At 34.3% G+C, this 72,089-nt stretch overlaps 2 protein-coding genes across 2 annotated transcripts in view; both read left to right on the forward strand.

The window, feature by feature from the left end:
- The first annotated feature begins 2,454 nt into the window (after positions 1 to 2,454).
- Positions 2,455 to 34,764, forward strand: LOC138713646 (rhomboid-related protein 2-like). Its single transcript, XM_069845902.1, has 7 exons — positions 2,455 to 2,647; positions 10,541 to 10,729; positions 12,003 to 12,179; positions 18,892 to 19,028; positions 20,036 to 20,249; positions 25,169 to 25,282; positions 32,481 to 34,764. Exons 1-7 carry the CDS (start codon positions 2,561 to 2,563, stop codon positions 32,676 to 32,678), a joined length of 1,116 nt encoding a protein of 371 aa, XP_069702003.1. The 5' UTR covers positions 2,455 to 2,560; the 3' UTR covers positions 32,679 to 34,764.
- A 21,814-nt stretch (positions 34,765 to 56,578) lies between these two features.
- LOC138713019 (dynein beta chain, ciliary-like) overlaps positions 56,579 to 72,089 on the forward strand; it is a 22,100-nt gene continuing 6,589 nt past the window's right edge. The window contains exons 1-3 of the mRNA XM_069844702.1: positions 56,579 to 56,737; positions 60,815 to 61,051; positions 69,948 to 70,144. Coding sequence (XP_069700803.1) covers positions 56,579 to 56,737; positions 60,815 to 61,051; positions 69,948 to 70,144 — 593 coding nt within the window. The remainder of the gene's footprint in view (positions 56,738 to 60,814; positions 61,052 to 69,947; positions 70,145 to 72,089) is intronic.

The following is a 72,089-nucleotide window of genomic DNA, read 5'->3' on the forward strand; positions in this document are numbered from 1 at the left end:
CGAGGTCGTGCGTTCAAACACAACCTAGTGCATTTTATGGTTTTTTAAGAGGGAGACAAAATATAATTGCTCTTGTCTCTTTTATGACTGTTTCAGTAATTGACATCAGGTTCATGAATGTATTATGCCATGTGTTTATCATTATTTATTATGGCATTATGGCTGCAAATGGAAAGAAAGAAAGATTAGGCCTATATTCTCAACAAAAATATCTTTCGTGGCATAAACAAAACAAACTTACTGGCGTCTGTCTTAGAAAATTCAAACAATTAAAAGTTCAAAAAACCAAACAGCCACAATTCAATATTTAGTCCATCTTCCTCCCATCTCGATCATATCTTGCAGTCGAGTGGGCATGGAATCGACTAGTCTTTTCAGTTCTGAGCCACAGTATCCCAGGCATCCTGGACGAGCTTCCACAAATCATCAGGGCGTCGTGGTGGGGAATTGGGTCAATTTTTCCGCATATGTTTCTTTACTTGTGCCCCCGTAGCCTGGTAGGGAGAACGTCGGAATTTAGATGTCAATGTCTCAGGTTCACTCCTTTTCATTCACACTAGTATTATGTAACTGTATTGTTTCAAATTTAACATTAAATTTATATTACTTATATCACTAAAGAATGATAACAGAATATGCATGATAATTTGAATATTATTTATATCGCTAAATAACGATAACAGAGTACAAAATATGATAACTTGAATATTGTTTATATCGCTAAAGAACGATAAAAATAAAATAACTTATAAATGTTATTTATAACGCTGAAGAACGATAACAGAATATAAATGATAACTTGAATATTATTTATATCGCTAAAGAACGACAAGAAAGTAAAATGATAACTTGAATATTATTTATAACGCTAAAGAACTATAACAGAATATAAATGATAACTTATATATTATTTATATCGCTAAAGAACGATAACAGAATACAAATGATAACTTGAATATTATTTATATCACTAACGAATGATAACAAAATAAAATGGTAACTTATAAATATTATTTATAACGCTAAAGAACGATAACTGAATATAAATGATAACTTGTATATTATTTATATCACTAAAGAACGATGACAGAATACAAATGATAACTTGAACAAGACTCGAACTCAACCTTCGAATCATAAGCGAACACACTACCGCTGCTCTACGGGACGCATATGTGAACTACTTAAACATCTTAGTTCCGAAACTGCTTCTATAAGCGCATGCATCATCCGAAGTGGACTTAGAAAATATTCGCTGTTCACGAGTGCGACAACTTTTTTTTGACAGCTATACAATGAGGGACATAGTTGAGCGACTAGAGTTTTTTTCTAAGTCAAAAATGCCACATGCGCATACTCTGAGCCGAATGTTTTTGATCATAGGCTATGTTGACGAGATATTCGCTTCGCGTCTGTTTAAATATTACGTATCTATGCTGAGAAGGAATTAAAATTATAGCCTGTTATGAACCGCGCTGCAGATCTTGAAACAGTTTCGCCCGCTCAACAATGAGCCCCTCATTGTACATTTATTATCAGGCAGTACATCTCACTTGACAGTATACGTGTTAGAGTAAGAACATTGAGGACCTAACATTCTAACCGTGCTAAGTGCCAGAAACAACTTTCTGAGATATTGATGAAAAATACACTGCGAAATTCATGTTGAGATACCTACAACATCGTATTTTGGCGCACGAATAAGTCACTTACAGTTGAGCTAAGACAAAAACAATTTAGTATGATATTCTCATATGAATGTTTCTCCCTTAGATTGAATAAAATTAAATTTGAAAAATTGGCACTTAGCACATTTAGAATGTTAGGTCTTCAATTGTTTGAATAATTTGAAATCTGATTAGTGTAATATGTTACTAGCCAGCGATGTATCCAATGGAGGGAGAAATAAAATGGCCACCCTACCCAATTATCTCCTGGTTTAGTTGCCTCATGAGTGATACTTTATTGGTGTCACTTATGAGGTTCAGGCTTGTCTGCAGACAGTTGACTAAACAACAACCCCATTTTACAAGCAATTAGCGAAATTGTTATTGATTTGTTTTTATTTTGGAAGATACTTTGACTAACTTTTACAAATTTTAGCAGTTTTTCAAAGTCGAAAAAAAAAAAAAATTGTTTCAAATCTCGCTTTTATACATTACTTGCATTTTAAAACATTTGGGTTTTTGTGTAAATGATACCACGGATCCCTTAAATTGGATACGTGGTACCTCAGGAGTCGGCGGGCGATCAGGTGGAAAAGACAGATCTGTCTGACTGACGCGTTAAATGGTTTTGTGACTTCATAATTAATTTAAAAATAACTCCTTCGTCAGTCAATGAAAATGACTCGACTATGGCAATCTCAAACAAGTACAGTGCCTACCCTATACTATCTCAACAGATAACTTATCTCGTGTCGTTGTGACGAATTCTACATTCGAAATCTGCAAACATAGGTGTAATCTTGCCTAGCGTATACGTCTAGTATGATAAGATATTGTCAAAGGCTCTGCTCACTAACAGTTTTCTGTAACCAATAACCTGGAGAAGTGGAAAAATGTCTCGATCTGCAACGAGGAACAGGGAAAACCCAGTAAACATCCCTTTACACAGAACGTTCACAGGAAGATCAGAAAGATCAATAGTAAGTAGATATTCTTAATGTTTTCATGTTGTCTGAGATAGGCCTATCCTGTATTGTGTATCTTACAGATTTTGCTTATCTTCAATACAGTGCAAATTAATATAGAAGTATTCACAATTTAATAATGTATTAATGGATCTGTTGTTATGGAGAATAAAAGAATCTATTCTTGGAATCACTCATAAGTTTTGGAAAATATCTCCAAATGCTTGTGCGCCAAGTACTTCAAATATTTATTTGTTTTTTATGTTGGCAATGGTCTAGCTGGAACGTCCCACTTGCTACTGCGATTAGTACTCATAGTGTTGTATTGTTGTATGCAGTAAATAGCGAATCGTGGATTGAGAAGTAAATAGCTACTCTAATACTTTTATATTGTACTACAACTGTCACTGTTTATATACAGAATGAACCGTAAATAATGTCATTTTTTTTTCAGGGAATTATTGTTTGAGATATTTCAAACGAAAAAGCTTATTAGAATTTCGCTCGTTTTTGCTTCTTTTTCGAAGTAAAAATTGTTTTACATGAAACATTTCATACTTTGATAATACAAAAATGTGAATTTTTGGCAGTTCAGTCTTTGACTTATTTATTATAGCAAAATATCAAAAAAGTTATTTTGCTAATACATATTAGTGAACGTTTTCGCCCTTATTATGGGCATCATCAGACTAATAAGTAGATATCTATATAAAGTAAGTAAATCCATGTTAAACATATATATTGCAATGAACAAGTTTAAAAAGTTTAAAAATAACCATCAAATTAAAAATAAATGATTAAAATAATTAAAATAATTGACAAGGATTACGTGTAAAATTTGTTTGAAATTATGCATATTTAATGAAAACGTACTAAAAATTGTCTGTATGAGATGAGTTAAGAAATTTTACGAACTACATGCTTTTCTGTCTTCACTATGTTGGTCATAAATATATACTTTACGCAGTAATTGTACGGATGTGGAAAAACCTATAAGTAACCACTTGTTTGTCTTGTTTAGTTGGCAATGGGGAAAAATTAAATATGCATAATTTTTACAAAAATCCACAAAAAAGATGTCTGCAAAAGAATTCTGTCATTAAATATTTGGAAAAACCAGTGCCGGAAAAAAAATATTAACTAAAATCATGAAATAATGTAATAAACGTGGATGGAAGAGGATAGTGTGGAGTGAAATTGAATAGTGTATAACAGATTGTGAAATAAGACATTTTGCTATAATAAATAAGTCAAAGGCTGAACTATCAAAACTTCACATTTTTGTATTATCATTATATGACTTATTGGAATACGCATAAAAACGAATTCAAAATTCAAATTTCATACTTTGTTTTAGGAAAGCCATTGATTTAATTCCAAATATGCTCAATCAGTTTAAGAGAGCGTTATATTATGATAATAAATTATTGAAAGATTTTCAGTTTTGTCTTTTAAATTTGCAGAAATTTGATCCGAACAAGAGGAACTTCTCTTTCTGCAAAGGAATTTTAAAATGTTACATTTATTCGAATCAAATTATTACTACACAATTAAAGGACAAAACTAAAATTCTTCCAGTCATTTATTATCACAATACACTGCTCTCTTAAACTGGCATATCATTTTGGGATTTAAATCAATCACTTTCCTGAAATACGTTATGAATGTTTCACACAATACAATTTTCCTCTCGAAGAGGAAGCAAAAAGAGCAAAATTGTATTAAACTTTTGTGTTTGAAATATCTCAAAGATTAACTCCTTGAAATTAATGACATTACTTACGCTCATTCTCTATACATTGATATTGATCTGGTGTGGCTAAAATTATGCTCTTTACAAAAGTACGGTATATGTAAATATTAGTACACTCTGAAAACTCGTCATGAAATAAAAAAAAAATGTCATTATTTGAAGTTGGAATGCATTTAGGTTTGTTCAGATGTGACATTTTCTGACGAACTCTTTCCGAGATAACTGGCGTTAGAAATAATCTACGAAGGTATTTGGTGCAACTCTTCAATAGTACTTATTATTCTGGATGTGCGAACTATTAAGCCCTCCAGGGGCATGCGGGGTTGTCAAAAGGGATACGCATCCCACTGATTATGTATGTAAAAATGCTGACATTTATTTTATTATACTTGTTGATAATAAATTATTGCATTACATTATAGTTTCTTTTGTTTTTCCTTGCTTGAATACCATTTTACGTGTTATGGAACCAAGCTCGGAATAGAATCGGTGAGTTTGGGAACTACGATCCGCGTTGGTGCATGTATGTTACGTCATCAGTAAAAGTACTCTCAGTTCTCGTACACATTAGTTCAGTGTTGTGAGTAGTAGTGTTCTCTTCCGTTACTATACCGCGGAGGAAAGAGAAGTACTACACAGCCAGGCTAGGCAAGTAATGTACAATGTTATTCAGTTTTGTGATTATGAAAAAGTATGTGGTGTACTTGTGCTTTTAACACGTGCTACAGAACTTGCTGCAGCAATAGTCCAAGTGAATGAAAATACAGTCTGCAGAATTATTTGTGACGAAGGTGAGCAAGGAGAAGACAAAAAACTGAAAATATCGACACCAAAAGTTTAATTCGAGGCCAGCAATGAATAAAATAGAATTGGACGATATGGACAAATCAATTATTAGAAGACAGTTCCACAACTACTACACCGTCCACAAGGAAATTTCAACATTAAACTACATCAGTTTTGTAAGACAGAAGTAAAATTTAACGGGCGTAAAGAAACTTTAAGAAAAATAGTAAAATCTATAGGATTTATATTTAAAAAATGTAAAAAACAAATGCGTCAGATCCTAATAGAACGTGAAGATGTCCTGAGAAATTGAGTAGAGTAACTTTGATTCAGTGCTGCTCATGTCGCAAATCCAATCGATTATTCTTAAGTTAGAAGCGATTAAATTAACCGATATTATCACTTACTAAATCAAAGTTTATTCCCGCAGCAAGATGGCGTTATTACCCGCAGTTGCAAATTCTATTTTAAATGAATAATTACCATAATGTAATATTATAAAATTTAAAACAACACCAACTTAAGAACGCATATGAGTATAAACGAATTTCTCATAACATTTCATGATTCACTATATTTCAGATTCAATTATCTGTACTTTCTTTATGAAGAACTCAATATTCACGTCACTGGACAATTAGCTCAAGCGGGAACTTCTTCACTTAAATTTTTTTAATAAATGTTATTGTTGGTTCCAGATGTTTAAGAAAGGTTCCTCTAAACATCACATTTCTCTGACTGGGACTGCCAACGCATATTTTCATGTAACTAATTATAAAATATTAGATGGCATTATAACCTGCATGGCGTTAATACCTTCTCTTACCCTATATAGTTTATTTGATATCTGCTTTCTTCCGCGTGTATCTTCTTTGTTTATGTTATTGAAATAATGTATTTTCAACAATCATTACATTCCTTTTACTGAAATTCACCAAAGATTCTCCTCTGATATTTCGTTTCCCAATCCATATTTTCCAATTATTGTTCTTCCAACTTATCCTTCTTCTATTACTGAGTTCCAGCCGACCATTAGGATTAAACATGCTTCCTCCTTCTCCTTCTCAACTATCTCTTCTATCTTGTCATAGCTTTCTTCCATTTCCTCGTTTGCTAATCACTATATGGCATGTAAATTTGCACTAGCACTAATTGTATTTTCTTCCCTAACAGCCTCACCATTATCATACGTTATCTATATAACGCATTGATATCACTCTTTCACACGTGGTCCCAGTAATACACCAACACTATGACTTTCTAAGAATTCACCATTTGAATAAAACAGCCTAAATTCATACTCAACAACTTACCACTATTTTCCCCCACTCACTTCTTATATTCTCATCACATCCACTCTGTTTCTTCTCATTTTTTCCCTTCAAGTTCTCCAACTTACCCGTTAGCAGAAAGGTATTAACATTTCACGTTCTATTCCCCAATCTTCTTTCCTTCTCTCGGCTGGGTTGCGTCATAATGTGTCCGGACATCCTGATGGGGAATTAGTTTATGTCGTAATATTTCATCGTGAGAAGATTCATCATGCCATGTTTGCATTTTTCTTGCTTCTCGTTGCTTTCCGCACACCACTCTCTCTCTCTCTCTTTCGCATCTTAAAAGATCCCAGGGGGCCCCAGCGTGGAGGTGAGGAGAGTGGATTTGACTAATTAGGCCCTCCGGACTTCACTGAAATTCCCTGTAAAGATTAAATATCTGTCCTATCGAACTTTTTACCCAGTCAGAGACCGGAAAATCCCATTTGGCCTTTGCCCTCCTGAGTTATATGATTAAGTAATTTGATTGATTGATTGATTGATTTATTGATTGATTGATTAATTAATTTGACATAAATTATCTTTCTATCAACGAAAATAAGACCATAATTATTCCATTCTCATTATCTGAAAAATGTAACAAACCTCCTACATCTATATTAGGCCTAAGTATTAAATTACATAACTCTAATCTTATACAGTGTAAATGTCCGATTATTAAGAAGTCCTCTGAAGTTAAGTATTTAGGCTTAATTTGTGACAATAATTTAAAATGGAACCGACACATTAATTACCTTTGCAATAAATTACGTAAAATAATATATTATTTTGTTTTATTGAGGAATTACTTGTCAATAAGTTTATTAACCACAATATACCTAACTTTATTTCAATCGGTAATTATGTATGTAATTATAGGATGTGGTAACTTATTTTTAATCCACTTTATTTATTACAGAAGAAAATAATTAAAATATGTCTTCATAAACCTATTGATTTTCCATCTCAAAAATTGTTTTTAAACTTTAATGTTCTTAAAATAAGACAAATTTATTATATTGTATTAATAAAATTCATACATAAAAACCGAAATACCTTTGAATTGTAATCTCATAGTTGAAACAAAAGGTATGAATTCTTTAAGATTGTTTGAACCAAAATGCAACACTGCTACAGTATTTAATCATAGTAGTTATTTAGACCCAAGAATATATAACAAATTTATATTTAAGTATCCTAATACTGTCAATTCTAATAGTTCTAGTAGTAAATTTTAAAAAATACATAATTTTATGTATGGATTTTATAAAAATTAAAAAATGGTAAATTTAAATGTATATATTCTTATTGCGTAGTAGGCATAAGACAAATTGTATTATATACTTCTTAATTTCAATTCGGGAATCCGCCCCTGAGCACGAGTTCTACTCTTTCAGGGGCGAGCTAAAGTTTTTCTGTTTATTTATATTTTGTTACAATTATTTATTAGCAAAATAAATAAATAAATAAATAAATAGATAAATAAATAAATTCAATAACGAAATGTTTTCTTGCAAATTTCACTTGCAGCTCCTTCATCGTTCAATGCGGAGAAGTGGCATTTTATTTAGCGAACTAACTCATGACATCCACATTGATGCAACTAGAACACTTGAGGAGGAAAATAAACTCTGCCTCCATAAGCTGCAGCTTGACGAAAATGTTTATACACGTATCATATTACATCAACTAGCAAAACTTTACGATCTGCCCTAAGGAATGTCACTTTGACGGAATGGTGTCAATTACCCCGTAAAGGTTTAGATGAAAACTAGGGGAGATACTAACATTACTTAATGGCCAACAGCAGTTAAAATGAATACCAACAGAATTCCAGTTAAATCTGTTTCTGGTAGATCCCAAGACAGCGGTTGCCGCCATATTGGCTGTAACGAGATTCAAACGTTAGGTCATGTTTTAGGACCATGTCCAAAGAATGTGCTGCTGCGAAATGAATGGCAACATTCTGTCCTAACTATGATTGTTGATCCCTTTCCGAAAATGAATTGCGAGCTATATGAAGAAATTCACTGTACTTATTTCTGTAGAAGGATCAACTACACTTGTTGACAAAATAATTATTGCATTCGAACCGCATAGGAAATTTGCAATTATTACTTTTTTTAAGTTGGTTATTTAACGACGCTGTATCAGCTACTAAGTTATTTAGCGTCGATGAGATTGGTGATAGCGAGGTGGTATATGACGAAATGAGGCCGAGGATTCGCCGTAGATTACCTTACTGTTAGGGAAAACCTCGGAAAAAACCCAACCAGGTAATCAGCCCAAGCGGGGATCGAACCCGCGCCCGAGCGCGACTTCAGACCGGCAGACAAGCGCCTTAACTGATTGAGCCACGCAATTATTACTGGTCCGACCATCAGAATAATAACTTTCTTAGAACAAGCAGTAGACGTTGATTTAGAAAAGGAAATAATATAGGAACATTGCATTCGTGACCTCTCCAGCAGGTACATGATTATTAGTAAATGACAGGTCTTGAAATGACTAACAGGAGCAAGAACTGTTGTGTAGTTTGTATTCTCTTTTTTCGAAAAACGTAACTTGCCAATTTTCCCTTTAAAAACATTTTGTATTTTTATTCTAAAAGACTGTATAGATATTGTTCATCACCATTTGTATTTTTAATTTCTGAAATTTAGCTATTATTAGGTTGTTGTATATGTCTTAATGTATTATTCATTGTTAATGTTATTTTATCTTATTTTTTTTTTATTTTTATTATTGAATTTTTAATGCTGGATCTTGTTCGGTCAACTACTTCTGTAATCAACTGTCTACGATACATAGATTTATTGACCCCAAACTGTTGTACAGCACAATAAAATATCAGTAAATAAATAAAATAAAAAATGCTATTATTACATTTACTTAAGTTTGATTTGTGCCCTAAGTTAACGTAATTATTTAAGTTAATTACTTTCATTAAAATTTGTGACTTTTCTTAATTGATTACTAGGCCTATGTAAAAATATAAACAAGTTTTAGTTCAGTTAACAAATAAAGTATTTATATTGAAATTCTGAGTTAACTTTTATTTAAGGGGAGAGGATACTGAAAATGACAGTTTTTTAAAGTTAAGATATATTTGTGTAATTTTTAGTACATGTATTGAACTTTCCTCAAGTATTGTAATTCTGAGTTCACATTCCATAAAAAGAGGCTCAAATTTAGAGTTTTGTTGTAAAAGTCAATGTTTTATAAAAAGTTACATAACTTCATTTGTATTAGGCCTACACATATTAGTTCCATGTTTTCAATATTGTGTTCATAAAGAAATATTAATCAAATTCACTGGAAGAAATTACGTTATTTAATATTTAAATATGAGAACTGAGATTTACACTCTTTACTTTCTTAATTTTAAATTTGCCATTAATATTTTTTTTTCATAACAGTCCTTAATAGCATGTTTTCAACCAGGGAATTTGTCTAGAATGTAATGGTAAATATCTGTAAAAAAACTTATGCAATAACAGAATAAGCATTAATATTCACCAAGATATGTTGAGTTTAACATAACAATATGTAAGAAACAAACAAATGAAGTTTCTCTGGCTGAAGAGTCAGTGAGCGTCGTACCATTTATAATAATTGCATCGCATGCCATTTCTGGGTCACTTAGGGGCATAAAATGAATTGGGCGATATAGTAGATATACAAAGGGAACATTTTAAGGGACTTTGTTTTTTTTTTAATTCTGAATTTTTCATAAATTTCAGTATCCTCTGTCCTTACACGGTTTTCTAAATTCTTACTACTTTTTCTTATATTGTGACATCATGGACAAAAGAAATAATTGCAATATGTTAAAAAAGTAACTCTTAAATCTGTAAATTGAATTATTTATTATTGCTCTATTGTATACTCAAACAGTATGATTTTCCGTGCTGTGCGTCAGAGAGATTTTATTCTATGATAAAATTAAAATTACATATTTTGGCGTACCTTCCCCTAATGAGAATCTTAAATCATAATTTATTTCAGCAAGACTTTGAAAGATAGTAAAGAATTAATCAAAGTCTTTTATTTCAGGGCGCACGAGAACTTTTCACTAGATACGATACTAATAGCAATGGACGTATATCTTTATGTGAACTTCGTAATCTCATCACGTCTGAGAATTACGCACAAGACTTGCCAGATGCTGCAGTGGAGCGTATATTAACCCGGGCAGACAGGGATGAGAATGGATATTTAAATTATCAAGAGTTCAAACAGATGGTAAAGTATTAACTGCAATGTGTTCATGTCTTTGTCTTTCTAAGAACATAATATGGCTTCTAATTTAAAGAAATACGTAGGGTACTTTTACATTATTATTATTATTATTATTATTATTATTATTATTATTATTATTATTATTATTAGTATTAGTATTAGTATTAGTATTAGCAGAACTTTTTTTCAGCCGGAACGATCCGGAACGCGTTCCGGTAAACTTTTTGCCATTACAAATTCCAAAGAGATATATTTTATAAGCGAAATTGAAAATTAAAATTGCCGCCACTGCCGAGTCCAAGAGTTTACATTTTCTCATTATTATCGTTGGTGCAAAAGTAACTCTTGCAATCTAGTGCTGCCATCTCCCGTTATTGATCCTGGAACTATAGCTCGAAATCGCAAAATTTTCGTTAGGCCTATGCGTAAAATCGATGAGCTCCGTTTGGAACTTATTGCAATATAAGGTAGTAGGCCTAATATTTTTAAACCAACGTTTTTGTTGTGTAATGTGATCGAATGATAGAGTTACGGTAAACTTTTTTCCAGAAAAAAAAAGCACTGAATATTATTATTATTATTATTATTATTATTATTGTTATTATTGTTATTATTGTTATTATTATTATTATTATTATTAAAATATTAACTGTCAAATGCACAAAACGTTAAACGAACGTTTCACAATAAAATCAGAACTCAAACTAACGAACGGTTGAATACCGCTCTTAATATGAGTTTAAAATCGACAATGCACAATGTTTAACATCTGCTCTGCAGAACTGTCAAAACAACTTTTTCAATATGTTTCACAACAAGTTAAATTTCATAGTGTGTCATATTGAAGGAGAGGTAGAATGACTATGCCTTATGTCGATGTAGATTTTGTTACTCTCACAGTGAAACTTAGAGGAGGGAAAACGATTATGGATAAAAAAAAATATATTCATATCTAAATATGTAATTTTTTTATTTAAGGAGGGTTCGAACCCGGTAACCCCCTTTGCGTACATCCCTGACATTGCTTAATCGTTACACTTTATGTGGGTTTCTTTGGTTTAAAATGTAAGAATATACAGGCATCGATGAAGAAGATCATAGTGGTACATTCAGAGGTGGATGATGATGATGATGATGATGATGATGATGATGATGTTTATAAAGTTACAGGAGTAAGCAGCCTCCGTATTTCAACAGTCAGCTTGTTTTAACCTCGTTAGTATTTTTGGTACTTTCATAAACAAAAACAATGTTTTTGCATTTCGTTCTCTATTAGGTGAGCGGCAAAGAATGGCAACACATCCTCCAGCGTGCTGTGCACAGGTATGTGAAGTACACTGTACCCGCACGTCCTGTCAGCCTTGTAGACACAACAGATGGTGTTGGAGAATACGAAGGGCAATATGGATGTTGGCCTCCTGCTTTGGGAATGGTTCTCATCAGCATTGTAGAGGTATAAAAAGTAAATAAATATTGCTTCGAGAATGATTTTGTAAATGTTTATTGATATAGGCACTTTTAAATCTAGTTAGGTACATATATCCTACTGTAACGTGTCACTATGAATAATTTTTATTATCGGTACCTACCGATTAATGGTAATTACAGCAGTTTAACATAAACTTTACAGTCTACCCAATCCTCAGTCAGCTGACAGCTTCTCACTGAAGGAACTGGATTAAATACGCGGCGTGTGGTAAAAGATGAATCGATGGTCATGGGACAAATTTAATAGTATTTATTTATTTAACCTGGTAGAGATAAGGCCGTCAGGCCTTCTCTGCCCCTCTACCAGGAGATTCCAACTATATGAACAATAAAATTACAATTAGTATTAAATTTACAATTACAATTACAAATAACATTACAATTAGTATTAAATTTACAATTACAATTACAATAAAATCAAAGTACGAAAAGATTACCTGACTAATTAAAGCTAGATAATTTATCATAGAAAAACAAAGAATATATTATATTTACTGAATTACAAATTAAACCTAGAATAACAAAATTGTATAGCGATTAAATTACTGAATATTGAAATATTTTGTGATAGATTAAAGAAACTATTTACAAGAAATGAATTACTGACCAAGTGCCTAGTAACTTTGCGTTTGAATTCAATTTTATTTCGACAGTCCCTGGTGCTAGCAGGTAGCGAATTCCAGAGTCTTGGCAGGGCTATTGTGAAAGAGGATGAGTTTGATTACTACGATTTATTCTGACTGTTACATTTTTACTACGTCATACTACTTTTGACCAATAAAACTGTACGAATGGACGTGTTTCAACCAATCATGGCTGCTTATCGCTACAATTTTATCACTTCCCTAGCATTTATTTGTTTTATCACTTCCCTAGCATTTATTTCTTTGTTTGCCAACATTTCAAATATTTTTCTACGGTACTATAAAACATGCTTTGCTATTGTCATTTGTTTACCGCATAGGTAGGCAACTGAAAATGGCGGCTATGTTCAAACATTTTGGTGAAGCTGACATAAGTGAAATAGAATTTTAGTAAGTCAATTAATATTTTGCTGTATTAGAGTATTTCATTTCTTCTAATCGTTATATACTTTCTTCTTATCGTGTAATAGTCAATTAAATCCAAAGACGTTGTAGTTATATATCTAGACACACAATTGGCGCTGGTGTCGTGTACAAATTTGAAACCTCTCGCGCAGGTTCGCGCGACGCCATATTTGGGGAGCACGAATGATTGTTTCTATAAAGCATTCGGAGTTTAGAAAATACCATTGAGTATATAGCCGTTTTCTTAGTGGATTTCCTCCTTCACTGTAATATAACCAAACTTATTTACGTATTTTCTAACATATAATATAAAATAACAGAAGTAAATCTAAACAAACGCCTTATATTGCTCATAAATATACTTGTTAGTTTATTTCTATTTCCTATGACCGAATACATGGAATATTTTTACTTATGTTTTTTATATACGTTAGAAAATACGTAAATAATTTATTTAAATTATATTACAAAGAGAGTGATGTCCGCTAAAAATGTCTATACACCCAACGGTATTTTCCAAACACCTAACTCACTGTAATAATAATCCTCAGTGTTTTGAGAATCAGAGGCGATATGACTCGTCTACTGCAGACATTGATTGCAATTCCCTCATTCTTACATCATTCTCAATGACACAATATTGTCAAAATGTGATTGTATTCATTGCTGGCTTAGTTGTTAAATCATTAATAAAAATATGGTGTAATAAATCTAAAGACTCAATTTATGGTACGTACCAGCAGTAAACAAAATTTCTTTTATTTTTTTTTTTAACGAAAGAATAATGGGAGTCTTGTCATACCATCATCTGAGATTATAGAAATATGCCGCTTAAGTGAAAGAGCTATTATACAGATGTTGACAGTTCAATGGCATAGTACCACCCACTCTTACATCGTGTGAAAACAATGTGTTCTAGAAGCAGAACACGTGTACAATCTTTCTACACTTATAGGAACATATTTTAGAAAATGGATCCCAGATTCCTCCCGAGAATCATATTTTAAACTTGTTAAACTGACCATAAAAGTACATAAAGGTCTACTGACGTAGCTCAGTGGGCTAAGGACTGTCGGTCCGGAGTCGCGCTCGGTTGCGGGTTCGATTCCCGCTGATTTCCTGGTTGGGTTTTTTTCTTATATCCCCAACCGTAAGGTGAATGTCAGGTAATCTATGGCGGATCCTTGGCCTCGTCTCGCCAAATATCATCTCGCTATCATCAATACCATCGATGCTAAATAGTCTAGTAGTTAATACAGCGTCATTAAATAACCAAATAACAGTACTACATAAAGAGCAGATTTAGCACACAGCTTAAGATTACCAGTACAACACGACTTTACATAAAAATGTTGTAAGACAATATTTAACGGAGTCAATAATAATAATAATAATAATAATAATAATAATAATAATAATAATAATAATGATAATAATAATAATAATAATAATAATAATAAATCAATAGGCAAGATGTTCTGTACACTGGGCCTGAGTTCTATTATATGACTAATTGGCTAATTCATGCATGTGACGTTTATTTCATTCTACAGCTGTGATAATGGATTTTACAGGTGTAGGCCTATATTATGTGATATGGAAGCGAATAAATAATAATTGTTCATTTCTCGTCCACATCAAAGCAAACGTGTTTAAAATGTAGGCCTAATGTAACGTCTTACACAGGCAGTGTTTTGTTAATAATAGTTAATACTAATAATTTTCTTTTCATCTGAACTATTACTACAATATGCGTTTGTATTTCTGTTCGCTCTATATGTTGTCAAATAACTATGCAAAATCTTTAGTTGCGGTATCAAATTGCTACAGTTTTCTTTCGTTTCATGTCAAACTAACAGTAGGCCTAACTAAGCTTGATTGTGTCTTTAACGTGGTCGCTTTAAATGTTAATAAGATTTTTTTTTTCATTTATTCATTCAGATTGATTTATAAGAGACACCAAACATATATATTAAACATTCAGCATTGTATAGTGCAGCCGTCTGCTAGCCAGTGCTTCTCCCAAAGCATGGCGGCGGACGCAAGCTTCAATTTGTCCCTACTCTAAACTTCTGCCAGCCTCGGCTGTAGGGGCTCGATTAAATCCCACTTGAGTTTTGATTTTCTCTAGATAAATCAAAACTTCTAGTGAGATTACTGTTGATAATATATCATATTAATTCATTATCATTATATTAACTGACACTAAATAATTTCTAACTTCATAAATCCATAAAATGAAAAGATAGCTACAAATTGGGACATTTTGACACGGCCAATTATTAGACCTCTTTACTATATTTTTATAAGTTCTAATTAGTTAATGCCTTCGGTGTAGTTTGATAATGATATTACTGGACGTTTTCAAAGGAAACAGAAATTGAATCTCGCCATTCATCAAATTATTTCAAAACTATTTATAAATAAATAAAATTAAGTTAATCGTATCTGTAGCTGCTTTAGCTTGGAAAATGAATGTTAAGCATATGCATTGGTTACAAACAGAAAATTCGAATGCCAAATAAAGAATTATAAATGTCATTTCTGCTATATTATCATTTCCAATATCATCTTTTATTTATTATTTTTTTCGTTGCCAGTGGAACTACAATAGTAAATTAGTTTCGGAATTTTCTTAATACTGGCTTTTCTTTCTTCTTTAGCTTTCTTTCCAGAAACTCCCCGTTACTAATTATAGGTTACCAAGGAAACAGAAAATAAAATGTAGCCTAATAACTTAGTAGACTTGCTGACACCCCAGATCACATATACTGTAGGATATATATATAATGATCTAGGCTGACACGATCACTTACATTCGAAAGTCGAATGAATACTGTCGAATGCTGTGTGGTACAAATCATTTGGTGATGAGATTACAATTTTGTAACAATTGTTAATTTCACTAAATGTGATTGTATAACAATATTCCTGTATAGACAATAAAATAATAAAGGAATCTGGTATCTTTGATATAATATGTTATAACTGGCGGACAAGATTTGGTACACTTGAATTTTACTTTGTAAATGTATTTAATAGGTCACCAATATGTTTAAATAGTGATTAATAAGATTATAATCTTACTATACAAAAAAGAAAAAAAAAAAGAAAATGAACATGACTTCATAACACCAACAATTACCAACAATAATGTCCATTGTTGTCACACTCTCCATAAGCAAAATTTTGTTCAAATCTAAATTGTGATGTTATTGTTTATTGTTGATATGAAGTCATAATCATTTTCGTTTTCAGTCTATGTTATGTTTATAATCTTATAATTAAATTAATCACCATTTAAAACATATTGGTGACATATTAAATAGAAAGTAAAATTTAAATGTCCCAAATTTTTTTGTCCGCCAGTGTATATAAATATATACCATCTTCCATCAGCATTAATACACTTTTGCCAGTGACTTTAAATAATACTATAATACCATTCAGTACTACGGTTAAAAACTTAAGTTTCCATTTCGACTCGAATCTCAGCTGGAATGCACAGGTAAAATATGTCTGTAAGAAAACTTTCTCAATCTTGCATTCACTGAAAAGACTGAAAAATTTCTTTCCTTCTAAACTGAAACAGATCTTGATACAGACCCTAGTGATGCCTTACTTTGACTATTGCGACGTTTTGTATAGTGATCTTAGTGTTGAATTGTCATTGAGGCTTCAGCGTGTTCATAATGTTTGTGTTCGTTTCATTTTTAACAGCTGTCGCTATGATCATGTCTCCGAGGATTTCTTTCAATTATCTTGGCTTCGTTTACGGGAGAGACGTTCAGTTCATTCACTCTGTTTGCTGTATCAGATTTTAAATAATTCCACACCTATTTGCCTAGTTCCTCGCTTCACACTTTTAGCATCCCACCACAACCGTGATACACGTTCACAGCATAACCATGTTCTATCAATTCCATTCCATCATACATCTCTCTACTCTGCTTCCTTCACAATACACACAGCTCGTTACTGGAATTCCTTGTCACAGGAAATCAGGAACAGTCGGAGTCTAAAATCTTTTAAGTACACACTACTTAGAAATGTTGCGGAAGTTTCTAAGTAGTCTTAAATGACCAAGATGTTATTTCTTTCTCCCCTCTCTTCTTCTTCTTCTTCTTCTTCTTTTCTCTTTTCTTTTTTTTATTATCTTGATATATTTCTTAATCATTTGTGTTTGTATGCCATTTAGTACGAATTTGCTAATCAACATTTTATGTCTTGTAATACATGTATTCTCTTATTAGTATATTAACTGTATAATATATCTCAAGTGAATTAATCGTCGTATTTATCTCGGGCATTTTAGGTCTTATAAATTGAAGACATTATTACAAAAACAGCCCTAGTCATTTTTAATGAAATTGAGTTAAGGATACATTTGCTACTCTTTAAAATGTTTATAGACTCCAAAAATGACACATGTCAGGTGGAATAGCCACAAGGATAAACACCAGTTGTACGGAAACAGCTGACATGTGTTGTTCCATTTATTTTTAGTGTTCTTCTGAAAAATAGCAATTTTGACAAGGGTTGTTTTTGTAATAATGTCTTCAATTGTGTGTTTGTGTGTGTGTGAGTGTGTATATTCCCCTTTATGTTATGTAACTGATTTTGATTATGTGTAATTTTCTACTTTATTTTATATATTACATAACCGATCTTGACTATTTATAATTTTATATTATGTAACTCGTCTTTTCTATTGTAATTTTCTACTATATTTTACGTAATTTCTAAGGTATTTTCTTTTGTGTTGTTTTGTAATCAAATTTTGTATTTCATGTATATTATTGAAACCTGGTTGAGTGGAAGAGAAGGCCTCGTGGCCTTAACCCTGCCAGGCAAAATAAACCTACTACTACTACTACTACTACTACTACTACTACTACTACTACTACTACTACTACTACTACTACTACTACTACTACTACTACTACTACTACTATATAAAAAGTTATTGCAATGCAAATTATTTGAACGATATATTATTACGTCGAAATTGTAATAGTTGTAAGATGAAAAGGGCATGCAAGAGAACTGAAAGATTGCAGATTCGTCAAACCGAGCTTAAGCCAAAGACGTTATTTATAGTATAGCCTATAGCTTATGCAAGACGAGAATAGAGAATATTGTAAGAGAGTGTGAGTGAGACGGAGAGAGCGTGGGGACACAGCTGAGACAGCGACATAGCAAACCTTACGGTATATTGGAAAAAAATCATGTAATATTACATTGTAGTAGGGCATACTGCTGTTTTTTTAATAAAAAAAGACATGCTAATACAGCACTGTCGAAGGGCAGAGAGCAGCAACAAACATCTCATTATTGTTCAATGAAGAACGTTTTGCTTCAAAAATATTAATACGTGATTTGAACTGTATGTATGTATGTATGTATGTATGTATGTATGTATGTATGTATGTATGTATGTATGTATGTATGTATGTATGTATGTATGTATGTATGTATTGTTGTTGTTGTTGTTGTTGTTATTATTATTATTATTATTATTATTTTCAGGCCCCCAGCTTCTGCCGGGTTTGCTCATAAGTTAAATGGCATTGATTCTTGATATAAATAAACTTGACACAATATACTAACTAATGTGTTAATGTGTAGGTTGCCACCTTCTTGACAGATGCGTGCAATTCAGGCACAGTTATGGCAGATGGTCCTGTTGCAAACAAGTTGATATATACACCCTACAGGCGGTTTGAAGCATGGAGGTTCCTCACATACATGTTTGTACACGTTGGGTAAGAAATGCTATATAACTACTATCTAGTATTATTGTTAACTAGTATATTGCAACTCTCTGCTGGAGAAGTTACGTAGATGGACACTTAGGGTCTTTAAAGACCCCTACATTTTTACAAGAAATGTCGTGGTTAAAATATTATCACTTCATTCTAGTCATTAAAGATATAATTATATTACAATCACAATTTCTAGCATAAGAATACTGTACAATATTTATTAGGCTAATCCTTATTCTTTGCTGGGTACGTTGGAGAAGTTATGTAGATGAGCACTTGGGGCCTTTAACGACCCATATATTTTTTACAAGAAATCTCGTGGTAATAATATATTATCACTGAATTATAGCCATAAGACATAAATCACATTTTGTTATAATAATTATTTGCAACTGTTTTAATCATTATTGCACAGCCAAACCAACAATTACATGTTATTTTCATTGGGGTCTTCAAAAGCCCCAAGTACCCATCAGCGAATTTTTAAATTTCAGATCAATTTAAGATAAAATGAAAACACATTTTTTAAATTACAGAAATCAGTTAATGGACAACATCAATCAAAAAGATATTTTGGAGGCTGGTGACCCACATATGTAGAATATACATCATTCACTACACATTACAGAACAACTCTGGAGCCTCAAAAGACCCTACGTGCCCATCGGAGGGTTAAGCTGATTAAATAAATAAACAAATAATTTTATATCTATATATTTGTTCCCCTTCTAAAATAATTGACGCTGGCTAACTACTATCACAGACAAAGTCTACAGTTTTGGTTGAAATGTTTTGTCTTCAAAAATACTAATTCTCGACGTACATGTGAATTGAATACTAACACTTTCATTAGTTGTGTATATATAAAAAAAATCATAAACATAACTTATTCTTATATGTCATTTAATTGTAGGTACTTTTCAGACAGTAAAATTATGCTTGCAATTATGGAAGTACCGGTACTGGTAAAATAAAACAACTTATTGGTACATGCACATATTTTACAGGGTCTTCCATCTTGTGGTGAATCTACTTGTGCAACTGTTACTTGGTGTCCCACTAGAGATGGTTCATCATTGGTGGAGGGTGTTAATCATTTACATGGCAGGAGTGGTGGCAGGATCCCTTGGGACTTCAATCACAGATCCTTACGTGCGCCTAGCTGGAGCATCAGGGGGTGTATATGCCATTCTTTTTGCTCACATTTCAACAATAATCATGGTGAGTACTTCATTTTGTGTGTTCTAGACAAAACCGTGAAACGAAAATTTATGTAGAGGATATTCTACTTGATATTATTGCTGTATCTTCAAGTAAATCGAATTTTCCTATACTGGTTTTATTAATTTTAGCCACATATCGTTCATACTTATCGTAGTGCAGTGCATAACATATTAACTGTTGTTAGATTCTAGTACCTATACAGATAACATAATTGTTCCAGTATTATTAGGGTTACCACCCATCCAGGTTTCATCCGGACAGTCAGGGAATTCTAACACTTGTCGGTAGCCCGAAGTAATGTAATTCCAGACATCTAAAAGTTCAGGAATATTGGTATATTTATACGTATTATTATAAATTTCATTATATTATTATTATTATTATTATTATTATTAGTAAAACAAAATTGTTTCATCTGTGACATCAGTAGCGTCGACTATGTATACTTAAGCTTGCAGTAGTGGTAAGCGCAACGAGTTACCAGATTGAGGTTTTTTCGGAGTTTTCCCTCAACCTTTCGAGTAAATGCTGGGTAAATTTCGGCGTTCGATCCTCGTTCTCATTTCTCCGACATTACTGCCATCATCATCATTGTTATCAGATATGGAAAGCAACGGGAAATTACCATGTATAGTTTTGTAGCGATCAGATCTCAAACGATTGTTCTGACATGACGTTAAAAGAAGAAGACTAATTTCGCTGCATTGCTGACTTATCAAGTATGTGTCATTTAGTTTAGTGTTTGAACATGTTACAGACACATAAGCTAAAATGTGATGACACAGAAAACGATTACGATATTGTTATTCCTAAAATAATTTATATGATAAAGAACATCTCCTTTGAAACGAAATGGAATCTTTTCCATTATAGGGGATATTTGGAATAATCATAGCAATTGTTTAGATATCAGTATTGTAAAACAGGGATTTGATTTTAAAATCGACTATTCTCAGAGTTGTTCAGAGTTATATTACTATTCCCTCTTTAAACCACTATTCCCTCAACTCTAAAAAATTAACAGTAAAATATATACAAATTTTAAAGTGGTCACTAAAGGAATATACAGTATGCAAAAGAACATGTTAAGTTTAGTCATGTACAGATTGTATTTATTTTGTGTGTATTATTACTTAAGAAAAACTCAAAAGGCTTTTTGTTTGCATTTATTAATAAAGAGAGAGATTGTTGTACGTTCATATTATTTGGGAGATTCGAATTCTGTGAAAAATTATCAACTTAGCTTTCTGTCAATATTTCGGTTTCTGATATTACAGAAAGGTAAGTACGGTAATTTCATAAATTTCATTTCTTGACTTGTCCATCCAGATAGTTATGTCAGGAATGGGGAATTACAATGGAGCCAACCCTGAGGATTAGCAATCATGCTGTGTCGAGCCTTGAACCAAGGAAGAAGAGTAACAAGCGAAAGTCAGTAAAGATGGCTATGCAATGTATTCTGAATGATTACGTATCCCTGGACCAAAAACTTTAAAATATTATTGAGCTGAAGGAAAACCAATAGTCGAATCAGGATGGCAGCAATGCCAACATATGTAAAACAAAAACCAAAGAATTCGTCAAGAAATCTCACAATATAGATCTAATATATAGGTCTACAGCTGCAAGTAGCAGTGACGTCGCCAGGATCAGAGCAAGGGGGGTGCGGATGGGGCGCGAGATTTAAAAATGGGGTGCGAGCTTTAAAAATATGGTACATAAAAAGTTCAAAATGTTCTTTCATGCACTTGCGCGCATACTATAATCTGTTTATTAATGTTATTGTTATTATTATTGCTCATCACATCCATTATGATACACTATGGGACGTAGTTTTTTCACATCAAAGAAATTGTTTGTTTGTTTTTGTTCTTCAAAATAATTTATGCCTAGTATTTTGTTAATAAATTGCCCTTTGGGGTGCGGAAAGGGTGCTCCGATTTTTATGGGGTGCTTGCGCAACCTTTCGCAACCCCCTAGCGACGTCCCTGACAAGTAGGCTCAATTTCTGTGACTGCCCCAAGTGACAAGTAGGACTAAGTCAGTGGAAGATCAGCCAAAATCTGTCATGCATAGCCCCGAGGTCTGTGACATTACTTTAGGTTAGACCAGGCTTAGCTATCACATTTCATCATTATGGTCATATCTTCGTAGAAGGAACTGCATATTTTGGTTCCTTTTGTCTCGCAACATAATGGCACAGTTGTACTGTTGTTACCTGTATACTAGAGTCGTTCCTCAATCGGTTGTTTCAGAAACAGTTCAAATGCAATTTTTGGCTATTTGAGTTGTTTATAAAATCATGAATTTCCGATCTATATCCATAATTTTTCACTGAATCAATGCAAGTCCATTAAATTTTCTCTTCAGTATTTAATCATTCATTCATGGTTTTCTGCCCAAGGGCAGATCCTTCACTGCAAACCTAGCATTCTCCAATCTTCCCTATTTTCTGCCATCCTCTTTGCCTCCGTATTCAATTCATATAATAATATTGTCTATTATCTGATTTCTTCTGTCCCGAAATTTTTTTCCCATTCCTTCCAGTGCATCCTTCAGTAGGCAGTTTCTTCTCAGCCAGTGACCCAGCTAATTCCTTTTTCTCTTTCAGTTTAAGCATTATTCTTTCTTCACCCACTTTTTCTAGCACAGCTTCATTTTTTATTCTGTCTGTCCATTTTACAGACTCTTCTTCACATTCACATTTCAAATGCTTTCCATCGTTTCTCTTCACGCCGTTGTAATGCCAATGTTTCCGCCCCATACAATGCCACACAAAGTACTTCACTAGTCTCTTCCTTAGTTCTTTTTTCAGAGGTCCGCAGAAGATGCTTTTTTTTTTATTAAAAGTTTTCTTTGACATTGCTGTGCTTCTTTTGACTTCCTGGCAGCATTCTCTTCAGTATAACTGCTTAAAATCACAGGGAAGACAAATACAAAAAGACAAAGTATTTTTCTACAAATCAATAGTTCATTATTTTACTTTTAGAAAAGAACATAATGGAGTCTTGACCACCAAAATGTACATAAATGGACTAGATATTTACACATTCAGATTAAAGACACAGAGCTCAGTGTCACTTTTTCCTACATCCAAAACTGATGTAGAGAAGTGTGTTTCTATAGATAGAAGAAAATTCAGATCTTACAGAAAATTACCAAGTACTGCTAGAAAGTGATGAGATTCAAGAGCTTTATAAGGAGATATTGTTGTGGCCCAAAGTGTACAAGGAAACAAATGAAGATTAGTGCTAAGGTGATAATCATCTGTATATACAAGATAAAATCTCAATGTTGTAATATTCATTGAATTACTGTCGCTAAACACAGGACAGAAATTCTAATGTTCATTTTTTACTAAGATGAACGCCTGTTGATGTGTAACAAATGAAATTCAACACTTCAAATTCTTTTAAAATGTAATAATTATCTAGTATCATGTTTAAGAATGTTATATAATGTATGAATCACATAAAAAATTTTGTAACACTTTCTAGGCGTTACAATTCTTAAAAAATATTTTTAAAATGATTTGTTTTAGGAGCAACATATGTCCAGTTTACAGAAACTAACAAGAATTGAATTCGGAGCAAAAATTATCTTTAAATATAGTTTCAATAGGTATAGGCTTATAAGTTGTATTCAATAGATTTAAACTATTTGGTAGAAATATTGTTTTTAATTCCTGAAAAATATACTTCTCTAGCCTTGCGTCATTTCTCAGACAAGCGATTCAAATACAAAATGTAATCCTTTATGTTGACTTGTTACTTATATCGTATTAATCAAAGTTAGATTGTAGTGTGTACAGGTTCAATATTAAAGCTAAAAACATTACAATGAAAAGGTACAATGGACAGTAATCATCTCCCCATCCACTTTATGTTCTGAGTTCCACCACCTTTTATAATAATAATAATAATAATAATAATAATAATAATAATAATAATAATAATAATAATAACAAAACCAGCAGCGACAAGAACAGAAACAGGGATGTTCTTATAGTAATGGTGATCTATATGTAGGGTAACGAGATCAAAATTTTGAAAAGCAGGACATTTGAAGCAAAAAGCAGGAAATTTTCAAAAAAGTCTGACAACATGTTAAATTTCTATTTATTGACTGAGAACACTGAGTGCCAGATACTGTTGCAAATATTGCGACAATAAGTGGAAACATGTCACCACATGTCTTTTTACGAACAGCAAAATTCTCTTTAGTATGCGTAGCCTATATTTTTCTTATAATGACAGAAAAACGTACTTTCGACCTCAAACGTTACGTTATATGCTGTGTTTCAAATTGTGTACGTCTGAAAGCCTGATATTTTTAATATTCGGAAAAAGCCAGGCCGGATGATCACAAAATACTAAAAAAGGAGGACATATCAGGCTTAATCCTGACGTCTGGTCATCCTACCTATATACCTTCACAATTACAGATTAGTAGGTCTACTTTTATGTAAGATCTAAAGACATGAATTCATCTACAGATACAGAGTACAGCATATGATGCAGCAGCAACTTGTTGACTGTGCTTTTAAATTTTTCTTGTTTACTGCTTATTATAGAGCTTGTAACTTTATTATACATGTTTATACTTCTATGTAAAATGTTTTTAAGACTTGTGGAAATTATATGAGTGGACAAATGGATATGATTTGATGTTTATGTTTGATACATGTGGTAGCCTGAATATATGTGAATAGAATGTTTAATATATCTTCACGTAAAATAAATCTTATTGCTGATAAATTAAAATAATCACTAAACTTCTTTAGATCTTTAAATTGTGATGAGTGAAAATTCTGTGAAGTCATTTATATGATTGAAAAGTACATTACATTTGCTGAATAACATGAGAAGATTGTACGTGCAAACACAAAAAAAATGTTTATTATGTCTTGCTTTCAGAACTGGTCAGAAATGAGGTTTGCAGCTTATCAGCTGGCTGTGCTAATCATTCTTATTGTTACTGATGTTGGGTCGGCTATTTACAATCGCTACTTTACTGATGAACAGCAATCTGTAAGTATATAGGAAGCAAATAATTTATCTTGATACCAGTATTTGTTTCTCATATAATGAAATGTATCATTGTAAAAAAAATGATGCTAACATACAAGACAGAATTGTCATTAATTAATCCGTGCTATAGTCTGGCCGGTACACTGTACCATCTAAAATAAAAACTTGCTGTTACCATACCAGAAAAAAATATAGACTCGAAAATATATTAACTATGATGTTTAAATAGTCTCTATACTTTGAAATGGAGAATGTTAGCTATTTGAAAAACATTTTCATTTTTATATCTGTCATAAAAGTAACGGCTGTAATCTCATATCCTTTGCTTAAACGCCTTAAATGCTTGTCCATTCGTTGTTTTATCAAAAACCATGGTCTGGCACTTCAGGAGTAGTTGTAATTTGTTAATTTCAGGCTTGCATACCTCCGTGGTATTTCTAAAGTAATTAACACTAACTTTATGACATAGCGACTCAATCACTAGAGCTGCGATGTCGGGAGAATGTAATCACGGGAAACTGAAGTGTGGTAAACATGAGAACTTGGAGTACACGCACATGGCAAACAACTATAAATGACTTTTTTTTTCAAAGAATTAAGTACAGTATATATTGTAAATGTCTTAGACGTACAGTACATCTGTTACACTGATTTGCTAATTTCAAAACTTGCGTACGTCTTTGTATAACACTAATTTTAGATATGGTGCCTCAAGAATTGTGCTGCACTGATTCGCTAATTTTAAACTTGCTTAGGTGTAATGGTAACAGTTTGGTAGAGGAGAGAAATATTGTTACTTTTCGTGTGTTCAAGAATCTTGAGTCCAGTTACATATTATAGATTCTATTCCAATTTATCTGCACTAAGAAAAGAAATACTCTTCCAGTAAAAGAGTTCCTAGGCTTTTGTTCCTAAATAGTGTTGGGCCACTATCGTCAGTGTTTAATTTCTTGCGTTATATGCAATTGTGGCTGCGATCTGGAAGGAGGTCCACAGAGACGGGTGCATGACGAAGTAATCTTGGAAAAGAAGTGCAGTACGAGTCCATACAGAGTCTAATCTGACCAAGGAGATTTCAACAGTACCCCCTAAAATTTGTTTCCAACTATAGCACTGTAGTTAATTAATATAATTCAGGAATTAAAAAATTATCTAGTAGTCACACTGAAGTGTCATAAGTTTATCCATAACATGAGGTCATTATTTCCTTGCTTATGTATGTAGCTACATGTTTGTGTGAATTTTGGTGTATGCAAATAGCTTTATTACACATATACAAATTACCTTTCCGATTTCGAACACATTTAAGTTACGTTAAATGAAACTCAGGTACCCACTTAAAATTCATACCGAAAATTTTCCTTCAGTGCATCATTTGGTAAGACTGCTGGATAATATTTGTTCATTGTTGAAACGAAATGGCTGCAATGGAAGACAGAATAGCTTTTGGTATTGTATCCTTGATTTTCATGTTAAACAGTCAACTGTTAGTAGAGACCGGAATCTTAACCACTACTCTTTGAGGTTAAGTGAATATTGTACTGGTACCATACTGGTACGGAGTTTTTGCAATGAGCTAAATGATTTGACGAAGAGTAGTAGTGCATGTTGCTGTACGATAGAAATAGACTGTTCCTGCATCAAAGACAACAACTACAGTACACATATAAAAGAATGATTTCAAGTGTAGGGCTGTGTTGTGTATTACATAAGAATAAACATAATCTTTGCTATAAACTTTTAACTTAAAATGTTACTGTTTCACAGGCACTACTCTTAATGAAATGTTTAAGCCTATATTAAAGCAGTCTTTGATGTAAAATTTAATTTAAAATGTTACTGTATCAGAGACACAACATGTTTAAGCCCATACTACGATAATCTTTGTTGTAAAATTTTAACTTAAAACACCGGTACAACTGTAACACAGGTACTGCCCAGAATGAAATGTTTAAGTCTATATTACAATAATCTTTGCTGTAAAATTTAACTTAAAATACCTGTACTATCATAACACAGGTACTGCCCTTGTGTACAAGTGTAGGCCTACTTTCCAACAATATTTTTTAAGTGCTTATCGTCAACATTGTTGAAAGGAATGTTGACAAGCACCATCATTTCATACAGATCTCTGCTAAATTCGTCCACTGGCACTGAATTACTAGTTGAAGGTGCTGCTGTAAATCCATCTTTTAGAACTGATTATGTCAGTCTTACATAAGTTACACACAGATATACTGTCTTCCGAATTCCTCTACCCACTCCTGTATTTTCGTACTTCATCTTTATTTAAACAAGTGATGCATAAAATCATAAACATTGCTAAACTGAAACATATTGTACTTCATGTTGAATCTTTCGTGCACTACTTTCAACACTTGAATATAAATAATTGATTAAATGGCGATCTTACTCGTTTTAATTAACACGAGTAAGATCGCCATTTAATCAATTATTTATATTGTACTTGTTTAGAGTAAGGAACCTGTTGTATAGTGACCCTGTAATTCGCGTTATTTGTTGTGATTGTGAGCAGTCTCTCTTTGAAGGGCATGTGTCGTAATGTATACCCCGTGCACACTTACACTCATTCCATTGTTGTACTAGAAAACGGTCTGTAGTTAAGTGTCCAACGACATTTCCGAACAAGGTTTAGTGCAGAACTTACCAGTGAGCCTACAATTTGCAAGTGGTATTTCGATTTTATTTGTAAGAGGAAAACAACTGGACGCCAGCCAGTAAGCAAGGGAGCATTTTGAGCATGTCTGTGAAAGTTTCTCATTTGGCCTGTGAAAATCTTTTATCAGCAGCGAGCTGTAAATACTAAAGTCGACTGTGTGGAAGATTCTGAAGTTGCTGCAGTCCCTAAAACCAGAGGACAAAGTGCTGCGACTTTCTTTCTGTTAGAGTAGGTACCGTAGGTTTTCCTGTCCTGAAACAAAACTTCCTGAGTTTCTCTTTCTATTGGCATGAATTTCTAAGCTTCATTAAACGTAAGTTAAAAGTATTATTATTTATTTATTTTTTTTTTATTTTATTTATTTATTTATTTATTTTTTGGTCCTACAGAGTATATATGTTATGGTAACAAACACTGGAGGAGGGGAGTTCGATCCAGTGCTGTGGATTGGACTTCGGCGTAGCTCAATGATGAGAGCACTTGATACGTAGAACCAAGGACCCGGGTTCGATCCCTGGCACCGGAGCGAATTTTCCTCCTCTAATATTAATTAAGTTAAAAGTGTTAGAAAACAAAATTCTCATTTGTGGAAGCGCTGTACTGATATAACTAGCGTATTTTGGTGCATCTAAAAATAATTAGTATGTATTTACGTTATAGAGTTGGCCAGAGCCTACCATTTGGAGTAGTTGGAAATTTTATGGGATAGAGGAATTGGCCATCCTACCCCATTATCTCCTGGCCTTGTTGCCTCAAAAGTGGTGCCAAATCGGTTAAGTAGCTTCTGAGATTACTTCATACAAAAACACAAACATTCTCTGTATATTAATATTAATAAACATTTATACATTTATGTATTCCCATCATAGAATACTTATATCCGTATGAACTATATATAAGTCTTTTCTTGAGAATTGGAAATTCTTTAATTCATTGAACACAATTTCATTAAGAACTAAAGTGATTACATGTGATAAAACACAGAGTGCTCCAAAAAATGTATACTGGTATACTGTTTAATTGCCAATAACTTTCAAATGAATTGACGAAGGTGAAAGTGTAGCTTAATGTTCAAAGTACTGAAATCAGTATAGATGTTCGAAGTGGTCACCGTTAACATCCATACACAGGCGATGCCACCAAACTGCTGCATGAACTACCGACTGTAACATGTCCAGTTGGATATCTGCACAGGAATGTACGATGGATTCTCTTAGCTCATCCATTGTGCGTGGCTTTGTCGATAAACGACGTCTTTCATTGTCCTCCATAGGTAAAAGTACAGAGGTGTTAGGTGGATACTCGACAGCACCTTTTCGACCTATCCATCGTGCAGGTAGATTTTCGTTGAGATACTCCCTGACAAGATTATGGTAGTGGGGTGAGACACCATCTTGTTAAAAGTAAAACCTTTCATCCCCATTCAGCTCTCAGATGGCAGGTAAAATGGATGTCTCAAGCTTCTCCAGGTACACCTCACCTGTAATTATGCCATCAAATTTGTTTTGAATATGCGCAATTGTTACACATGTCGGTGGCTGTGTTGGAAACTCATTTCTCCATTGGCGTTGAACTTCATTAATATTTTCGTACTTAATGTATCACTTCAAAACTGCCTTCCTTTCATCGAATGTCAGCCTTGCACCAGCCATGTTTACTCATGTAACCAACAATGGCAGCGGTTGCTATCTAACCTACAACAAAACAAAGAATGCTTATGTGACGACTGCCATCTACCAACAGAATATTAAACTATTAAACTACCAACAGTGTACACATTATTTTGGGCCACTCTAAATTTTTAAACTTCTAAAATTACCATGTATTTAATTTTCGAATAATGGGGTAACAGTTAAATTGGTGGAATAGTCTTCCACTTTCTTGCCACACAACCTTGCTGAGGAATTTAACAGCTAAGTAGAAGTGGTACAGGTGAGGCCAAGATTTCACACTGTTAAAACACGTCTGTGTTTATTACCGGTATATGAAGTACACAAAATTGAACTGTCGGCAAAACAACAAAGGCATTAGGTAGGCCTAACTTAAATTCTAGTTTCATTATAGTGTGAAGTTAATAACATAAAATTAAATTGTATTATAAGCGCTTCTTATAAGGACACCTGTAGGATCCAATCTCAGTGGTAGCAAGATGGTTAGAAAATTAGAGGAAATGGATGAATGAAGAGAGAGCAAATTGAAAATGAAAAATAGCCAGTTCTGAAATCTAAATTACCCTGGACACGCATTCATAGTTTAAAGCACTCAGTTTTCTTGAATTATTTACCGAGGGTTTGAGAAAACATGTATCGAATATATAGAGAAAAATGAAAAATAAAAATCTCAATGGTAGCAATTGTTACAACTGGCTACCTCCTGTGGGTGCTCTTGGCTTCTTAAACCCAATGAAATAACTGTGTTGATGTTTGGCACAGTTTTGTATTATTATTTTCTTTTTCTGTTATTATTTGTAATTGTAATTGTAATTTGAGCAGGCTGAACATAGCATACCTATCTTGTGCGACAAACTTACAAGAACACTGTACATGTTAGGAAGAGACTGAGACAGATAATATACTTCACTCTTTCTTCTAACGGAAACATCTTGCGGCAACAGTGTAACTAGGCAAGACCCAAAGATCAATGCTTTTTTCTTAACCCTTAAATTCACAATGTATCCTATAGGATACAACAGGTTAATAGGCTATATGCTATAATTTTAATAGAACAATAGGAAAAAATTGGTAGGAAAATTAAATTTAACCAAAATTTCACAATACTATAATATTGTACAGCATATAAAATATGGACATTGCGATAACTGTTTCCTTTACAGTCTGACACGGTTTAATAAACTAGTGTGAGAAATGAAGCTTTGCCAATTTAAGAGTTAAGCTGGAATCCTCTTTCAGTACGGTATGTTTAATTTTTGGCTTTTCGGTTTCCATATTTGTTTATATGACTAGTTTTGAAGATGGCTCCTAAGCTGAAGCTAGTCAACTAGATACCGGTATTTATAACCTTAGTTCAATATTAAAAAGTGAAAGTTATCACCATAAATTATATTCAGTGTTTCTACATGTTGTAGTTGTGATTGGTGTTGGTGATAGGTTCTGCATAGGTGTATGTATTTTGATTATGGCTGTGATATGTTCGTTGTATCGTGTTTGAAAAGATCTCCCAGTTTATCTGCTTGCATGTTAATTTGTAACTGTCAGGTTGTAGGCTGTTTGTTTCGTTTGTATGTTGAGATGTTTTTGTGAAGTGTTCAGTGTTGTATATGCAATGTTGTATTTTAGTTTCCTGAAAGAAGATGCAATATTTAGTATTTTTATTTTTGTATATTAATGTGATGTACTTGTTATCTTGTGCTTATGTTGTGTTTTTTTCTTGTGATTTATGTTTTATCTTTTTTATGATGTTTGCTATTATGTTGGAATTATATCCATTCCATTATTATTTAATTAGGTACTTCTAATTGACAACAATACACTACTTCTATCGCTTATTGCCACGATCACAATTGAAACTTAAAATTTTCGTTATTCATTCTTATTGTTTTGAAAGATGTGATAGTGTACCGGTAGCAAGTTTAGGTTATGTAAATGCGATGTTGTATTATTGTATGTTCGTTTCTTAATGAAGTGTAAGTTTTATTATTTGATCAGTATTTTTATTAAGCATAGATTGTTGATTGTCATGCTGTGAAAGTAATACAGTCTTCTTGCCTGATTACATTTTAAATAGGTTCTATTTCCCTCTTCTTCGTTTCATGTCTTTACTTAATTGCAAAATTATATTTTGTTAGTTCTTAAAGTGTACATCTACAGATTTATACGAGGAACTCTATGATAATGAATGGAAGCAGATGAATTTAGACACCAACTTCACTTACAGTCCAGATATTTAGCAATCAGGATCGGCCATATTTTGTTTCCATAAGTATACAACACGTTTGCTTCAAATTAAGATTTGAAAATTAATGGTGTCGATGTTAAAATTATCTAATATTTACTAAGCATTTTCTTTCTTTAATTTCAAATAAAATAGCTCGAAAAAAATTAATTCACTTGACCTAGAAGACAGAATAAGCTAATTGTGACTATACTTTCTAGTTTCATAAGATTAATTTTAGATGTAATAGTTTTTTAAACAAGACGTGTTAACGTGAACCAGAATCAATGATAGTTTTTTTTTTTTTAATTTTATATACTGTAATGCTTTTGCAATTAATTTTTAGTGCTGTGCTATGCATTTTTCCTTACTATGAAATTTAATGCAATGTATATAATTTTACTTACTGACTGCTGTTATAGGAAGTGATTAGTATGCTGAAGATAATGTGACGTACCGTAACTAGAATCATTAGAGGACATTGTTTAGTTTAATACTCGGTATTCAGTTTTCATTACGTTTTATCAGACGAGACTGTCAGATATGAGAAAAGTTGATTTTTTTTCTTTTTTGTAATGATGAATGAAGACCGTAACTTAAAGTTTCGTTCTTTGTTTTTGTTAAAAGATTGGCTATGCTGCTCATTTTGCTGGTGCTTTAGCTGGACTTCTATTGGGTATTAACGTGCTCAGAAATCTCAGCGTGAAGCCTTGGGAAAAGAAACTCTGGTGGGCGAGTATATCCATCTACCTGTTCCTAACGATTGGTGCTATTATATGGAACTTCTGTTACACTGACCACTTCCCCGCATCTGATAAATATTGACATCAAATGAAGGTTGTGATTGACTTCATGTATATAGATAGGGTGGAAGTGATGTAACTGTGCAGATTGAAGGAGGCAATAGAATACATCAAATAAATAATAAAAAACCTATTATGCGTTTTGTAATTAAGTGCATAGTTAATTAGAAAATTATGCTGAAAATCTGCGTAGTTTGGTAACAGTAAGGGCCGGATTTAGGTAGCCTATAGTGCCGCCCCTAGACAGTGCTAAAATTTGCTACCTCCTAACTCCTACAAACAATTTAATAAACATCTATTATACCGGTCAGGTTTAGTTTAAATTAGTTTTAAGTGAAATGTTACAATTCAGAGAACAATAAATTATTGGAATCAAAATACACGCATCTTACTTGTGAATTATAAAGATTTCCTTCGCACTTTCTTCACAGAGAAAACATTGACAATGTCATCAAAGTCGATCTGAAGCAGCACATCAGACTCGAATTCGATGCAAATAAACATATTCAAACTTATTCATTGTTGAAACAAAATTGATTTGTGAAAGGCAGGCTGTGGTTTATTTTTAAGCATTAATTTTATTGGTAGTATAATAAATTAAGAGTATTTCTTCGATAGAAAGTATAAAGTAATTTGAAAAATAAATTTAAACTCTTTGCGGAATAAACCTTTCATATCGAATTATTTAGTGCACGTGCTGGAAAGTGATTAAATAGTATTGTTGACGATCCTATATTGGAAATGTAACTGAGAGTTGTGGTTACTATTCAAAGCGATAAATAATAAACGCACATCTAGTTTGATTTTCAACAATGCATTGTTATTTATACAAGCAATTAAATTTAAGCCGTTTAATATTATAGTAACGTGATACCGGTATTACAATATAATTATGCAGCTGCACACTTTCCTTTTACTCTCGCCACGACCGCGACAATGCAATAACAAAACAGTATTCATCTTCCACAAGGTATTCAAAGACAAACTTCAGGAAAGATTTACCAAGTGTTTTAAAAACAAATTTCACTGTACAGCTCGATTCAGCGTTAATGACCCCTGTCCTTGGTTGTTTGAGTAGTGAGCGAGCTGTGTGTTGCGTCATAAGAAAGAAATTTAATCACAAATGTGCATAGGAGGGGAAGAGGAAGAATGAAAATAATATCTATGCTCGAAGCTGAGGGACACTCATGTCAAGAAAATATAAGTCATCATGACATTGTTTAGTGAACAGATGTATTGGTTAGTAATAAGACGTGTGGAAGAATATTGTGTTTCAAGACGGAATATACCGCGACATGATAAGAAGGAAGTGTTAGGTATTATGACTGTGTGGCCTGACCTGTGTGACCCAGCCCGCCAGTAGTGATGAGTAACTCGCTCTTAGTCTATCTACTTACTTTTTGCAGAGGCCAAAATCCCTGAATCCAGCTGTAAAAATTAAAATGGAAAAAGAAGAACAGAAAGAGAAAGAGAGAGAGAAAGAGAATGCCGCCACTTGGAAATTACCGCCCTAAGCAACTCCATAGATTTCCTAGGCCTAAATCCGGCACTGGTAACAGTATGTCGCCAACTCACATACGAAAAACACACACACACACACACACACACACACACACATTCGGGCTGAACAGCAGAGTTCCGTCCCTTAGTCACTGTAGTAGGGTTGCCAGACTTCCTAATGGCAGGAAATAATGGTACGTGTTAATCTTTTCATTTAATTTGCAAGAACACTGTCCATACTATTGAAAAACTATAAAAGGATAAATCATTCTTTGTTAGTTTTTCTAATAATAAGAGTAAAATTGAGAATCATGCAGACAGTACTTATTGAGTAAAACAGTATTAATATTTAGAGGAACATTTTTTTTTTCTCCTGAGAACGATACTATTGATTTGAAACTAATATGATATTAGATTTTTTGGTTGTAGACTACTCAAGGAGTAAAATATTAAAATCTGCACAGTTATGTTACTTCACTCTATATTACATTTCAAACTATACAAGAAAGTGTAGTGTATGTTTGTATTATGTATGTTGAGTTATATAATTAATTTATTATTGTATTTCCTCTTTTCATTAAATTCATAATAAATAAATTATTTACCTATGTATTTTAAAATGCTACAAGAACGGCGCAACGTATCTAATTCCTCTCCACAACCATTCCTGGGTTCTTAGCCTTCCGCAATATCTCTGGCAGGATTCATTCCTTAACAGCACTTCCAAGGGTGCTTCGACACCTTGGAAGGACCGTTGGAATGGATCCTGTGCTGCTTGGTCATATTGGCGGTATGAACTTAGGGTGGGTGGGGTAGGGGGCCCCAGTGGCGCCAACTTATATGGACCCGTGGGGCCCTAGCCCACCCAATAATTTGTCGTGTTATTGTTATTATTATTATTATTATTATTATTATTATTATTATTATTAACATTGGTCCCGCGCCGTGGCGGTCTAAGGCATCCCGCCTAGGATTCGCGTTACGGAATGCGCGCTGGTTCGAGTCCTCATGGGGGAAGAAATTTTCTCATGAAATTTCGGCCAGTGTATGGGACTGGTGCCCAACCAGCATCGTGATGCACTTGAGGAGCTACGATAGGTAGCGAAATCCGGTTGCGAATACCAGCTATAACGGCTGGGGGGATCATCGTACTAACCATACGATACCTCCATTCTGGTTGGATGATCGTCCACCTCTGCTTCGGCATGTGGGCGTGAGGCCAGCAGGCGGCTGGTCGGTCTAGGCCCTTCATGGGCTGTAGCGCCACGGATTATTATTATTATTATTATTATTATTATTATTATTATTATTATTATTATTATTAACATTGTCATCGTTATCACATCGTCGTTTCATTTTAAATGAATGATTTATTAAAATCAGTGAAGACAGATTTTTAAATACTTCAGTTAAAGCACTGATCACTATTACAGGCCTACGTGATCAGGGGTTAAAGTAAGGAAGCATTGTTGCGCCCTTGTATACAAAAAGTTATAGCTAGATAATAATAACAGTCAACTCATGTTTTTAAATTTTAACTCAAACAGAATACATCTTAAGAGAAAAGCAACAATGAACAGTTTAATTTTTCTTCTTTGAGTAGCGGTGCTTAGTAAATAAAAGAACGAAAGAATCAGTTGACTTTAATTTTAGTTAGCGCGAACGTCTCTGTGCGGTTAACTACATAGTGTGATTGTGGTGTGATTTTCTTGTGCTGTTAATCAAGACCATGGATAAAATTTTAATTAAAAGATCGCGGATAGATCCTACCCAACGTGAGTGGGAACCCAGCGATCATCGACAACCATCCTGTTCCCATACAATGGATTTGAATTCCGTTTAAAAATCAGCTGATGTACAAAGTTCGTCTTCACATATTTCAAAACTTCGTGATTCTATTTCGTCGTGCGAAAGCGAAATAAAGGGTGCTGGTAAGGGTAGAATTCTCCAAAATTCATGACAGGACTAACATCCGTGGATTTTGCACGATGAACACAAAGAAGTGGTAGCCTATTTTGTAAAGTATGCAAGGAAGCTAGTGATAAAAAAACACTATTAAATTTCTCCATCAAAGCGGACCCTTGTTTCATTTCCTCCCGCTTTTCCAACTGGAACATGCCTTAAGAAATTCCAACTGGAACATGCCTTAAGAAAATTTAGTTCGGTCAATGTTACTTATGTTCCGCCAACTATAGAGACATAGGCCAATTTTACACATATTTAGTATAACTTGTTGCTTCTTTGACAGGTTAGGTTTGGTTAGTTTAGGTTTTTGTTATAGCCTACCTTGCATATACGATTACAACGCAACATTGGCAGTGATAAAAGTGAAATATTCGTTCAGTGGGCGTTGGATACTCTACATTCACCTTTAGTTCCCATGAAATATCCCACTGTCACAAAGAATCATGTTCCAAAGTACTGGCTGTGCAGAGTGGAGTAAATGTTGCATTCAGTTTGAATCTTGCAAAGTTGCAAGACCTTCAAAATTCTCGTGTCGCTTTACATAAACTGTTTTCATCGTTGATATATTTATCAAAGCAGGGACTAGCAATCCGCGAGCATAAGGACAAAGCAAGCAATTTCCATCAGTTTTTGAAATTTCGATGTGAAGACTCCCCAGAACTCAGGCGAATTATTGATAGAGATACTTTTAGGTGGGTGTCACACGACGCGGAAAACGAAATGCTCGAAATCATGGCATTGAAAGTGCTTCGTTCGTTGGCTAATGAAATTCACGAAGCGGGGTGTTTCGGTCTGCTTATGGATGAAACGAGTGATTTGGCGAAAACAGAGGAAGTGTCTATATGTTTCCGTTTTATTTCTAAAGAAATTGAAATTCAGGAGCACTTCATCGGTTTCTACGAAACGTCAGCAACAAATGCGAATAGTCTCTACAATATTATCAGTGACGCTTTATTAAGACTAGGCCTAAATATTGTGGCGCCATGTTGGAAGATTCTGGTGGCGTCAGGGAGTTGCGCACGCATCTAACGAGAAGGAAGGCGCGGGGAAACGGAAACTCGAGCTTCGGTATGAGCTATAGCGCAGTATGGAGCAAGGGGAGTAGAACTTCGGTGACAGTACGGAGCGGAGAGAGCAGGGAAAACATCTGGAAGCGTATTCGTCTCGAAGATTCAGAAATCCACGCGAATCGAAGGTCTGAGAACACGTGGTTTAATAAATGAAAGCGCGAGTCTTCGAAGTTAGTTAGTCTTCAGTCAGCCTTCAAGTTTTGGACAGCAGCGAGAAAGGTGGACCTGAGTTCGACATGCAGTGAACTTGAGTGAGTCCGTAACTGTGGCAGCGTCCAGGCGAGGGCGTTGCGTCCGGAAGACCTGAGTTCGATATGCAGTGAACTTGAACAGTGGGCTAGAAGAACTAGCCAAGGCAAGCGAACTGTGAACTGAGGACTGACAGTTTTGTTCTACACATAGTACTTTGTGAACATTAATTGAAATTAGGAGTACATTATTGTTCTCAGTAATACACGTGTATTGTCATTGTCGTATGAAGTGCAATAACGACTATTGTGTTGCTGTGTTGAGTGGAATACCTATTGTTATAGGGTGAATTATTAAGAATAAAAGTCACATTGTTGACGGGTGTGTGGTGGTAAAAGTGAGAATAAAAAGTCACAATATTCATAATTGTCGCGGATAATGTTGTGATAGTGGTGAGAATTTAAGTGGGAAATACAAGGGAGTAGGTACAGGTAAAGATTTTACAAGTAAATAAAAAAGCTAGATATTTGCATTGCTTCATGCACTCGTTGAATTTAGTGGCACAAAATAGTGTGAAGCACATTATAGTACGACTTGCATAAATGTGATTAATATAACTCAAGATCTAATAAATATAAGAGAGTCCCCGAAAAGGTTGAACTGGTTTAATTCTTTAAGAGATATAAATGCACATGGCTCGGAACGAAATTTAAGACCGTTTTGTCCAACACGATTCACTGTCAGGGCCCTTAGCTTAAAATCTCTGACACTTAACTATCAGGACGTTCTTTCGTTCCTTTCAGATTTTTTTGAAAACGATGAAAGTGATGCTGGTACTAACGCTTCCGGTTACTTAAACTACTCGATGAAAGAGTGATGGAGCGGAGAAAAATTCTCTCCGGCGCCGGGATTTGAACCCGGGTTTTCAGCTCTACGTGCTGATGCTTTATCCACTAAGCCACGCCGGATACAATCCCGACGCCGTTTAGAATCGTCTCAGATTAAGCTCCATCTCTTGGGTTCCCTCTAGTGGCCGCCCTCTGCACTACGTCATAGATGTCTATGAACGCAGGACCGAAGTCCATACATGTGTTGAGGTGCACTCAGATGAGTGACTGTTTGGCCGGGATCCGACGGTATGGGCGCCGTCTTAAATCACAAAGTGATTTATTACGCATATCATATATATATTTTGATGTACCGAAATACATATGATATTTCCATGCAGATATTCTGCGTCATCACATGATGAAAGAGTGATGGAGCGGAGAAAAATTCTCTCCGGCGCCGGGATTTGAACCCGGGTTTTCAGCTCTACGTGCTGATGCTTTATCCACTAAGCCACGCCACTAAACTACTCGAGTCAATTGAACATTTTGCTTATTTAAACATGATGACACAGATATTTACCACCCTGGATGCAACAAATATAAAACTACAAAGTGTAAACCTTGATTTCCATGAAGCAAATTGTCTCATTCACAATTTGATAAAAACATTCCAAACTTTTCGTGATAACTATGAAATGTTATGGGACAAAACTACAAGAAGAGCAAATGAGCTGGACCTGTCAGAATCAAGGACCTCGAAGCAAAGGAAAGTGTCTCGCCGCCTAAACGATCGTCAACACACACAGCATGAATTTAGTGACACGAAGGAATATTTTAGAAGTAAATTCTTTGAACTTATAGATTTTGTGACAGCATCCCTTAGAGAGCGTTTCCAGGAAAGCGAAATTTTAAATTCAGTGGAAGACTTTGTTATCGGAAAAGAAGACGATGTCAGGATTGTCAGGTGTCTTTTCGATGACGACATAAATGATAATGAGATCTTACAGTTTCAGAGAAATATGGTGTGTGATAGTGCTGCAATGTTGTGTGTTGAATTAAGAAATTTTGGAGATGTAGTTAAATTTCTGAAGTCACATGGTATTCGTGAAATGGTGCCTGAATTAATTAAATTTATACGCCTGACTTTGACTATGCCGGTTTCCACAGCTACACCCGGAAGATCATTCTCCGCGTTGAAAAGGCTGAACACGTTTCTACGTTCAACAATGTCCCAGAAGTGATGTAATCACATTGCTATTTTAAATATACACAAGGATAGCGCTGAAAAGTTGGATTTAAAGGATATTTGTGACGAGTTATAGGAAGAAGTGCAGTGAGGAGAAACACATTTGCAACTCGTGCTACATAGTAGTGAGTCCATATATTGTTTTATATTATACTGTATTACAAAGTTGAGTCCACACCTGTGGAGTAACGGTTAGCGCGTCTGGCCGCGAAACCAGGTGGTCCGGGTTCGATTCCCGGTTGGGGTAAGTTACTTGGTTGATGTTTTTGCGGAGTTTTGCCTCAACTAAAGATGGGTAAAAACAGCTGGAACAGTTCATTTGAAACTGTTTCACAATTGAAACTACGAAACAGTGAAATAACCTGTTCCAAAGAGTGTTAACTGCTTCAACGTTCCACATGGTTCCGAGAGTTAAACAGTTCAATTTCAAAACAGTTTTCCTCTGCTTTGCTGTCTGCAAAGGGCACGTGTAGCGCTATCATTGATCTCCAATTGGAAGTAGATATAATATTATCCATGTTCCACACGGCCTTCGTGTAACAGTAGCCTATGTAGGATAGTGCAATTTAATTGTACGAATCAAATTCCCTAATAAATCTGATATTAATTATTAGGTGTCCATTGATCGAAAATATGTTCATGGTGTCCTATCACAGTGTTAATTATTAAAATACCGCGAAAAATATCATCGGCTAATGTCATCGTTATTAAACTATTTGACTATTTTTACTAAAATCGATTCATTTTGAATTATAGCTATTTACTGTACCCTTAACAGTAACCTACGAAAAATGATTTTCGTTGTTATAATGCACTGAACAGCTGATTTAAAGACGATTAAAGAGCTTTGAAACATGTTCCTGAAACAGATGAGAAGTTAAAACACTTGGAACAGTTGGCACTGATGTTGTAAACATATTCTTATGAAACGGTTTCTTTGAAACTGTTATTTTGGAACAGCTTCGTTCATGAAACAGTTACAGTCGAAACTGTTTCTTAAAAAGAACAGTTTATCCCATATCTACCCTCAACCCAATATGAGCAAATACTGGGTAACTTCCGGTGCTGAACCCCGAACTCATTTCACCGGCATCATCACCTTCATCTCATTCAGACGCTAAATGATCTAAGATATTGATAAAGCGTCGTAAAATAACCTACTAAAATAAAAAAAAAACGAAGTCGAATCGTAAATTAAAAAAAGTTAATTGTAAACTTACATTTACAACTTAATCACAAACTTGTTATTCACAGGGCTACAATTCTTTATCACGGTTCATTTAAGTTACTATCCGTATTCAGTTATTTTTATCTACTTATCAAAAAGATTATGGGCTAATCCAGAAATGCATATAGTGTGTTAGTTGGGAGACCGGAGGGAAAAAGACCTTTAGGGAGGCCGAGAAGTAGATGGGAGGATAATATTAAAATGGATTTAAGGGAGGTGGGATATGATGATAGAGACTGGGTTAATTTTGCACAAGATAGGGACCGATGGCGGGCTTATGTGAGGGCGGCAATGAACCTGCGGGTTCCTTAAAAGCCATTTGTAAGTAAGTAAGTATCAAAAAGATTGTCAGATATCTAATTTTTCTGTCATTCTATATTTTATATCATTGTTGTGAATAGACATACATCACGATTCATGCAAGGGAGAATTTGATATTTTATTGTAGCCTAATTCAAAATTTTGAGCCCACCCACAATTTTTCAAAAGTTTCCGCCACTGGGGGCCTCCCATTGGGTGAGCGGGTGAGGGGTCACATGCGGCCACTGTGCTAGTACACCTCATTCTCATTCATTCCAAAAATTCGGGGTGTACAAAAGACCTCAGTATGGCTGATGTGCAAAGGGTTGTCCCTAACTCGCCCCTAGACACTGTTAGGTCTACCTAATCTAACCTACCCAACTCAACCCAGTATTGACATCGATCGAAACAAAAACAGAAATCGCTTGAATCTAGATAATGACACGAAAATTCAGTCATGAATCGAGGACTTGGCGTGCAGAAAATAACTTCAGGCATCTCATTAACAGGTCAGAATCACTTAAATTAATAATACAGGGACATCATTTTAATTTTACTCCATTTTTTATTGTACATGAGTTTTTGAATGTACTTCACTCCCACCCCCTCTACTAGTAAACTTCCAAACGTCCTCCACACAGAACCAAGGCCGCGTATGCAGTCAAAGTCGCTTTACGGTCATAGTAAACACTGCTGAGTTAGTATAGTACCATATGTTCCAGAAATATGTTCGCGTTTTCCAGTGACGAAAGAGTTTTCCATATTGAATCATATTTCCGCACAAGTACTGTCGTCCGTTTGCCTACGTCGCATCCCGATTTCTCCCACCCGCTTCTGCTCACCCCTCTGTAAAGGCTAGTGGCTAGACTGTCTTAGCTCTTTTCTGAAAACCTTAATTTCTGTTAGGAATTGGACGTTACGTAATATTATACAACTGTTTAAAATAACTTAAATAAAAGGGCCTCGTTAAGTAATTAACTGTAACATGATTTCCCCCCTTTCTACATCCCTGCCACATAATCACTTGGACGGACAGTAGACAGCATGTTTGAGTAATTTTATCTTTTCGGATCGGGCAGAAGTGAAGATTGAATTTACATTACGTAAGGTAATCCAGAAATGCATATAGAGTGTTAGTTGGGAGACCGGAGGGAAAAAGACCTTTAGGGAGGCCGAGACGTAGATGGGAGGATAATATTAAAATGGATTTGATGGAGGTGGGGTGTGGTGATAGAGACTGGATTAATCTTGCTCAGGATAGGGACCGATGGCGGGCTTATGTGAGGGCGGCAATGAACCTTCGGGTTCCTTAAAAGCCATTTGTAAGTAAGTAAGGTACTCTTTTATAGATTAGGTACAGAATTATTTCAACATGAGTTACTATTACGAAGGACGAAACTGCTAATTGGAATTAGGTACAATAGTCTATAGTGCGATAATATGCACAAAAGAACTGAAGCCTGTATCGAAATGAACGGCCACCATTTTCAAAAATGTGTTTAAATATCCACATTATGATTATTTTTCAATTTAACTTCATTCTCTAAATTATATGCTAATGTACTGTAGACAGTATAATATACTACGCATAGTGAATACGTCCGAATGGATAGCTCAGTTCGTGAGTAAAACACTTATTGTTAATACAGTACTGTATTTTTATTAAACAAAAACCTAATGAAAATTATCAAACTCAAAATCGCAATATTTCCTAGTTTACGTAAATGGATGAACTACTTTTCTTCTGTACCTAGTAAAGTGATTTACTTGTATTTTACGCCAGTATCATCGAACTTCAGTAATGGAAGGGGGTAGCAAACGGTGTTTCCGGTTCTCAACAGTTAATCAAAGGTATAGCCAGGTTAATATTAGAATTGTTAGTAAAAATAAAATGATGTCCCTATATAATATAATTTTTCTTTTTTTATGATGTCCGCAATGTTATTGATTTAATTATAGCGTAATTATCTTTTTTAAAATTTAAAGTAGAGCTGAGTGATTTAATAATTGATTAATTGTTGAGTTTAATTTAGTTCAGATATAGTTATGTGAGTCTATAATCACGCTGAATAATAGCGTGAGAACTTTGGGAGTACATGCTTGAGTGGAAAAGTGTCTCTAGAAGTACGGGGGGGGGGAGGAAGTTGAATACCACTGTAATAGACTATTAACTCGCCTCACTCTCTGGTTGTAACTATATTAGGCTATATAGAGCAGAGGCCTCAAGAGAACAAGTCCACCACAACCCATGTGCTCGCTTCGCACATTAAGGCTAAGAGATCACCAATGTATACGAAACAGCGCGCGAAGGAGTTTATATTCTTTAGCGTGATACCTGGCAGCAGTATACTGTATACAAATAGGAGCGCCCAAAAGTCAAGGATGAACAAAATTAACATTATGAAGTCGAGATGCAATAACTCTTTATACTTTTTTTACACATTTTTAATAAATGCAATACAATTATTTCACAGCATAAAATGTTGTATAATAACACGTACGACTTTGAATAACCAACAAAATGTTGTTTATACATGATAATAATTAGTTGTGTGTTAGAATATGTAAGGCAAGTATCTGGTTTACACTTCTTTGGAATTCAAAGAGTCTTTGCTCAACACGTGGTATTTCAAGTGAAAAGAATTGTTTCTTGTGTAAACCCGCGCCACAGATTTTGTTATCTGTGGGGAGGGTACTGTAATCTTCCTTTTGTTTACGTTTATTGTCGAAAAATTGTGAATAGATTTCGGAGTCATTGTTCATCAGACATAACAAAGTACCTAGTGATAACGAGAATTCTACATGAGATAGAGGGAATGTTTTCTTAGCTTAGGTTTTCAACTTCCGAGCCCTAATGGACATGTTCTTCCAGCATAACGGAGCCCCTATACATTTTAGCAGTCGGGTGGCATATCATCTAGATCTGAAATTCCCGAAGGATGGCTCGACCACTGTGGATTAGCTACCAACGACTACAGATCTTCGATTTTTGTCTCTGGACGTGGATAAAAGGTGAATTGTACAAGAAAGAAAGTAACACAAAAAGGACAGGTTGGTTGCTCTCATTATGAACAAGACGATCTCAAAAGAACAACACTTGTTTTTGTCAACAGAGCGGAAAAGTGCATTGAACTTTTTAAATGTATTGACACCAGGTAAGTACGCGACTGCCTTCGTGATCTGTTAAACAGCATGCTGGCTTCCAGATCTGAAGGTCCCAGGCTCAGCTGTCGGTGAATTTTCCTTGAAGAAGAAAAGTTACCTGGGTGTTAGGAAATTTGTATGAATGTGAGTGTGATTGCGACTGTGTCGAGTTATTAATTAACCACTCTTCAAAAACGTAAAGTACAATATGGATCAGGACTGTCGCTGGACAGAAACCTAAAAATAAGTTTCAACATCACATTGTTGACATGTAAAGCCATCAGTTAATATGACCAGAAAAAGACTATAATAGATAGACCTACTAGAGAATTAACAATAAATTTCAAAAAATGTAAATACACGATAAATGTAATCATTAAGTAATTTGTCTTTCGTTCTTGCTGCTTGTAATTCTTGCTAGGCGTAACATTCGAACAGCTGTATCTTCATATCCACTGGAAATTGGTCAAATGTTTGTAAGGTGTTTTTCTTTTGCTCCTCTCCCTCCCCCAGAATAGTTCATAACTACTATTTCCTAAAATATTTAGTATTCCTCATTAATCACTCTGTATAAGTTCTTTGGCATAGTTTGGAATTCACTCAAATTTCAGTTAAGGGAATCTAAAAAAAAAAAAAAAAAAAAAATCATTTTCATTATAGGAAGTAGAGTATTTAATAAAATTTGGTTTCAGTGTGATCCTGTTCGACACGTGGTTAGAATTTGAACTGCTGAATGGAAAAAGGATAATAATAATAATAATAATAATAATAATAATAATAATAATAATAATAATAATAATAATAATAATAATAACTAGGTAGATAGATAAAAATAATCTAAACAGTTAATGCCTTGAATTTTTTTAATTGAACCCTTTAGCCACGAATTTAAACTGAATAATAGCGAAAATGGTTGAAATAAATCTTGCAACGCAGCGCTCGTCGCATATTACCAACTGAGTACAGCAGAGGGGGAGGGGAAGGTAAGAAGTGCAGGCCGCGCTTGCTTGGAGTTATTGCAGCAGCCGTGATGTTAACAAATGCTTCATAGAAACATAACGATTTCCTCTAAAACGGTGAATGTTAGAGAAAAAACTTATTTCGATTTTTCAAATCTCTCCGCATTATCTACTACCAGTTTCATTTTGGTGCAGAGGTTACCATCCACTCTGTATAATAATAATAATAATAATAATAATAATAATAATAATAATAATAATAATAATATTCTTCTTCTTCTTCTTCTTCCCTTCAAGTATTAGGCCAAATGGCCTGTTACGATCTCACAGTTGAATTTTCAATCCAGCGCTTCTTTGGACGACCGAGAGATCTCTTCCCGTTTGGACGATAGTGGAGCATGACGTTTGGGATTCTACCTCTATTCATGCGATGCAGATGATTTATTCAGTTGTTCTGATAATGTTTTACGTGATTAATTACAGGTTGTATAATAATAATAATAATAATAATAATAATAATAATAATAGTAATAATAATAATAATAATAATAATAATAATAGTAATTATTATTATTATTGTTATTATTATTATTATTATTATTATTATTATTATTATTATTATTATTATTATTATATGGATGTTGAACTCACCAAATGCAAGTCAAGCAATGCGCGATTTACTGCGTACTGCGTTTGTTTCAAATTCGTTTAATATATCATCATAGTCTAGTTGCTGGGTAATGTCAGAATTCATTAAGGTTGACAAGAATATTCGTAGTGCATTATTTGTGAATTAGGAAATAGCTCTTGAATGTAGCATTCAAGCAATACTCTAAATAGTTTTATTTCGTTGGTTTGAAATAAATAATTTAATTACTAAAAAATTCTTTTTTAAGTCTTCTTTGTGATGAACCTGGCATCGGTAATTGTTATTCTTATACCGACCAAAGTAGTGTAATGGTTATATTCTCACCTTTCATTTGAGAGATCTGGAGTTCGATGAGAGGCCGACTAAGTTACATTGTCATTGTGTATTCTGTTTGGGGGTGAACACAGTGGCGTGTGGTGATAAATAATCCTGGTGGTGCACAAATATTTATTGTGATGATGATTATTATTATTATTATTATTATTATTATTATTATTATTATTATTATTATTGTTGTAGGTACTAACTACTACATAACTATTAACATATGCTACGTAGGTATAGATTTACATAATTTTGTTAGTCAAGAAATTGCAGTTAATCAGTTTCCTATGTAGATCAAGTAATAGCAAAGTAAAGTGTTCAATTTCTATTGCAGCACACCGTAAATAATATTGTTTTCGCTATATTGCGTTTTATAACACAGTTCACACGTTCACAAGCATTCGATACGTGTGTCGCCTCATCAGCCTTAACTGCTAAAAAGTCAGCAGCTTTCTTTATTTCTTTGAAATCTCATCATGGCATACATCAAAATGGCTTGAAGGATTTCGTTCTGTATAGTGTTTGACGTGCTCTTAAACACTGTTACTCTTTCCAATTGTTCCTTAAGAGTGGGTCTAATTCAGAACTGAAATTGATGAGGCCAAGAAAAATACTAGCGTTTAAAGATGAGTTTCCGTCTTCGTGACCTCTTAAAGCCAACTCAAAGCTCCACAAAACCGCACGCACATATCTGTTCTTGGTAGCTTTATCATTGTGAAGTTCAACAATCCAATTGAATCTAATTGCATCTATATGTTTGTTTGACCCAACACTGCTAATTTAACATTATTGTTGATGTGTGCAGCTGAAGAATCGTGTTTTTTAATTCCTTCATTCATGTGCTTCAAATCAATCATCTCTGCAGAACGATAATGAAAATTATGTAGTTACTACGCACAGTCCTAAATTCAAACAGAAAAATAAATAAAATTCATAAAACGTACTTATTTTTGTCAATAAATGTTCGCCGTTGAACAATAGGCAAGAAAAGCAAATACAGCGTCTTTTATATTGCAGCCGCATATTGCATTTCTCGTAAGTCCGAATGTTGAATTTTCTAGTCACTTCTCTATTACTGTTCTTCGTCACTTATAATTTTAATTCATGTGTAGGTCTACCCATCTTCTTTATTTTGATCTTTTCGTGTAAAGGTCTTATAGAAAATTACACATTTAACAGATTTTGCACATTATTCATTGTAACATTTATGATGGGACGAGCTTGAGAAAGTGCTCCTAACCCCTCCTACGCACACTGTAAACCTCCCATGCTCCAAAGCCTGCCAGTGAAACAGTTGTCTACTACTGCGCATGCTCGAATGGAGCAGTGTGCCGCAAGTGTCGAGCGGTAAACGTAAGTCCCAGGCGTCAACAAGAACAGTACACAGTCATGCAGTGTTATTTTTACATAGTATTATAATAAAGAAATATGTCGCTCACATAGTCTACTGCAGCTCATTGATATGTGCTATTTGAAGAGGTGGTGCACTACTCCTGTGCTCCTTAAGAGAAATCGCCACTGGGTGAAAATGAATGTGAGGTCTGTGCAGGGTTGGGACTTTACGTGTAAAAAAAGGTTATTTACATTACAGTAAAATACGCGTAAATAATGTGTAATTAACGTAATAAATTTAAAATACGTAAAAAAAACCATCCAAGAACTTTTATTTCTAGTCTGTCTTTGTTCAGTTTTTGATTAAAATTTACCGCTTGAACTGCCAACAAACTTAGCTTGTAACTCGAGGCTACTAATTAGGCCTAATGTTAAAAAAATGGAGACCTTAAGAAGATATTGCAATACACACATGGCCTACGACCAACAAAGATAGTAATGCCAGTGGAAGCTAAAATTAAAAAAAAAAAAAAAAATAGTTCATTAATGTTCTGACATACAAAAAGTCTATTCAGCCATGCTTCCCAACTCTTTGAAGATTAGTCATTAACCACATAACATTTCGAAAATTATTACATTTAATGAGTTATTGTGTTCAAATCATAATATTTATCTTCAACTGTTATACTATAAAAATGCCTTTATTACTAGAATAGTTTGTTTTTAAAACCCCACAAGTGACAAACACAAAAGTTTCGGGAAATCAATGAAACTGTTTAGTTTAATTATTTTTAATTTAACTGTTAAAATGTATTTAACAACTGATATTAGTTGCTAAATGTTAGGTTTATTCACTATTAGTTATGTTTTATAATAGACCTATTATAAAGTCCCGAAAAAAATAAATTAGGATGTTACGGGGTTTTCTAACAAACAAACTGAAAGTAAGCAAAACATTGTTATTTTGTTATGTATTAGAGTGAATGAAAGTGAATATGAACAAATATTATAATCAGAGACCGGAAGTTTAGGCATTATGAATCATTAAAATAGGCAGGCAAAAAGGCATTATAAATAGCTAAAATACGCAATAAAAGCCAATTACAAAACCTTGCACTAGACCCACAATCTTGCACTTTCCACAAAGGGATTTTGGCAGCAAGAAAAACTTTACATAAGTCTAATGCAAATTGAGATTTTCGACTCGATGTTGCAATTACTGTTGGAAGCAAAAAAATCTTTTTCCCAGTAGTCTTGGAAAGTGTGTTTTTGTGTTTGATTGTACTGATATGTTGCGATATGAAATAATTAGCTAGCTACAACAACGTCGCAATGAAAACTGAAAGAAAAATAACCATTAAAAATAACGTTAGATCCGCACTCATTGTTGCCTTGTCAAATAAACACAAGCGGTAATTAAAACGCTTACTTTTGCACGGTAGCACTCATTGTTGCAAAGAGAATATGAACTGACTGAAGACAATAATATACATTCGGTGAAGTCACTTTCATTGTAGCTGTTATAGAAATAAATTAAAATATACCTGTAGGCAATTTTTAATAATAAATTGTCCACACCTGTGGAATAACGGTTAGCACGTCTAGCCGCGAAACAAGGTTCGATTCCCGGTCGGGGCAAGTTACCTGGTTGAGGTTTTTTCCGGGGTTTTCCCTCAACCCAATATGAGCAAATGCTGGGTAACTTTCGGTGTTGGGCTCCGGAATCATTTCACCGGCATTATCACCTTCATCTCATTTCAGACGCTAAATAACCTTAGCTGTTGATAAAGCGTCGTAAAATAACCTACTAAAATAAAAAAATAATAAATTAATAAATAATAGATAAATAAAAGTATTTATTTTGTAAATTAGGCATTTATATTGAAAAAGGAAGAAAAGGGCAAGATAAAACTGTGACGTTTCAATCACAAAGATGTAATTCGTACAGATTTACTTTTAAAATGAAGATAGATTTAACACATTTAGAAAGGCATTCTGCCAAAGTTCCGGTCTCTGGTTACAATTTATGTAAAAACTACAGTATAAAATCACAAAAAATTAAATTTTTTCTGCTGCAACATACATTTTTCTTATCAGGACTTAAAAGGAATGAAATAATAATTGATGTTTATATTCAAAATCAATAAATGTTAGTTTATTACTCCGTGTATAAAACAGTTTTCTACATTACATACTTTATATGTAAATTACACGTAAAATGCGTGCAGGTAATTTACTCGCCCAACCCTGGGTCTGTGTCACAAAAAATATTTTGATAGAAAAGCCGAGAAAGCCTTGCCCTAGAATCTTCTCGGCCAATCATATCCCCGTGTAGTGATGGGCGTGAAAACGGATCGATTCGACACTTCAGATGCTTTTGACACCTTCTGCGTTGTTTGCGAATCTCCATAGCAACGGTTAGAACAGTGATGTAACTTACTGAAGTATAATATTTAACATTCATTACTATTAGTACTCTCTATATACCTTGATTCATTGCATCATATGTGGCAACAGTTGCTATGTTTAAATGTTTACAAAAACAATATTTCAATGTCCTTAATTGCTCAATGAGAGCTTTTAAGTATCTTGAGCGATTATGCATAAATGACTGCATCTTCAATTGCTATGGACTATGTTGTAAGTAAAGATTTACATTTTTTATGGTATGCATTTACTTTGTTAAAACTACATAACTAAAATAATAAATGCTCAAATATATTGAAGCTCTTGCCGGAATCTGTTGTGTTGTAAATTTTCAGTACCTACTATTTGAGCACTATAGCTTAAATATATTCTTATTTCAGAAGTTGATAAGTGGAAGCTTACTAGACTAAAAACGCACAATCGATCTTGTATCCATTCCGATGTAGTATATAACGACTGTTTCTCACAAAGGGGAAGGTAATTTGATTTGTGCCATAGATCTATATTACGAAGTTTGTAGTCAATAGCCTAAAGTAGCCGAATAGATCTCCTACAAGTACTTCACTTTCTTAAGTAAATCGAATAAAAAGAATATATATATATATATATATATATATATATATATATATATATATATATATATATATATATATATATGAGCAAGTCACGATTGCAATTCATTCTATAATATCTCTTCATTGTTACTGAATTCATGATATTACCACAGTCTAGTATATACAGTCACGAAGCTAAATACGTAGGGAATATGCATCCATAGATAGTTGCTAACCACTAGGATCGCTACTATCGCCTCATCACAGACAATGCGAAATAGTACCGGCACAATCTACTGTTCCTAGTACCCTCAACAATTCAAGCTTCGTGACTAATATACTGGTACTAGACTGTGATATTACATTACCGTGGTTCTATTCCAGACTTCTCAAGCGTGACGTGAACATACTTAAATAGTTGCATCAGTGATTCCTAGAGACACAAAAATATAACGATATAATAAAAAAATACTAAATCAGTGTTATTTTCCAGTAAATACAGGGGATTCAGGACCTCTGAAACATACTCTGGGGATCGATAGATCTCGCAATGAGGATCATTTTTCGTAAAACAATCCATGTTCTCAAATGCCCCGTTTAGGAACTAAGCGAAATAAAAAAAGACAAGTTTTAGTGACATTAACAATTATTATGAAATTACTTTTCAAGTATATTTGCTGTCAAGTTACAGGTGTTCAAAGTGTCTACCCTGAACCTGATTACATTAATAAAATTACACCATCGTAGCAGTGTTGTCGAATTTGATCAAAAGCAGCTAATACTCGCATAGTCGGTTCCTCTCTGGTGTCAATTCGAGTGATGTAGACTATTACTTCACATGTCCCAAAAGAAAAAAAAATTAAGAGCGTGAAGTCGGGTGACCACGTTGGCCACGCAACAGTTCCGGCTCTTCCTATCCATTGCTTCCCGTAGTCAGATACGCTCGAACAACCAGATTGAAGTGTGTTAGTACGTCATGTTGAATCACTGTCCCTTCACATCGCGAAGGGTAGATCCTCCATGAGCAGCGGAAGCGTGTTCCGAAGAGCGTTCCATTCAAACGGAGCAGCAAAATGACAGGACACTTATAACCTGTACTTGAAGAAATAAATTATTAATTCATTTCATAATTAACTGTAAATGTCACTGAAACCTGTCTTTTTTTCGATGCCGCGTAGCTCCTATACGAGGCATCAGAGAACATGAGTTGTTTTACGAAAAATGATCCTCATTGCGAGATCTATCGATCTCCAGAGTCTGTTGCAGAGGTCTTGAATCATCCTGTATATTCCTATTATGTGGTAAATTAATAATGTGTGTTTATTTACTTACATTAACGTTCTATCCAAAAGGGAGTTATCAATATCAGTACAAAGGTTATAGTAATAACACTAATAATAATGATAATAATAATAATAATAATAATAATAATAATAATGATAATAATAATAATAATAATAATAATAATAATAATACATATCATAAGCAATTAACTAATTGTGCAAATACCAAATTACCATAGGTAGCTTTAGTGCGTGCAGAAACCCGTGAAAGAGACTTAAATTTTGTTTTGTAATAAAGATTGTGACTTCTCGTGTCTCTCATTGGAACAGTAAACTAAAGCTGTTTATGGAAGATTCACAGATCATACTACTTTAATGAGCTTTAATAAAAACATATTGTCAATATCCTGACGTTTGGACACTGTGAGATTCTTAACGCTTGAAGAAATCACGATTTTTCTCGTAAGTATTTTTGGAGTTACGAAATCTGCAAGAAATTAAGGACATGAATTTACTTTGGACACTTTCTAATTTTTTGGAGTCAGTCGTATAGAATTCCCTAGTACAGATGTATTTTCCTGTTTCGACCTCACTAATGCGAAGTAAAAATATTACTTCGGAATTTATATAATGGGTCATTCCACGAAAATGTGACATTTTCACGAAAAAGAAAAATCTCACGAATCTCTACTTGTTATATGTCATTTTTTTTCGTTATGATCCGAATTTTTTTAATCTGACAACACTGATTGTGTAACAACACGCATGTGGGAGAAAAAGCACAAAGAAGTCTGTTGGTTAAAGAGCGCGAAATTATCTATTAGAAATCAAGACAAATAAATCATTAATTCTGTACGTTAAATTCAATTAATAATGAAGTGCTGACCTTTGTTAATAATTATAATGCATAGAAACCGTAATACAACGATTATTTCGTACTTGACTACAATTATTACAAAGAAAGGTTATGATTCAGTTATTTCCGGACCAGGGTTCCCATCTCAAATTGATACATGTACCCTTCTCATCATCCCTGAAAGTTAGTAACACTAGCCCGGAAACACTCTGTAGATCTAAGTGACATATACCATCGTGTAGTAGTGGATATAATCATTATGCACGAGGTAACATAACAATCACATCCGCTGATGACGTTATTACAGCAAAGCAAGGGAAAACAAAATGCCGCCGATTGCAGCATCATTTGTTTTAGTATCAACTATAAGTAACTTCAGACTGAGTGGAGGTATTTCGATCCGAGTTGTCATTTGCTGGAGAATGAAGAGTTTTTTTAAGGAATAATAGACTGCTGTACAGTGTCATTTAAAACAAGCGACTGGTTCACGTGTAAATTGAAATTTGGCAACAGAATTTCAAAATGTCGAAGATTGTCGCTCAAAAAGCCAAGATGAAATCAATGAAACAGCATCAAGATGATGGAGGACATCGAAACGAATCGTTGTAGAGAGTATAGGAAACGTCTTAAAGCCGAGCGTCAGAACGGACAAGGTGCGTAGTAGGCTACGGCGCGAGCGAGTGTAGTATTTCTGCGTCTGTTGTAGGTGCCTGATTTCAACATTAAAAGGCATTATCATGATGACACAGAGATTATGTTCACGAATGAAACTTGCGGCTGTCTCTCCGATACATATTTCCTCTAGTTTATAAATTGTAGGTAGGCTGTAGGTATAATTTTATTTCAGCAAGAAACGAAGTTATTTGCCTTACATTTGGATTTGGTAAATATAGTCTATATTGTGGTGGATTTAGTTTATTTTCTACTTAAAATGAAATGATCTTGTGAATAATTTAATTGTTTCGAAAATGTTCGAAGAGTTGAGAATAATATGGAAATTAGGTCTGCTCCAGCATGCTTTCTTAATTTTTTTAACTTACATTGTTTAAAAGTTTAATAACAACAACAACAATAATAATAATAATAATAATAATAATAATAATACAATCTGATCTTCAAGTCACTCCACAATAGCGGAATAAGTCATAACCCGCTAGATATGAGGGGTATAGTAGTAACCCTGGCTCTGTGTTAGCGTTAGCGTGAAGAACCATTCAGGAATGATTACAAATTCCGTTTTGTATGAGACAGTGGCGGACTGGTTGAAGTGAATTTAGTGAAATCAGTAAAAAGAGTGAATACCAAATAATAATAATAATAATAATAATAATAATAATAATAATAATAATACTTGTGTGTTAAGGAATCACTGAGATGCTGTAAATTTTTATGAAAAACAACGTAAACTTCTACATCCACAAAATTATAAAATTCAAGTGAAACAACAGAAATGAGTAATGCCTTACGTGATATAGGCTAAGCATACACTGAACTGAACGGGTGCGCCACATCTTAGTGTCTTGGGCATGTCCAAGATCTCTGCAAAGTGTAGGGTTGCTATATGTACCGGAAAACTAGGACTGTCCCGATTTTTAGGATCAAATTACAGTCCCGGTCGGATGGCCAGAAAATTATGAAAATCCCAAATTTTCGTGAATATCGTAGATACGCAACATAGTTTTTGTGATTCAAATTTCCGCTCAATGATTTGTTCGATCTGTGTAACAATCGATTGTGTAGTTTTCGCTTTTCGTTATATCGAATATATGCTAATAAATAACTATTGATTATGATTTCGAGTCTATTAGGTTGGTGCATACGTTCGTAGCGTTTTTCATAACTTTATTAAATACATGAGATACATATAAGAGAGAAGTTAATCATCAACAATATATTCTCCTTCACTATTTACAACAGTCTGCCAACGTTGGAGTAGTTTTTCGATTCCACGCCTGTAGAAATAGCGTGGTTTTGAGGTAAAGAAGTCGTCAAGCCATGTTCGGAGCTCATTTTCATCTAGAAAGGAAGTTCCTTGAAGGTTGTTCGATAGAGAGCGGAAAAGGTGAAAATCTGAGGGCTCAATATCAGGTGAATAAGGTGGGTGCGGAATGACTTTCCAACCCAACTCCTGGATAGTCTTTTGTGTCAGGTTAGCAGAGTGCGGACAAACGTTATCGTGGAGTAGCTCACTTCACGCAGTCTTGTTGGTCGTTTTTCTTGGATTGCATGTGTAAGACGTCTCAATTGGTGGCAATAAATGTCGCACGATGGTGGAATGGTCACAGTTAATCACATTTGCCAGTTCTCGGATACACTGACGTGGATCATTGTGGATTAATGTGTTTAAACGGTCTTCATCAAACCCCGAAGATCTTCCTGAACGTGGAGTGTAACTAATCTCAAAACGACCCTCCTTAAAACGAGAAAACCATTTTCTTGCCGTGCTCTCTCCGATAGCATTGTCCCCATATACGGCGCAAATGTTTCTGGCCCCTCCGCTGCTTTCGCCCCTCTATTGAACTCAAAAAGAAGAAATGTCGGAAATGTTCCACTTTTTCCACTTGTCACTCCATTTTCTAACGTCCACGGCTCCACTCACTATCTGCAAAAAATGAAAACTTCAATATGTAAACTCAAGCACAACAATTGAACTTCAAATAAAAAATGACAATCTATAAATAAGCCCATAGCAACCGGAGTACCAACACGCGAAACAAAAACGCTACGAAACTTTTGCACCAACTTAATATTTCCGCTTTACCATGCTTGCAAGTTCAATATACCGGTAATATGAGGCATGTCAGTTACTCAGATTTCTTCAAAATCATGAGACAAAAATTATTTCCTGGACTCTGTAGCCTACATCAGTCAGAAAAATATATATAGTATGTCAATAAAAAATGAGAGCTGTGTGAAATGAAAAAAAGTACTTTATTAGTAATTGTTTTTAATTTTCAGCTTGTTTAAATAAATATTACTGTTTGCAGGTGTTCTTAATACATTTATTCCATCAATAAATCATACGATGTTTGTTCCAGATTTCATAATTCAAAATATGTGAATTAGGTAAGTCGTAAGTGTCCCGGTTTTTATGACTCAGAATATGGCAGCCCTAGCAAGGTGGGTTCCGCGTTTGTTAATACTGGAACAAAAGCACGTCCGATGCCAAATTTCGGATTAACTCAATTTTAGAAAAATACGCCCGATTTTTTTAGGCGGTTTGTGAGCACTAATAATAATAATAATAGACCAGAGATAAAACAGTAGTAGAAAAAATGGAAACATAGTGATTCTCCGCCTTCAAAGAAAACAAAGACTGTTCAATTGGCTGGTGAAGTCATGGCGTCCGTGTTCTGGGATTCTAAGAGGAGTTCAAAACGCACTTGACTGAAAAGAAATTGTCATCAAATGAATTGATTATCGCAGCAGCAGAAGGCTTTTTTGCAGACCTCGAGGAATCTGTGTACAAGGAGGGTATATATCAGCATTGCAGCACCGATGGCCCAAGTGTGTGAATCTCAGGAGTGATTATATTGAGAAATAAAGATTGATTCAGAATAATCCTACTTTGCAAACAAATGTGGTATAATTGTGTAACCAAATACATTAACAAAAAAAAATATGTACAGGAAAAACAGCCACTCTTATCAGCAGTGCCACTGATCGCCACATCTTACTTCACTTACATAACATCCATAATTACAGATAATGACGTGAATTGAATAAATTTAAATGTATTCATATATTAAATAAAATTAAAGTTACAATTTACGCTAATCCGTCATAATAATTTTTAATAATTTCAACCGATCACATTAACATGCTTCAAAGGCATCAGCATGCAACAGAAAACGGCTTCAGAAAAATAAGTTATAAATCCGATCAAACATATAAGAACTAATATTTAGTATGTTACAACTATTTATATTACTGTTGATATTATTATTATTATTATTATTATTATTATTATTATTATTATTATTATTATTATTATTATTATTACTGTATTAATACTGTTGTTGTTTCAGAACAGACTCTTTGAAAATAAATAGCAAAAAATATTATTATGGCATCTGACAGTAAAGGAGATAAGAAAGGTGGAGCAGGGGGAGGAGACGATGAAGAACAAGATCCACGTTTGGATTTTATGTTCGAATATTTACAAAGATCTCTCCGTCTTAAACCAGATAAATGGGCTAAACTGCTGGCAAACAAGGAATTGAATGTAAGATATTTTAATAATCAGATTCTTTTTTCTTAGAATTTATGTTTAATAATTATTATTTAGGTGCAAATGATTTTCCACTACTGATTTCACTATACAAATCCCTTTTGCGATATCACATAAAGTTTCAATAAAAATCGATTATAAGTAGTTTATTTTTGGCGCGGCGAACCACGTGTATTGCACATGTTACAAATACCACTGTTTCAACATCATATCTGATTCATAGCTGCTTTTATGGAATTTACTATTTAGAAATGTAGGATAGCAATAGTAACATAGTTTCTGTAATAGTTTCGTATTTGTGAGTTACTGTTGTTTGGAGATCTCTGGATTTCATAAGTTATCAAATATCGAATTTGTTCTTTTAAACTGCGTTCTTAATAAAATTTAACTATGTTCAGATGATAGAGTTATTTAAATAAGTTGTAATTTTTGTGTATGTACAGGAATTACGGTATTTATATACATCGTCGACCAGGAAGACCTTTAAGAAGACTGCTAGATGGGGCCGAAACAGGTCTACAGAGGCCTAATTCGTGAAGATGATGATGATGATTTATATATATTAGGTATAATTAGTTACAGTGCAAATATGTCTCGTAAGTGTTTAAATTCGCCGAATTTATTTTGTTATATCTGTGGAGAATATACCGTAAAATCTCGACGCAATTCCTTATTTCCTGCAGTAAAAAAGGCACACTTTGGATTCAAGGTTCGAGACCAAAACAAGAGTTATGTAACACAAATATCTTACAGGAGATGTTCACGATACCTACAGGGCTGCTGAATGGCACTCATAAGTCAATTCCATTTGCCGTTCCCATAGTTTGGAGAGGACTTAGAGATCATATTCAAGGGCGCTCACAGGAGGTAGCCAGTGGTAGCAATTTCTATCATTGAGATTTTTATTTTTTACGAATTTTTTATTTTTCTTTACGTGTTCGATACATTTGTTTTCTCAAACCCTCGACAAAAGCGAATGCTTTAACTATGAATGCGTGCGCAGGATACTTTAGATTTCAGAACTGGCTATTTTTCATGTTCAATTTTCTCCCTACTCGTCCATCCATTTTTTCTAATTTTCTAACCATTTTGCTACCTCTGAGACTAGATCCTGCGGGCGCCCTTAATCATATTAGCGACTATTACTTTTACCTAACAAAGTAAGTGGTTTATCTTCAAAATTAAAACATGTTATAGTTTATCTGAATATTGTTTCGGCTAAGACCGTCGACATGGCGATTCTCTAATTCCCACGTTACTTGAAGTATATATAGATCTTTCTTGATAAAATTTCACACATCCATTCTGAAACCGAATCTGATTGAAGGGCTGAAAAGTGTAGAGAAATAATTGAGAGCATGTTAAAGAGATATAAAATGTTGGATATAAGTCAGTTCGTACGCATTAATTTAATTTAATCGTAAGCAGCAATTTTGTTCGTTGTGAAATGGATAATTTATTCATTTTGTATCCTGGTTGTTAGTGGAATTACTGCAAAACATAGGCCTACAGTATTATTATTTTGTAACTTACTGACAGGATAAGATTATCAGCAGCGGAACTAGTGGTTCTAGCTTTTTTATGTTGTCTGTACTTGCTTACTAGACATTTTTTTATTTCGCCAAAAAAAAAAAAGTAATTTTCTAGTCCGCCACACATACTGTAATAATGGTCGTCTCACAAAATGTTTTCCATCTAGCTATTTATTAAACTACTTAGAACTCTATTAGGGATAGATAGTAGTGGTGGGGATGATAATAATAATAATAATAATAATAATAATAAAATTTTCTACCTGTTTTAACTGAAACAAAATGTGCGCAGGCCTATTCGAAATTTCATTATTATTATTATTATTATTATTATTAATTTTATTATTAATCTACGTTAATTACATTCCGCTCTTGGTCATACGATTTGCCTATTGTTGCCGATGTTCTCTTTCGTCTTGTGGTTCTAATAAATATAATTTAATTTTGTAACTTTTGATTTTGAATTATACATCAATGTTTTTATGTTCACAACTAGTTCCAGTTAGCGTTGCTTCAGGATGGGCCTTTTTAATAAGGTACCAGATGTTTACATTTTCCGCGAATAACTCTAGAATTGCTGTTTGGATTTACAAATGATATTTCGGAATGTGTTCCAAAAATGTTCGAATGTTCGAATGATGTGCGCTAATGATTTTCTCTCCATAAGTATAATTATTAGGTATTTCTACGATCTGTTTATCGCTCCGTCACAGACATTCCAAAGTGCGAGAGGAAATCTTGGAGATAGGCCTACACCGTTGCTCCTGCTTCTTGCTAGACGTTCTCTTACCTTGTCTCGATCAACAAAATCTTGAACATCATCATGAGAATTGTCTGTTATGAGGGAACAACTTAGAAAACTCCGTTGGTCTGCGCATGCGTCAATCTTAAAGTGTGACACAATATACTATTCACCTCCTCCTTCCTAATTGTTAGTCAATAATAGCGCGTACTGATGGCAGTGATGCATCAGATGACTTGTCAGTCAGTAGCGACAATGGTTGAGATTAATGGAGGAAACTCCAGATTCCGCCTCCAGCACAGCGGTAAAGTTTAGTAACCTCCTAAAACGGAGTTTTCCCAGTTATTAACCTATAATTGGTCCAAATAATCGCCTGCATCTTCCAATTGAACAAGAGGAAGGGTCAGAAGGGTACACCCTTTATCTTGCTATTTTGAGCAGCATTTATTTTACTAATTTTTAAGTCCACTAAGATGAATTATGGAATTAAATCCGAATTGATATCTTGTGCTGCAGTTTTCAAATGTAGGAATATACTTCTATTAGGTATATGTGATTTCAGTTTTTCTAACGGAAAGTGCGTAATGTAAGTAGGAAAACTTGCTCAAACAATTCCACTGGCTATGCTTGTTCAGTTGGTAAATATTGAGGACATACTTTTATTAATTATTCGCATTAGACAACTAATAAGATGGACGAAATAGTAATAGTGTTATACAAAAATATGTGCACAAAATGTCAGTAGACGTAGCTTTTTTGGACGTAATTTAGAGTAGATGTTATACCTGTGGACGAAATATCTTTGGACACAAAAAGTGAACAAAATGTTAGTGAATGAAACGTCCTGGAAAGTGTTTAATATAATATAATGTGGGAGATGTAATTAAGAAAGAACGTTACTCTTAAAACTTAATACCATGGATACGAGAAAGTGTTTTGCCCTTACTAAGATAAAAACTTTTATGCTCGACCATGCCGAAATGTAGTAATTATACACCTGGTAGCAGTCCTTTAATGCATGTCATTAAAGTACACCTATTCATTAAAGTTCAGGTTTTCGATTATTCTCGGATATGCAATCGAAAAAAACTAGCAAAACGTCACGCAGGCTGGAAATCCAATACTGTCGCAGAAGGTTATGTTCTGTTACGATAATAATTAATTAGCGTTAATTGTAAATAATATATACAAATAAATTCAATTTGTCATCTCGTTTTTCAATGTCGAATTCAATTTCAAGGTTATATCAAGTTTACTCTCTAGGTTATATCAAAGTCGTCGACATTCGTTGGCCGGAAAAAAATCAATACTTTCGCGTCTGCGCACATCTCACAATTTACGAGACTGCACAAGGTCAGTTCACTCCCCAGTCACATAAGAATAAAATGAATACTTATGAATAATTTCAAGTTAGAAATATGGTCGAGCATAAAAAGTCGTATGAAACTTGCCTATAATGGTAATTAAGACGCTCGTATGAAAATTATGAAACTCGCTTGCGCTCGTTTCATAAACATCCTCGCGTCTTAATTACTATCATTATAGGCTCGTTGCATAATGTACTATTATGATACAGTATTTAGCTGAATCAGAAATAGGTGGGAGCGCTAACAAAATCTATTGAGGCAGTATTCTGAAATTGGTAGTGGGTTGTCTCATTGTTTTCCTCTTGTGAATTAGAATTAATAGAAATTTCATCACATTGCTCAGTGTGTGTTTTGTCATTTTTGTCTGACTATTGTTGGAATTTAGTAAAGTTTTCAAATAAAATGTTATGTGCTTTTCTTTATTTTTCAGAAATTCATTTTCGATTTCTTTAAGGATCCAAATATAAAGATGCTTGTGATGGTGGGATCTGCTTCTGGTATACCAACACCTCAACACAGTTTTCCAGTTTCCACTGGAAAGGGAAAATCATCTTATTTCATTAAGAAATCTCCAGAAGCAATTACCAAAGAAAATTTTAGAAGTCTTTTAATATTTGGAGATATAGCTGCTAAGCCTGTTGACGAATTGGCTGTGTTGGTTCAAGAGGTATGGTTTCTCGCCGAATATTTTATTATGCACGGCGATTATTTCAAATTGAAGTACAGATCCAGAAACAAAATTTGGGCCACCTGAATTCTAGTTAATAACATACTGTGCATGCTCGGTAAGCTGTATGTTATAACTGAAACTTGGAAAATTCAGGTGACCCAAATTTTGTTACGTGCAAAATATATGTTTCTTTCGGAATATAAAGTGTATATATATGCTTTCACGTGTTAATTAACTAGGTTACTTTGTTGACTAGTTTCAACCGGTGGGCTATCATTAGAACTGGGTGGTCTTCGCGCCTTCTGATTCCGTTTCCTGTGGGGGTGCGTTTATGTAGCGTAATGTGGAGTCAAAAAAATGTGTGTTCTGAAATTGAATTGTGTGTTGAAGATTTGGTGCGGGTGTGTTTTTGTGTGCCTATATATTTTCTTGTTGTCTAGTGTGTTTAGTTTCTGGTTTTTCGGTTGAAAATGTAGAGTTTCTATGTCTGTATTTATGTCGCTGTAGGTGTGGTTGGCATTTGTGATGTGGCATCGCATCCATAACCAAATCATAAAACACTTCCACATACGCAGAACAACATCCTTCAGGGTACCAAGTTTAATTTATGAGTGTAATAATGTACGAAGAAAGCTGAACTCTATTTATCCCCCACAAGTCCCTGCAAACCATTATGTTGTCCAGCCATGACGGCACAATCGTCGTACCTTTGAACTACAAGCTTATTTTCGTAACTAAAAACATTCATGCAGCCGAATGTTCTGCCAAATTAGCAGTAGTTTGATGGAAAGCGTAATACAAGAGGTTTTCAAGAAATAGGCCTATTTATATTTGAAATTTAGCTTATTACTGGAATTGTGAGTTACACGCAGGGTACGAATTAAGATCTGATGAGGGGGGATAGAATCTTAGATAGAGAATACCATACATAAAATTATTATTATCCTCATTCGATACGGCTCAACACCTTGGTTGCACTGAGTTGCTTGTCTTGCATCTTGATATAATAATAATAATAATAATAATAATAATAATAATAATAATAATAATAATAATAATAATAATAATACTTACTTACTTACAAATAGCTTTTAAGGAACCCGAAGGTTCATTGCCGCCCTCACATAAGCCCGCCAGCGGTCCCTATCCTGTGCAAGATTAATCCAGTCTCTATCATCATATCCCACCTCCCTCAAATCCATTTTAAGATTATCCTCCCATCTACGTCTCGGCCTCCCTAAAGGTCTTTTTCCTTCCGGTCTCCCAACTAACACTCTATATGCATTTCTGGATCCGCCCATACGTGCTACATGCCCTGCCCATCTCAAACGTCTGGATTTTAAGTTCCTAATTATGTTAGGTGAAGAATATAATGCGTGCAGTTCTGTGTTGTGTAACTTTCTCCATTTTCCTGTAACTTCATCCCGCTTAGCTCCAAATATTTTCCTAAGCACCTTATTCTCAAACACCCTTAACCTATGTTCCTCTCTCAGAGTGAGAGTCCAAGTTTCACAACCATACAGAAGAACCGGTAATATAACTGTTTTATAAATTCTAACTTTCAGATTTTTTGACAGCAGACTGGATGATAAGAGCTTCTCAACCGAATAATAATACGCATTTCCCATATTTATTCTGCGTTTAATTTCCTCCCGAGTGTCATTTATATTTGTTACTGTTGCTCCAAGATATTTGAATTTTTTCACCTTTTCGAACGATTAATCTCCAATTTTTATATTTCCATTTCGTACAATATTCTGGTCACGAGACATAATCATATACTTAGTCTTTTCGGGATTTACTTCCAAACCGATCGCTTTACTTGCTTCAAGTAAAATTTCCGTGTTTTCCCTAATCGTTTGTGTATTTTCTCCTAACATATTCACGTCATCCGCATAGACAAGAAGCTGATGTAACCCGTTCAATTCCAAACCCTGCCTGTTATCCTGAACTTTCCTAATGGCATATTCTAGAGCGAAGTTAAAAAGTAAAGGTGATAGTGCATCTCCCTGCTTTAGCCCGCAGTGAATTGGAAAAGCATCAGATAGAAACTGACCTATACGGACTCTGCTGTATGTTTCACTGAGACACATTTTAATTAATCGAACTAGTTTCTTGGGAATACCAAATTCAATAAGAATATCATATAATACTTCCCTCTTAACCGAGTCATATGCCTTTTTGAAATCTATGAATAACTGATGTACTGTACCCTTATACTCCCATTTTTTCTCCATTATCTGTCGAATACAAAAAATCTGATCAATAGTCGATCTATTACGCCTAAAACCGCACTGATGATCCCCAATAATTTTATCTACGTACGGAGTTAATCTTCTCAAAAGAATATTGGACAAAATTTTGTACGACGTCAACAAAAGTGATATTTCTCGAAAGTTACCACAGTTGGTTTTGTCCCCCTTTTTAAAAATAGGCACAATTATGGACTCCTTCCATTGTTCTGGTACAATTTCCTTTTCCCAAATAGCAAGTACAAGTTTATAAATTTCGCTATATATTGCACTTCCACCCTCTTGTATTAATTCTGCTGGAATTTGATCGATACCTGGAGCCTTGTACTTTTTCAGATTTTCTATCGCAATTTCGACTTCTGAAAGCGTGGGTTCGGGTATAAATGGCTCAGCAGTTTGTATTTCAATTTCGTCCCGATCATTTCTATTTGGCCTATGTACATTTAGTAGTTGCGCAAAATAATAATAATAATAATAATAATAATAATAATAATAATAATAATAATAAAACCGTAGTAATAACAATAATAATAATAATAATAGTAATAGTAATAATAATAGTAATAGTAGTACCGGTAATAATAATAATAATGATAATAATAATAATAATAATAATAATAATAGGCCTATCCGTGAATAGGCTTAAGATAAGATGTGTAATTCCTAAGTAATTTATTGATTGTTGTCAGCTTGCCGGTAATGATAATACAGAAATATTATTTTCTTTGCTTACTTTGTACTTTATAAAGTACATATAATCGTATTAAAACAATTATATTCTGCGAGGAGGGGATAGAAGTTAACTCTGGCGGGGATGTTAATATGAATTTTTTAAAGGGGGATAACTTTCCAACGGGGGGGGGGGTAATTAGCACCCTGATTACACGCATGAGTTTTATTTCAAAGTATGAATAATTGAAATATTATACAGAGTAAATACTAAATGCCGTCTTCGAAGACCAGGGGTAATAGACAACATCAAGACATCCATAAATAAGATAGGAATCTTTACTCTAGCTTGCACCTTTTTCCAAATGTCTAATGGGACAAGTAGACCACCGCTGTGGAATAACGGTTAGCTTGTTTGACCGTAAAATGAGTGGACCCGGGTTCAAATCCTGGTTGAAACAAGTTACCTGGTTGAAGTTTTTCCGGGTTTTCTCTCAACCAGATGAAGCAGAACCCATCGTCTAACAGTGCTGACATCCACTGTTGCATCTCCATAAACCTTCTTTAGCCTTTCATGAATGCGAATGGGCGTTTCACCTTCCGCATTCAGGAATTCTATCACAGCACGCTGTCTTGGTACTTCGACGTCAGCCATTTTCTAAACTGATGCACTGCTTTCATCTGTTGACTTAGGAAGCTGTTACTGCAGTGGACTGTAGAACTCTGTTATTTGTCTATGCTGTAGAAGGAGGTTTGAGGAATCGCGTCAAATTCAAACTTTTCACATTACCAACTTATTTAAGGAAAAAAATTATGCCTATATTATTTCTAAATGCACGTCCATTTTCAACACTGACCTGCTTGTAGGCCAAGAGGAGGAGTACTCCTCTTGTTGTAGGCCTACTATTCTGTGTGTTACCACGCCCATAAATGTTATGCGCGAATGAACCATCAATGATATATCAGAAACGATCACGTGCTTTTGTTGATATGAGGAACCATTCTTAAGAGCGTGCCTAGTTTACCTATTGTGCGCCAGTCGTCATGTAAACACTGCTCTTAAGTTTCAACAAAATGATCAGACAATTATATGTTTAAAGGATTTCCAGCAATAAAACGAGGAATATATGAAGGAATATTTTCTAGCAGCAACACAAAAATCTCAACCTATAATACGGTAAAATTAAACAGTGAAAGTCTAGAAAATATTTCGTGAGTATAAAGAAAATAGTTATAGAATTGTGGTGATCAATTACCTTAGTCTATAGCAAAAAAGAATCTGAGAAAGTAAATAAACAGTTTTTACGATTATTATGAAATTAGTAATTATTCTCAAAAATACCATAAAAATGATCAGGGGGACCTTGGTTCCAAGATTAATGTTTAATAACGTTAAACGTTAGGTTTTGTGGCATTGCACTATTTATATTGACGTACAGTTACCCTGAAAAAGAATGAGACGATTCTTGGTCGTCGGAAGTTAAAGTTCTACAGCGCGGTTCACTCGATATCGACGTAGGGATACATAACATGACAGATAGTACAAGAATTGTTACAAGGACCACAACAAGGACAAGGACCAGAATAAGGATCACGAAGAAGACTGCCATTTAAGGCCAGGATTTCACAACATAGCTCGAGTCCCAAAATATCATTGCTTCACTGTACCGAATGGCAAATACCTGCTAAGGGATCTACATTCTGGACTGCTGCTATCACTGTCTTGTCTCGGTAGCTCATATAGTAGCGTGCCGGTTCCATTGTATAACCGAAACGTCTCGTGTTCGATCCCAGGTAAAACTTTTTTTTTATTGAGGTGTAATTAATTTGTTCAGAGTTCCTCGACTGTCTAATTTGTCGAAAAATATGGAATAATGTATGCCCAATTTCTGGGTCTTACAAGTGGGCTGAACCTCGTCAAAAAAAATAAATCTTACTTGGAAGTTAAAAGTATTCTTCCTCAAACAAAAATCATAAGAAACAAAAAGAGACCTGTTAACTTAAAATCTTGTCCAAATGCCATCAGCTTCTATTACAGCTCTAAGTCGATCCGGCATGGATGTCACGAGATTGCGGAATAAGTTCTGATCCCCGGCGAGATCTTCCCAGGTGTCAACAACTTGATCCCACAATTCGTCTCGATTTCGAGGGCGTCGGTGGGCATAGGTGGCTATCCTTCTCTTTTTCAATTCCGCCCATAAATTTTCGATGACATTCAAATCAGGTGACTTCGGAGGCCAATTAATGATTTCGATCTCGGGTCTCCTTTGAAACCATCTTTGAATGCTTGCAGCATAGTGCACGGGATGGCTATCCTGCTGGAAGAGCAATGTTCCTTCGGGAAAACGTTCTCGGGCGGAGGGAAGGAATATATTTTCCAGAATGTGCTCGTAAGTTTCCGCATTAAACCGGCCATCGATGCGTTCTATAACGCCAGGTCCATCGTAAGACATCCACCCCCAACACGATATGCTAAAGCGCCCCGATCTTTCACGTCGGTGCACATAGCGCTGATCATGTCGAAGACCATCCTCACGATAGACACGGACAGGACCTTCGTAATCACTCGAGATGGTTGTTTCGTCGGAGAAAATTACATTTCTCCAATCGAAATCCACTCGATTGGTAGCGAAGGCAAGACGGTCGACAGCTTGTGCTTCCCCCAATATTTCCATTTGCGCAGCCCTCCGGCTCCTAATACCGCGGTTCCTCAACCTGCTGATCACAGTCTGTGAAGAGCCGGGAAAGTTAGATGCTGCTCTTATTTCGTTAGCAGTCAGAAAGGGGTCCTGTCGAACTGTCTCGAATAAAAGAGCATCCTCTTCCAATGAAGAAATCCGCGGACGCCCAGGAATAGGGCGATTTTCGACCTCCCCAAAATTTTGGTAACGATGAACCCATCTCGCGGCTGTACTTCCAGGAACACCGACCAAACGGCCAGCAGATCTAGCCCCATATCCAGCCTCAACTAGAGCTATAACTCGCTGTCTCATGTCACGTCGGTTCGCCATTACGATGAGAAATGAGGGATGACGATAATACTTTATTGTAGACAATGACTATTTAACGTGATATAGAATTATTGAAATAAGAGACATCTTGCATAGTAAGAGTTAATAAATCAACCCTAAATTAAATATCTAAATAACAGGATATAACAGGAAGTCCAACTGTTACGAAACTAATCAAATTAAATCTAAGCTGAAGTAGCACAGCCATTGATAAATGTTTTGTACACAGAATTAGACTGAATTCCTATTCGACAGAACCTATAATCAATGGCTTGTCTGATCATGATAAACAAATCCTAAGTGTTTCCAATGTCACTGAACAATTTCAAAATATTAATTTAAAAACTAAGAAAGGATCGTAAATGTTGTATCTAATGATTATTTACATTTATGTCTACCAAATGAATCTTGGAAAAACGTATATGATACTGGTACTACTGATATTAAGAGTTAATGTATTGCATTTTTCACTTAATTTCATAATCACTTCAGTGGATTTTCTCCACTCAATGTTGTGAAAAAATTCAAAAGTAAAAACATGTAGATAACGCAGGGACTTCAAAATCTCATGTATTAAAAAGAAGAATCTATATGTAATGAGTTGCAATTTAATGATCCTCAAGTTCTTAAATACTGCAAGGAGTACAGTGTAATTTATCAAAAATTATGAAAGAGGGAAATAGAATATATTTGAATAGGAAAGTACAAAATTCAGATAATGCAATTAAATCTATTCGGAATATTATTAAATTTAAACTTGTAGATATCCTAAGAAAGAAAATATTTTTTCACTAAAAACCAATGATTATAAAGTAGAGGATCCCAAATCTATTGCAAATTCTTTTAACGTATTATAGTATATAGTACAGAAATATTATTGACAACTTAAACATTAAAGATTTTGCAAAAGATACTGCAATTGGTTACTTAACAGATGCATTTAATAATTAGTATTAATATATGTAATTAGTCAATAACTGCAACAGTGCTTTTACATTCAATCATAACATGAATAAAATTGAATGCATACTAAATTAAACACTATTGCAAACACGTAGATAAAATAGTTAAAATTAACTGAAGGTGTGAGAATGAAATAACCTAAAGCCATACTTTTAACAAAAATTGTTTTGTGCGAGTGCATTTCTTACACATATGGGAAAGCTATTAATAAAATATTGTAATAATTACTCAACAAATTACATAGCCTAAGGACTCTAAACCTTTGTAAAAGTTTGTCTATTATTATATATATTTTTATAATTTCATTTTAATTGTTAGTTTTTAATATATATGCATTTACATTGTTTATGTGTGTGTATAAATGCATTCATTAGATTAACGTTTATAATATTATAACTTGTAATTTTGTATTGTTTGCGATCATTAACACTTAATCTCAGGACTTTGTAAAACTCTATTTCAACGTTACTTAGCTATTTCAACGTTATTTAGACAAAAAAAAATCGTTGTATAGACTAAAAATCGAACTCGCACTCTTCTACACAACACGCAGAAGTCTTACCGTCTGAGCTATTGAAACGACATGAAAGCTTTCCTTTCTGTGTGGAGTGTCGATCTAGTCATGAAGGTCCATTGTCGATTTAACTACACGATTTATGTATATATTTATCTTTCATTTACGTAATATTATCATATTTTTTGCAGTTTTTGAAGTGAATTTCGGAACGATGCTAGTAACAAACCAAATAGTCTGAATTTAAGTAACTCAATATTCGTTATCTTGTGTATCAGTGCTCTGGTCTCCGATCATGCGCAGTGTCTCACATCTGAGACTTAGGAATATTCAATCGTCTCATCCTTTTTCAGGGAAACTGTACATATTGGGCATTAGTCTTTCTTCGTTTTGGTACATTATTGTTAAATTGGGAGTCAACTTCCTTTTTTCATGTTTTATTTTCCTATAAGTCTTATATATTCTGCGCAATTGCTTCCAACAAATAATGTGCGTGATGTCACCCGCTTGCAGTTGTTAAGATTATTGCTTCATGCTTTGAGTAATGTAAAGTAAGCCAGACAGAAAAGTTCCTGACTCCTAATTCGTAGGAGAGGGATCAAAATGGTTAGCATTTTTGAAAAGGTCGCATTTATTAACTTCTTTCATTCGCAATGTGCCCCAATCTGCCTTTTACTGTTTAGCCGTAGGAAGCAGTTGAAATTATTTAAGATTAGGAAAAGTATTACATTTTTGGGTGTTATATTTTTAACAATGTACGAACAATTCTATATTTGAATAGAATAAACATATTTTTTATAGAACAATGTTTATTCTTTTATTTATGTATAACATATTTCTATAATAATTACGTTATTATCATCCAAAGACGGAGATGCGTCAGTGTTACGCGAAGATGTCAGTTTCGTCCTAGTGACCCTCGAATAATGACGTTTTCAACGTTAAAAATAATCCATTTTGAATCTTGCGTACACTACTTTTAACACTTGAATATAAGTAATTGATTAACTAGCGGATTTACTCGTGTTACTCTGAGGATGGTGTGATGAAGCACCGAAACAGCTGTAAGCCGCACAGACTTACATAATTAACACGAGTAAGTCCGCTAGTTAGTTAAAAATAGAGCAAGAATAAGAAATAGAAGAAAACATAGTATCAATATATCAATCATAATAACACATGCCAAATACTTTCACCGAATTTTTTGATCAAATTATCCGTTTCATAGAAAACAATAAATTAATAGCCTATATAGCTGGAAATTTTAGTGGACATATTGTAAAACTAAATACTTAATATCTTCATGACAAAATTTTTGCAATATAATTTTACCAAGTATGCCTTTGGTATCTGTTAGTAGTTTCTACTTTGGTTTTTATTAAATTTTAAATGAAAAGGTTTTTAAATACATACATGTATCTAATTGTCCGCATTTAACTTTAAATCATTATCTGTTTTCAATGCTTTATTATTATTTTCTATAGGTATTTGTGCCATTGTTATCTAATCCAAAAAATCAGCGTAGTTGGCCAAAAGTTGTAGCAGACGATATTATGAGACATGTATATGAATTGAAGAATATAGTGTATGAAGTACGAGGCAAAATAAATGGACAAACACTCCTTCCAATGCCAGTTGGAATAGAAAGAGTGCACGAGGTGGAGCAAACTATTATAGAAAGGCAAGTGAATGTTCATTTTACTGGTTCATTAGATTATTTACAAGGTAAATGTTTTTGGTATCATGTCGAAACAATCCTCAAACTGCGCACATCTTCACAGAAAATAGACAAATACAAATAATAGGCTAAGCTGTCCATGTAAACTGTAAGAGTGTAGTTACTAATTTTTCTCTAAATTCTGCCCTTATAAGGGCAGATTCCATTATAGAAACATAATCAGAGTTTGTATACAAAACAAATATACAACCTATAACTACCGTGCAACGTTTGTATAAACGTAACTACGCGTTATAGGGGGTACATTTAGAGAAAATTAATAACTTTTCTGCTATTTAACAGATTTTCATGAAACTTTGTGCAGTAGTTACAGGTAGTATAGTATATTTGTTTTGTGTACAAACTTTTATTACACTTGTGTAAAAGAAACTGTTCCATTGTAGGGGTGAATTTAGGTAAAATTATTAGCTTTTCTCATACGAAACAGATTTTCATCAAACTTGTATAGTAGTTAAGGGTAACATATTTGTTTTGTATAGGTATAAAAACTCTGATTATATTTGCATGAAGGAAACTACGCCATTATAGGAGTGAATTTAGACAAATTTAATAAGTTTTCTTCTATCTAACAGATTTTGATCGAACTTTGTACAGTAGTTAGAGGTAACATATTTCTTTTTTAAGAAAAGGCAAAGCTTTCTCAGGGCTTAGTGGAATATGCTTTATGTACGCTGTTTTTATTTTGTGGCACGTCTTGGTGTAGTAATTGTAATTTACTTGACAACATTAGCATCATCTCTCTTTCCCTGATCTCTCAAGCTTAACTGTGTAAGAAAGAGAAGTTACTCCTTGTTTTGAGACTGCAATGTGTTTTTAGTTGGTTATTTGACGACGCTGTATCAACTATTAGGTCATTTAGCGTCGATGGGATTGGTGATAGCTAGATGTTATTTGGCGAGATGAAACCAAGAATTCGCCATAGATTAGCTGACATTCGCCTTACGGTTGAGAAAAACCTCGGAAAAAACCCAACCAGGTATAATCAGTCCAAGCGGAAATCGAACCCACGACCGCACGCAACTCCGGATCGATAGGCTAGCACTTCAACCGACTGACGCCGGTGGCCTGCAGTATGTTCCTAGCTTTCTTTCTCTCCGACCTTTCAGAAGATTCAGAAAAAAGTTTTCTTGATCTGCACTGTCTATAATTTTTTCCAACAGATGATCGAATGATAACCCTGACATTCTGAAGGAGTGAAAAAAAAAATTATCTTCATGGGCTCGAAGCTCATGAAAAAGGCAGTGAAATTAGCCTTACTGTACTCATTGAATAAGAATCCGATGTGTCCAATATTTTCTATATTTAACACGTCTTTTTCTAGGACGGAGAAGAAATAATAAAAGTAGTTCTTCCTCGACGCGCATTATTATAATGCGAGTGAAGAATGAGTATTATTAAACTTGATTGTAAGTTCGGTATCAGCTCGTAGAATTGCTGGCAGATCAAGAATACTTCACTCGCTACTACTGATGCTTCCAACCAAACCCAGGTTAAGGATTCTACTAGGAAAATAGCGCACTGCTGAGTGCTGATCGGTTTCTCGTGCTAATGCTGGGAGAATACGTCATTCGCCTAAAGGTATTTTAACCTACGTAAACATTGATTGCGCGCGCAGTTCTCGTTACAGTGAGACTGAGCACACTGCATAATTATTTGCAATCTAACGCCATCTGAAAAATGAGCCGATTCGTAATGTTTTTACTGAATAATATTACTCACGGTTACATCATCAACAACAACATTTATTTTAACATAATTACGAGTGTTCTATAGCGCAATAGCACATGACTACGAGCCGCTCCTGGATAAATCTCACCCTCGGCTCTCCACTGCGCATGCGCAGTATGTGACAAGGTTAATGAATTAGTTGAGGGATTATCTAAGTGAC

The sequence above is a fragment of the Periplaneta americana genome, chromosome 14 (genome assembly GCF_040183065.1).
Source record: "Periplaneta americana isolate PAMFEO1 chromosome 14, P.americana_PAMFEO1_priV1, whole genome shotgun sequence".
In the NCBI taxonomy this organism is placed as follows: domain Eukaryota; kingdom Metazoa; phylum Arthropoda; class Insecta; order Blattodea; family Blattidae; genus Periplaneta; species Periplaneta americana.

Excerpts from the sequence above, each read along its gene's own strand:
- LOC138713646 (XM_069845902.1), top strand. The coding sequence starts at position 2,561 with ATGTCTCGATCTGCAACGAGGAACAGGGAAAACCCAGTAAACATCCCT. Across the intron at positions 2,648-10,540 it reads GAAGATCAGAAAGATCAATA|GGCGCACGAGAACTTTTCAC; the intron begins GTAAGTAGATAT and ends CTTTTATTTCAG. Across the intron at positions 12,180-18,891 it reads TTCTCATCAGCATTGTAGAG|GTTGCCACCTTCTTGACAGA; the intron begins GTATAAAAAGTA and ends GTTAATGTGTAG.